Here is a 72,089-nt window from a genome sequence, read left to right as displayed (position 1 = left end):
TGTTGGTGTATAAGAATGCTTGTGATTTTTGTACATTGATTTTGTATCCTGAGACTTTGCTGAAGTTGCTTATCAGCTTAAGGAGATTTTGGGCTGAGACAATGGGGTTTTCTAGATATACAATCATGTCGTCTGCAAACAGGGACAATTTGACTTCCTCTTTTCCTAATTGAATACCCTTTATTTCTTTCTCCTGCCTAATTGCCCTGGCCAGAACTTCCAACACTATGTTGAATAGGAGTGGTGAGAGACGGCATCCCTGTCTTGTGCCAGTTTTCAAAGGGAATGCTTCCAGTTTTTGCCCATTCAGTATGATATTGGCTGTGGGTTTGTCATAGATAGCTCTTATTACTTTGAAATACGTCCCATCAATACCTAATTTATTGAGAGTTTTTAGCATGAAGTGTTGTTGAATTTTGTCAAAGGCCTTTTCTGCATCTATTGAGATAATCATGTGGTTTTTGTCTTTGGCTCTGTTTATATGCTGGATTACATTTATTGATTCGCGTATATTGAACCAGCCTTGCATCCCAGGGATGAAGCCCACTTGATCATGGTGGATAAGCTTTTTGATGTGCTGCTGGATTCGTTTTGCCAGTATTTTATTGAGGATTTTTGCATCAATGTTCATCAAGGATATTGGTCTAAAATTCTCTTTTTTTGTTGTGTCTCTGCCTGGCTTTGGTATCAGAATGATGCTGGCCTCATAAAATGAGTTAGGGAGGATTCCCTCTTTTTCTATTGATTGGAATACTTTCAGAAGGAATGGTACCAGTTCCTCCTTGTACCTCTGGTAGAATTCGGCTGTGAATCCATCTGGTCCTGGACTCTTTTTGGTTGGTAAGCTATTGATTATTGCCACAATTTCAGCTCCTGTTATTGGTCTATTCAGAGATTCAACTTCAAAACAGCATGGTACTGGTACCAAAACAGAGATATAGATCAATGGAACAGAACAGAGCCCTCAGAAATAACCCCGCATATCTACAACTATCTGATCTTTGACAAACCTGAGAAAAACAAGCAATGGGGAAAGGATTCCCTATTTAATAAATGGTGCTGGGAAAACAGGCTAGCCATATGTAGAAAGCTGAAACTGGATCCCTTCCTTACACCTTATACAAAAATCAATTCAAGATGGATTAAAGACTTCAACGTTAGACCTAAAACCACAAAAACCCTAGAAGAAAACCTAGGCATTACCATTCAGGACATAGGCATGGGCAAGGACTTCATGTCTAAAACGCCAAAAGCAATGGCAACAAAAGCCAAAATTGACAAATGGGATCTAATTAAACTAAAGAGCTTCTGCACAGCAAAAGAAACTACCATCAGAGTGAACAGGCAACCTACAAAATGGGAGAAAATTTTTGCAACCTACTCATCTGACAAAGGGCTAATATCCAGAATCTACAATGAACTCAAACAAATTTACAAGAAAAAAACAAACAACCCCATCAAAAAGTGGGCAAAGGACATGAACAGACACTTCTCAAAAGAAGACATTTATGCAGCCAAAAAACACATGAAAAAATGCTCATCATCACTGGCCATCAGAGAAATGCAAATCAAAACCGTAATGAGATACCATCTCACACCAGTTAGAATGGCAATCATTAAAAAGTCAGGAATCAACAGGTGCTGGAGAGGATGTGGAGAAATAGGAACACTTTTACACTGTTGGTGGGACTGTAAACTAGTTCAACCATTGTGGAAGTCAGTGTGGCGATGCCTCAGGGATCTAGAACTGGAAATACCATTTGACCCAGCCATCCTATTACTGGGTATATACCCAAAGGACTATAAATCATGCTGCTATAAAGACACCTGCACACGTATGTTTATTGTGGCATTATTCACAATAGCAAAGACTTGGAACCAACCCAAATGTCCATCTATGACAGACTGGATTAAGAAAATGTGGCACATATACACCATGGAATACTATGCAGCCATAAAAAATGATGAGTTCATGTCCTTTGTAGGGACATGGATGAAATTGGAAATCATCATTCTCAGTAAACTATCGCAAGAACAAAAAACCAAACGCCGCATATTCTCACTCATAGGTGGGAATTGAACAATGAGATCACATGGACACAGGAAGGGGAATATCACACTCTGGGGACTGTTGTGGGGTGGGGGGAGGGCGGCGGGATAGCATCGGGAGATATACCTAATGCTAGATGACGAGTTAGTGGGTGCAGCGCACCAGCATGGCACATGTATACATATGTAACCTGCACAAGCACATGTACCCTAAAACTTAAAGTATAAAAAAAAAAAAAAAAAGAGTTGACTTATGTTTAAAGCCTCACCTACATTCTGTGCACACGTAAAGCTTCTCTCCTGAGTGTGTTCTCTGGTGTGTAATGAAAGCTGACTTAACACTAAACCCTCGTCCACACTCCACACACATATACGGGTTCTCTCCTGAGTGTGTGCTCTGGTGTGTGGTAAGGTTTGACTTATCGCTAAACCCTCGCCCACACTCTCGACACACAAAAGGCTTCTCTCTTGAATGTGTGCTCTTGTGTTTAATGAAATATGATTTCTGACTAAAGCTCTGGCCACATTCACTGCACAAATGGGGATTCTCTCCTGAATGAACTCTCTGGTGTTTACTGACAGCCGATTTATCTCTAGAGTCTCCCACAATCCCTGCACACATAAGGCTTCTCCCAGGAGTGAGTCCTCTTGTGTGTGATAAGGTTGGATTTATCCCTAAAGCCTCGCCCACACTCCCTGCACGCAAAGGGCTTCTCCTGAGTGTGTCCTAAGATGTCTGATGAGGGTTGACTTCTGGCTAAAGCTCCACCCACACTCCTCACAGGTGTGCCATTTTGTGTGTGACTAGGTTTAACTTCTGGCTAAAAGCGTGCCCACAATCTGGGCAGAGATAAGCCTTCTTCCCAGTATATGATCTCTTGTGTGTGACAAGAGCTGATTTATAGCTAAAGCTTCATCCACACTCACTGCAAATATAAAGCTTTCCTCCTGAGTGAGTCATCTCATGAGTAAAGAGGACTGACTTCTGGTTAAAGTCTAGCCCACAGTTTTTACAACTGACTATTTCAAATCCTGCCATTTCAGCCCACTTCAATAATTTGTCTGTTTCTATGCGATTTGGCTTCCCTGCTGAGCTCAGTTTTATTTCTCCCATTGTGTTGTCCTCCCTAGAACTTAGTGGCTGTCGTTTAGGTGGGCTGGACGTCCTTGAAGTAATCTTTTCCTTTATTGTCCCCAAAAAGGATTTAGAGCCCTGTTTCCTGTCTTGACTTTCCACTCTGTCACTCCAGTAGCTTTGATAAGAGAGTGGTGTTTGCTTCTCCTGATCTACTTGGCATAAATTCATTATTTGAAGAGTTTCTGCAGCCAATCCTGGGTAGCCCTGAAGGTGATGATAATGTAGCACATTTTGGCATAATTGCTGACTGCAGAAGGCCAGAGGGGAGGAGAAGCGGGGTTGAATTTCTGGGTTTGGATCTACTAAACAGGAGCTGGGCAGACATTGGCTCTCCTCCTTCCAAGGCTCTCCCCCTTGCTCCAGCAGAATGACCAATGTTGGTCTGGAAAATGGAATTCGCAGAAGACCAAGTTGCTGTAGTTTTCCAGCAGCATGTCCCTGTACAGAGTCCTCTGGGCAACGCTCATTAGCTTCCACTCTTCCTGGGTGAAATCCATAGCCACATCATGGAATAACAAGAATGCCCCTTCTCTCTTGGCTCTCAAGAGCTCTATACACATTTTTCTGGTCCCTTGAACAATGTTGCTGAAGAGAGGTGAGGTGTTCTCCTCACCCAGCCTTGAAATCTGTTCAGTAGTACAGGAGTAACCTCTGGGCTTGAGCCCCCATTTCCCTCAGTTCTGGCAGGGTAATCTGAACCCAACCCTGGCCATGACCCTCAAATGGAAGTGGCTCTTGCTGTCCCCTTCTCTGTGAAGGGCTTCTTTTTCCCTGGAATTCATTTTATTTATCTTCCTTGAACCCACCGCTCTTCTCTACCCTTAAAGAAGCATATAATTTTTATTATATTCCATTTTTTCTTCTTCTTGTTACCATTGGAACAAAGGTCGTTTCTTCCCTTTTATATTCTAACTGGCAGCTGAAGAATCTTGGCAGGGAAAAAATGAAGGAAAAGTTTAGAATTGTTCCTAACAAAAGAACTAGCATTTTGATCTTTTATGCTTCCAATTCCTTCCTCTTTTTCTTTATTATGGCTATCACTAATTGGCTACTTTTTATCTTCAGCCATTAGAATTTTCTCTTAAGCCTTTGAAACAATCTAATCTTTCATTTTAGCAAAGTTATTCTAGATAAAAATGTCAAAGTTTTACCTTGCTTTTCCGAACAGGAAAAAAATTAAAAGATAGGTTCATGTGACAATTAAAAAGAAAAAAACACAGAAGTCATCTTAATAATGCTTTTCTTTTTCTTTTCTTTTCTTTTTTTTTTTTTTTTTTTTTTGAGATGGAGTCTCGCTCTGTTGCCCAGGCTGGAGTGCAGTGGCACAATCTCGACTCACTGCAACATCCACCTCCTGGGTTCAAGTGATTCTCTTGCCTCAGCCTCCCGAGTAGCTGCGAACTCTAGGTGCGTGCCACCACTCTTGGCTAATTTTTTTGTGTTTTTTAGTAGAGATGGGGTTTCACTGTGGTAGCCAGGATGGTCTCGATCTCCTGACCTCATGGTCCACCTGCTTCAGCCTCCCAAAGTATTCTCATTTTCTTTTGACCATTGAGTATGTTATCCAAGGACTTTCTCATCAATCCCTGAGAAAATCTCTTTCAGCAGTGGCTGAATAGAAAAGCGAGTAGTGAATACAATACATTTTGAGGCATTAAAATTAAGATAAAATAAAACAAGCTAGAGAAATTACCTCTGTTGGTGTAACTGATGCAAAGGGACTTTAAATGATAACTCACAAAACTAACAGCAATAACATTTAATTTAGATCTGACACTAGATATTGATTTACAAGGAACCCTCAGTCTTGAATACTAACCAACAGCATTTGGAGATGCAGTAAAACACAGCTTTACTGAAGGTACAGATTATTTAAAAGAGTTTTTAATTTTTTTTTTCAAAGGCAGCATTCACTGTAGCTCTCCTATGGTGTTTCAAGGCATGAAAATCAAATAAATAGACATGCTAAAGGAGAAAAATAGTCTTGTGTGTGTTCCCTGGTTTTCACTTATCTACCTATGATTACACATCCCTTGCATTGTTACAACATTTAGAGTACACAGGAGGAATAATTAAGTGACAGCACTGTTCACACTGATGGACATAATTTAACAATAATAATAAAGAAATGCATTTTTGCTCTACGTAGGGGCAGACTAGTAGGCATTTCTAGTGCTGACTACAACAGAAGAACATTCAAGAATCAAAATGCTTACTCTGGAATCTGAGGATAGGGCAATATGAAAACATGAAATGTAAATCCTCAGCATTTAACGAAGACAAAATAAAGCAGAAAGTTTAAACCTCCACTAAAACTATGAAATGTTTACATTTAAAATGTAAAATGTAAAAATTGAAAATTCAAGCAGTCATAGCAGCTGGGATGGGGGCTGTACCCTGAAAAACCACAGAGGTGGAGATGCCCAAGGCTGTGGGGGCCCACCTATTGCATCAGTGTGACCAGGATGTGAGACATGGAGTCATAGGAGATCATTTTGGAACTTTAAGGTTTAATGACTGCCCTATTGGATCTCAAACTTGCATAGGGCCTGTAGCCCCTTTGTTGTGGCCAATTTCTCCCATTTGGAATGGGTATATTTACCCACTGCCTGTATCTCCATTGTATCTAGGAAATAATTAACTTGATTTTCGCTTTACAGGCTCATAGGGGAAAGGGATTTGCCTTGTCTCAGATGAGACTTTGGACTTGGACTTTTTGGTTAATGCTGGAATGAGTTAAGACTTTGGGGGACTGTTGGAAGGGCATGATTGTGTTTTGAAATGTAAGGACATGAGATTTGGGAGGGGCCAGGGGCAAAATGATATGGTTTGGTTTTGTGTCCCCACCCAGATCTCATCTTGAATTATAATTCCATAATCTCCGCATATCATGGGAGGGACCAGGTGGAAGGTAATTTAATCGTGGGGGTGGTTTCTCTCATGCTATCCTCATGATAGTGAGTGAATTCTCATGAGATCTGATGATTTTATGAGTGTCTGGCATTTCCCCTGCTGACACTCATTCTCTCTCCTGCTGCTCTGTCAAGAGATGCCTTCAGCCATAATTGTAAGTTTCCTGAGGCCTTTCTAGCCATGAGGAACTGTGAGTCAATTAAACCTCTTTCCTTTTTAAATCACCCAGCCTTTTAGCAGTACGTCATAGCAGTGTGAGAACGGAGTAATACACATGGGCAGTTCATAAGTGCTAAAAGATTCTTCTATTACCCCTGCTCATCCTTCAAGAGGCTAAAAAAAATTGGGGCACAACATATTTACTAATACAGAGGTAGTTTGGACTTAGTAACTTCAATTAAGAGTTCTAAATATTTGTGAGAAAGCTAGTACAGTATTTAATCCCTAAAACTTGTGCTGAAATTGACATGCATTTGCTATTATTAACATGGTAAGAAAACCACTAGTCTCTATCTATTCCTTAAGTATACTTCTGATATATCGCTCTCTAGGTGATTAAGAGTGAATAAAAGTCTTAATTTCTCTTGATCAAGCAGAGAGCCCTCCGTTAAGCTAAGTGAGATTGCAGAACAGTATTAAAAGAAATTTACAAATTCTCAAGTACTGAAAAGCATATCAGATGTACACAAGAATTTTGGCTGGGGCACTGTGGTAGTCAGTAGTGTGGCGTGGGATAAAGATAAAATCATGTGAGAAATGAGGTGAGAGTATAAATGGAAGTCAAAGTAGATTGAGATAGATTAACTAGCAAAAGAATTGAAAAAGCTGGAAGTTCTTATTTGGTCTACCAGCATCTGCTGGAATCCATATAATTTCTACTAATATTAAGGAAGTAACGTGTGATTCACAGTAGGTACTATATATATATATATAGAGAGAGAGACACACACACACACACACACACACACACACACACACAGACAGAGAGAGAGAGAAAGAAAGAGAGGGAAAGAGAATGAAAATGCAAATGCAGACAGAGAGATAAAATCCAGAATTTTAGTGCCGGAGGGCTTTAACATGCAGTGCCAAGTGTTTTCTTTGCATTTGTATAATATTAAAGGGCAAATAAAATATCTCCAGATAACAGTAGCTTTCTTGTTAAGGTTCCCCATTTCACTACCTACAAGGTTGATGTTTATGGTGCTTGATAAGGTTTTGCAACTTATACTTTTAGTCCCTTTCCAAGTCAGGTTTTATCTGGAGTCTTCAGTTGGATAAAGGAAGTCCTATAGGCTAAGATTTTGCCGTTTAAATAATCTCAGTGTAAAATTACATTTGTTTAGGACCCAGAAAGTCAAGACTTAAAGGAAGAAAAGGGGTCTCAGTCCCCTTAATAGCTATGGCAACATGAAATTAGGGTTCAGATACTTATAACACTGTATCAGCAAAGGAATAAAGTTTAATTATATTTAAGAGTTAGAAAGGCATCCTAGACAAAGAACCTTGCAACACCAATATGCAGGATATTGTTTAAATAATAACAGGCTTCTCCCCAAATTCAACAACTTTTGTAAAGCTAATGGGAAGTCATCAGGCTGAAGAGAGGAGAGGAGCCTGAGTGCTGCTAAGGTGCAGACATAAATGATTGTCAGCCATTATTGCAGAGGTTATAAGATATGCAACTTCCTCAATTACCTTTGCAAATCATATCACTATTGTGGAACCTAAAATTGGCCTTTAGAGATATCTTTTCAGGTTTTTTGCATGTCTGACACCCATGGCTCCACCTAGATACACCTGCTCCTATAGCCCCACCCAGAAGCAACGCAGCAGACAGGAGGACAGCTTTGACCCTCTATGATATCTTCTCTTCCCCAACCAATCAGCAGCAAGCCTAGCCATCTCCAACCTTCCCCCAAACTGCCTTTGAGAAACCTCTACCCTAGGAGCTCTGAAGGAGAGCATATGAGTACTGACTCTGTCTTCTTTGTGACGTGGCTGGCCTTGTGTCTGTTCAATTCTTTCTTTACTGTAATGCTGTTGTCTTTATTTGTACAGTGGGCAGGAAGAACCCCTTGGCAGTTAAATAACTTCAAAATATGTAATAGTCTCTCTGTGTCTATAGGAAAACATAGTGGGGACACAGAGAGTATCTTTTAAGGGGATTAGTTTAAATTTTATTGTGGGAATTACAAAGGAAGGCCAGTAATCAAGGATTGAAGATGACAAGAGCCACAGAGGATTTCATGAAAGCACATTTAGCACTCTTCTTTATGCATTACTGCCCTTTGCCCCCTTGGTCAAACCAGAACAATGACCGCATAGGGCCACTCTTCTCAAATGCTCTCTCCTCCTCATCCCATGTCAACCATAAATCAATGGGAAGGATTTATATGGTTTTATGCATTCCTTTCCAACTTGCTAATAGTTGAAGAAATAGATTGTTCTTATATTACTATCTTGTAAGTTTACTGACACAGAACAAACAGAAAATATAAAAAAATTATATATCTTACTATAGCAACAAAGTCGAAACCAGAACATGTAACTCATACATTATCAATCTGCCACCAAAATCAGAAAATATACATTTTTGCTAGAACTGTATCATGTACATTATTCTTGAATTTAATATAAAGCCATTTTTGAATAGCTTTTGTAGAGTTTTAGAGGAAGGCATAATTAAACTAACATTTATTGGTGCTACTATTATTTACAAGAAATGTAACAAATTTTTAAGATTAAGTCAATCTTTTAATCTACATAAAAGAAAAAAACTGATGAAAAATTTTAAAAGAATTTGATTCTATATGTCTTATTATTGAAAATTTGAAAGCTAAAATTTTATAATAAAATGTCAAATATATCTCTTTGTTGACTATAGATTCACGTTATTTAGTTTCATCTCTCTACTCTGTCCTCTTACAGAAAACAATTCCAGGATTAAAGTGAGGAAAATCGAATTGAAAATTGTGTTGGCTGCCAGCCTCAATTATACTTGGAAAAATCTTGCGAAAAGCATTTTCAAAATTCTCACATAGGTTGTAATTAGAGTTGGTGAGACAACGTACATTTTATAAGTTAGCAAGATTCTTGAAGAATATTACATGAGTTACTGTACAGCTGTGAGGAAAACACACAATTTAGTTCCTTCAAATTAAAGCAATAAAAAAAAATAATGGCTTCAACCTAGAAGAATGCATTCCCAGCATGAGTTAAAGAGGGCAATAGTGGGAGCTGACTCTTTACCCCTTTGCTAAACTGCTTGGTATGACATAGGAAAGTCACTTCACTTGTCTGAAGCTCAGTTCTTCATCAACAATGTGGAGAAAATAATAACCCCTACATCATAGCATTGTTTCCTGGGAGGATTAAATTAGAAAAAGTATACATATATATATACTTTTTTAGTAATAAAAGTTACGAATATGCTTTTATTACTAATATGCTTTTTATACTAATATGCTTTGGTTTTTAGTAGTAGCGTATTTCTAACCACTTTAATGAGATCTGTGGTGTAAAAATTACAAAAGACAAGTAGAGTTCAGTTTTAAAAACCTTTTTTTAATAGCATAAAATGGCAGGAACCATCCAAATACCTCTCAATGTCGCTTTGTCAATAAAAATAATAAAAGACGTTTTATGTCCTTCTGAATAAAAAATGATATGGTTTGGCTCTGTATCCCCACCTGTATCTCATGTCCAATTGTAATCCCCACATGATGAAGAAGGGGCCTGCTGGGAAGTGATTGGATCACGGGCGGGGCCATGGCGGGGGGAATTTCCCCCTTGACATTCTCGTGATGGAGTCCTCATGAAATCTGGTTGTTTAAAAGTGTGTAGCACTTCCCACTTTGCTGTCTCTCTTCTTCCTGCTCCAGCCATCTAGGACCTGCCAGCTTCCCCTTCACCTTACACCAGGATTGTAAATTTCCTTAAGCCTCTCTAGCCATGCTTCCTGTACAGCCTGTGGAACTGTGAGCCAACTAAACTTTTTTTTTTTTTTTTGAAGGAGACTTGCACTGTCACTGGTGCTGGTGTGCCGTGGCATAGTGGCATGATCTCTGCTCACTTGCTCACTACAACCTCCACCTCCCAGGTTCAAGAGATTCTCCTGCCTCAGCCTCCCGAGTAGCTAGGATTACAGGCACTCGCCACCACATCCGGCTATTTTTTATTTTATTTATTTTTATTTTTAGTAGAGATGGGGTTTCACTGTGTTGTCAGACTGTTCTCGAACTCCTCACCTCGTGATCCCCCTACCTCGGCATTCCAAAGTGCTGTGATTACAGGCATGAGCCACCGTGCCCGGCCTAAAACTCTTTTCTTCGTAGGTTACAGTCTCAGGTAGTTCTTTATAGCAACGTGAGAATGGACTAATACATATATATAATATATATTATAATATATATTACATATATCAAATGTATATATATATATTTGAAGCAAAACTTTGTATATGTAGCAGTTTTCTTCACTGAGCTTTGAGCCAGGCAGCTCAAGAGCGAGACACACTAAAATAGCCTAGAGTATTGACACATACTTAAAGTTGAGCTCTATGTACTTGTTTTACACATAGCTTCTGGGTAAAAGCATAATCAAACTGAGAAGATTTCCACTTATATTTTGCTTACATTTCTATAACACAGTAAGATAATTAAAACAATATTTATCAGTACCAGAAATTCTAGAGCAAAAACTACAAAACTTGCTGAAAATACGTATTTAGCTTTCCTTATTTGCAAGATATGGTAAATTGATAAATAAATTTTTCTAATGAATACTATTTAATAAAAACAACTGGAAATAAAATAATCTGGTATGAAAGTCAAATTAGGGAGGCTCATTACAATCTGTACATCTTCCAAGGATGCAGAGTGTTGAATAATTCATTAGCTGCTTAACATATTTGCACACACTTAAAAACCATGCAAACTGTTTTCATTACTGAGCATTTTTTCATTCTGTAAAAGGATTATATATTTTTTTCATTTGCAAGACTCCAAAAATTTCGATGCAAAGTAATTAATATTAAGCTCTTTCTAATTAAGTCAGCAGAGGAGATTTAGCTGAAACTATGCTAGACACTCACATTAAGAGACTGTCTCATTGCATTAAACAGAGTGCATTTATCACAGATAAACTCCCAGACTATGTATTTGATATGCCACTCAATGAGGAAGGAAAATGAATCTTCCCAGTATTGTTGGCAAGATGCACAGCATCTTGTGTCTATCTGCTCTAGAAGTCTTGAAGCAAATATAAAAAATATAAACACTATTGTCTTTTAACTGAACCAAAATATAATAAAACCCAAAGTAAGTTCTGTTAAGCTGATTAGCTTTACAGAATGAAATAAATGAAATAATTTTGCAAATATATGCATAAACAGACATAGGTTGTGCACAAGCATCAGAGTATATATGATAACTTACATCATACTAAACATACATAAATTTGAAACAACTAGGCTATCGTGTGCTTCTTTTAAATATCATGAAATATGTCTATTTAGAAAATCTGTCACTAGCTTTGTTTAATATTTTAATATATCAATTTATTCATATATGTTGAATTCCTATTATATGCCAATAACCATGGTACCTGCCACAAACGTAACTCTGAGGAACAGCACGTCTGTCTCGGTTGCTCCCTAGTAATCTGTTTTATAAAAGTTTCTGATACTTCTGTATATGAATTCACATGAACATACAGATATAATTTGATATCTTTTAGACTGAAAGAAATGTTGCTTAAATATTGAGAGTAGCATAGATGAATACAGGTAATAGATTTCTAAATTTCAACATCTGCTTGAGAAATTTTAGTTTTGTTTAAATAAAATAAATTGGTTTTAGAATTGACTACATTAATTGAAGTATTTTCTTCATATTTTTAAGGAAACACTATAAATGAATTTTTTTAAACTGTCACATTCCTAACAAACAAGTAATGTTTTTAATGTATTTACCTGTGGTTTGGTTATATTTAACTAACTTAATTCTACATGACCTTGTTTTGCTTCTTCAGTGGCTCAATCTTGGCTCTCCACAACCTCTGCCTCCTGGATTCAAGCGATTCTATTCCCCAGCATACCAAGAAGCTGGGATTACAGGCATGTATCACCGTGCCCGGCTAATTTTTTTTTTTTTTTTTTTTTTTTTTTTTGTATTTTTAGTAGAGGCAGGACTTCTCCATGTTGGCCAGGCTGGTCTTGAACTTTTGACCTCAAGTGATCTGCCCACCTTGGCCTCCCAAAATGCAGGGATTATAGGCATGAGCCACTGTAACTGGCTGCTTCTTAGCATACTTTATCAATTTATTATGTAAAGTCCTCAATTTTCAAGTAAGGGCTCCCCCCAAAAAAACAATCTCCAATGAGCATGTAATTATTTCAGTGACCACCATGAGTCAAGGTTGGATTAAAGTCAGAAATGTAGGATTCTAGGACAAAGGAATCAAATGCTAAAACTAGAAGGAATTTGAGCATTTATAATAACTTTGCTCAAATACTTCTGCAGAAATACCTTTCTATGCCCTATAAAATAGGGAATGGAAAGTAATAAATCAACATTGCTATAGTAGACTTAGATTTCACTTATGCACATAAAAAATTGTTTCTTACACCTACATAGCATATTTCCCTCATTCTTGACATTTCACAATTTTCTCTTACAGTTAAACTACAGTTCAGTCAAGTAGGGTCAGCATGGCAAATTGGAAATATTTTACAAGGTTTCAATTTTCAGGAGAATAAACCAAAAAAAGAGAAGGCTTTCATATATTGTTTATGACCCACCATATTTATAAAGCTTTCTTTTGCTTACTACTTCACTCCCAATTGATATACTGACATTTGTGACATTCATCAGATTCAAAAAATATTTATCACATTCTTTTCTATTATATTTTTTCTGAGGTTTTTTTTATATGCCTGAGGCCAGGGAAAATATGGGATGTTCTGTAAGGTAGTGATTATCTGCCCTGGGTTTGACATTAGAAAATCTTGCTTTAGATCCTAGCTCTTCTCTCCTTTATGATCTAGCTTTTTGGTTGCTATAAGATCTATCCTCCCATTCTTTTTTTACTACTAGAATCTGATTTTGCTGTAGTAGTAAAGTGCTTAGATAAAAAGTTGTGTTCAGCTTCCTTTGCTATTAAGTCTGACTATGCAATATGTTTTTGTCTGATGATATTTCAGCAGAAGTTTTCAGAAGGGGCTTGGGAAAGTATCTTTATATGAGGACAGGGACTCAGGGGAAGAGAAACTGCTGACTTCTGGCCTTTCTTTTTTCTATTTGAAAGGAAAAGGAAAACTAGCTAGAATTGAAGCTGCTTTTTTTTAGTTGACTATGAAAGAGTGAGCACATAGTACTGATGGATAAGTTTATAGAAATATCAAAGTCCAAAATCCTGATTTCATCATGGAACCCCCATCCTACCTTGAAATGCTTACTCCCAGACTTTTAAAAGTGTAATAAAAATGAAATCATTATTTTGTTTAAGCTACTGCTTACTTGGTTTAGTCTATTTAGATAAATGCAATTCCTAATTAATACATTAGCTTTATCCTCATAGGTATGATATTAAATCCAATCTGAACTTCAGCTCAGAATTGAAAAAACTTCATTCATAAAATGTGTCTATCAATAATTATTTCAATAAGTGAGAGAATGAAATAAGAACCATGAGGGAGAGGACTTATCACATTGCTTGCTACCAAATTTGCAGTCAATGAGTCACAGTAATTACTGTTCTGTGCTATTTCAGAGGCGGAGACTTTCCATTCTTTTTCTTATTTTTTTTGTTTTAAATTGTCCACTTGATATGTTACATCTGAGAAACAAAAAAAGGCCATCAATTATTTAATAACCTACTTTTAAGATAAGTACAATCATGTGTCTTCACAAGTCTTTTAATTCTTAAGTGTAACTAATCTATTTATTGGTTAATCTAAATAATAATGAAATATATAAATTATGGGTACAATTAGTACAGTTATTTAACTGGGTGAATATCAGCAATCATGCATGATGCATTGCTTTTAAAGTTTGCTTTTTCAAAAGTTGCTCTGAATTTGTCTTTGAAAAATCCCAAGTGCACACTACTATTTATTTCAAAATACTGAAAAAAAGATTGCTTTAAAATGAGATAAACTGATTATTTTATGAATGAAAAACGAAGGAATGAAAAAGTTAAAAAATATTAAGTATAACTTGAGTTTCCGTGCCTTTTAAATGAATGTTTGGCTTTTTATAAGGCCCTAGAAAGGCACAAGTGGTATCAATTTAGACAGTATCTGAATTGTTTTAAATATACCAAGAATTAAAAAGAATTACTGTAGCAAATTTATTAATTTTTTAAGAAAAAAAAACGAAAAAAAGCCCAAATCATGACGCTACATGTTCTATGAAAAGCTGAATCTTTATTCATCATTTTCACTGTGTTATCTCAATTTCAGTGATGAGTTTCTGATGAATTAATATAAATTAATTTATGTTAAATAATTTTTTAATTTATATTTCAAAGAACCGTAGAAGTTCAAAATAGCATATTTATTACAATCTTAATATTTAACGCTTTAAATTATCACTTTGCACAAATAAACTACTTGATGAACTGCATTTACCATTTTTTCTTTCTTCTTCTACTGTGTCAATTCTTTACAAATTCACTCAGAAAAGTAATTCTCTATTACTCAACAGTTTCTCTGGCTTATTTAGTTGAGTTGTTGTAATGCTTGATTTGAGATTTTTAATTCTGATATTGTCAATTACTTCCAAAAAGCAACTGTTGACATTGACAATCAGACACAGACTTATTCAATTATATATTCTCCCCACCAGACTCTTCTGAAAATTTTCCAAACTGATGCTTCCTCCTCTCATCTAGACATTCTAATTACAGAGTCTAAAATATGTCACTGTAATCTGTATAATATGAAACAAAAGTATTTGACTATAGAAAAAAATAGCTAGTACTGAGTTGAGAGAGTTCTAAAATATAACAAATTATCAAAAGATATAACTTTAGTATTTGCTTAACTAAAAACAGAAATGGAAGAATTTAAGCTTTCTTGAGATAAATTGAAATTCAATTTTTATTTATTTAAAAATATTTAGAAAATGCCAATTACATACATATTATATGATTAAATAAAAAATGAGCCTGTGAATTACCTGAGTGTAAGGTCCTTGTCTGTTTCATCTTTGACTCCTTTCTCTTTTAACATAGAAGTGAAAGGAATGCTATAGAGGAATGAAGCTGAAAAGATGGGAATAAAGAAGAAAGCATTCAGGCAGGAGAGGAAGAAAGGGTCAGTGGGAGACAATGCCTCATGGTAAATTGAAGTGTGGCCTGTGGCAGAAGATAGATCTTTCCTCCAAAGCCAACTTTTATATTTACCACCTGTTCTTGGGCCTCATTCCCTCATCTGAATAATGGAGATGATAATATCCACCCCATAGAATCCTTGTGAAGATTAAATAAGACCATCACTACAAAGTACCTGATACATAGTCAATACTTAATACATTGAATTTCAAATATTAGGCCAGATATAAAATAAGAATCTTCAGTTCTGAGGCACATACTATCCTAAATCCTTGTTGATGAAAAAAGGACTCAAGACCAAGCCAATTTTGTCAGACAAAATAATGAAATTACGTGAACTCAAAACTTTAAAATCTAAAATAATGCACATATGTTAAAAAGCCAAAATAATGAAATCCAATAGAGCAAGCAAAAATCCAAATGCAGAATAAAGAAGTAACTAAGGAGTTCCAAAGGAAAATGTAAATTCAAGCCCTGGTAGACAAAGCTAAGGGAAATTAGAAAGGATGAGAATGTGCAAGGATTCTTTCATTCCATATTGAGCAACCCCATGTTAAAACCCTGGGTCCTGCCTCAGCCATCTCAATGTGAAAGGATAAAGTAAAACTAGAAACTGAGGGAAGGGTGATAAATAATAAATATAGAAAGAAAACTTTAAGACAGATGAAAGAAATTATTTAAGGCATTTGACTTAGCAAGGAGTACTCAGTAAAGTGACATAATTAGAACCAAATATCAACAACTCTAGTTTTCTGTTGTTTTCATTTTTATCTTTTTTTTTCTGTAAACAGCTGAAGTTCACAAAATTTCAGCAAGAAAAACAAGAACAGAAAGATAAAATAAAATTTAAAAACCTAGAGGTCAAATTAAAATGAGAGCATTTCGTTAAAGAGTCCCTTGTGTAAGAAAACTTTGGAGAAGAGGTACAGGGGTGTTGTACCATATTTATCGTTCACGTATCCTTAAGCATCTCTGAAGAAATAAATGATGCACTGAATTATAAGGTACACTAGCTTAATTTCTAGTGGGACTAGAAATTAAACTCACATTATAATATAAAACAGATAATTATATATGTATTTTTATGTATATAATATATATAATACATATAAAAATATATATAACATCCAATATCCTTTTTTTTTGTGGTGAGAACACTGAAAATCTACTTTTAGCTGTTACCAGTATACAATATACATGCTGCATACGTTGTATACTGAAAAAAATGCATTTGTGTTTGTGTGTATATAGGTATACACACACACAGAAAAAGAGGGAGAGAGAGGGTCTCATTCTGTTGCCTAGGCTGGAGTGCAGCAGCATCATCATAGCTTACTGCAGTCTTGGACTCCTGGGCTGAAGCCTTCCTCCCACCTCAGTCTCCCAAGTAGTTGGGACTACAGGTATGTGCCACCAAGCCTGGCTAATTTTTAATTTAATTTAATTTAATTTATTTTATAAAGACTGGGTCTTGCTATGTTGCCAAGACTGCTCTAGAACTCCTGGCTTCAAGCAATCCTGCCATCTCAGCCTACTTAAGCTGCTAGGATTAAAGACTTAAGCTACCACACCTGGCAATAATAATGTTTAATATTTGTCAAGCATCTCACTTACTAAGCACTCCAGTAAGTCATTTCAATGTTTTTTTGTTTTGCATTTTTATAATTTTATCTTTGTTTTGTTGATGTATTTAGTTTTAATAGAAAAAAAATTGTATATATTTATTGTATACAACATGATGTTTTGCATAGTGGCTAAATTGAGCTAAGTAACATATGCGTTACCTTATACACTTATCCTTTTTTTGTTGTGAAAATGCTTAAAATCTCTCTTAGCTATTTTCAGTATACAATACATTGTTTTTTACTATACTCATCATGTTTAATAGATCCCTTTAACCTATTCCTTATGTCTAACTGAAATAAACTTTATTCTCCATTAAACTTTCAGATAGGATGCTATTATTATTATTCTTAATACTTTTTCAAGTTTTGTAATAGAGATTTAGAGAAAATGTACCTCTAGTAAGTTGCAGACCTGAAATATAATCCCAAGTGAGCCTGATGCCTAAAATCCTCATCACTAAACTACATTACCTTTAACATAATTAGAATCCTGGCTTGTAATCCTGTAAGGAACTTGAAGAAGGGTACAAATAACTCTTGTGGACTACAGGAATGTAAAAAATATTCATTTATATTAAGAAAAGACTTACGTAATTTTTTTCTTCTTCTTAAATATCTCTGCTTCTTCTTTGAAAAGTTCCTGCTATGAAATTACACACTTGGAAATAATTACGGACCTTTTTTATGTATTTATTTCCTTTGTGCCCTCCATCATGCCATGATACTGTTTTCTACTTACAAGACAGAAAATTGCATATGTTATCTAAGACTGAACCTTCCCAATTTCAACAGCTCCCATGAAATTACAATGGTACTTTTCTAGAAAAAGCAGCACAATTTTCCTTTTTAGTCTTCTTTTTAATAAAAGAAAGGAAAAATAATTTCCTACAACACCAAGTTTAACAAACGCATCTTATTTTTTATTTCTGGTTAAAGCACAATTATTAACTGAACCATACCTCTGCCATACCTCAGAATTAGCATGTTTGGAAAATGAACCAAAAGGCACCGAAAACATTCTCATCTGAGGTCCTCGCTGTGGATCAGATCAAGCTGCCTCAGTACCTGGGCTTCATACTTTGAGAATGGTTTCACCTTTCCTATGACACCATCTTTGCACTCAGAAAAAGATTTCACAGGTGATAAACAAGACAAGTTAGAAAAATAGCACAACTTACTGTCAAGTTTTCTTCCTCTAAATAGATGGCCTGCTTTAATCACTGGCCTTTCAAAGTTAAAATAGCATTCTGGTTTACAAAAGTAAAGCTCTAAGAGGGCTGATAGAAAATAAACTATTTAGTTCAATGTTTGCCAAATTTAATAATCATTACAAGACTTTTGTATTCTCGTAAAATTCCTGACTATCCAATGAAAGTAATATTTCACAGAATATAATCTTCTAATTCAGGGGTCCCCAATACCCTGGGCTGCTGACCAGTACCAGTCAGTACATGTCCTGTTAGGAACCAGGCCACACAGCAGGAGGTGAGCAGCAGGCAAGCCAGCATTACCTCCTGAGGCCTGCCTCCTGTCATATCAGCAGCAGGCACTAGGTTCTCATAGGAGTGTGAACCCTATTGTGAACTGCACATACGAGGGAACTAGGCTGTGTGCTCCTTATGAGAATCTAATCTCTGATGATCTTAGGTGGAACAGTTTCATTTGGAAGCCATGCCCATCCCTGCCCCACATCTATGGAAAAATTGCCTTTCATGAAACCAGTCCCCCGTGCCAAAAAGTTTAGGGACCAATGTTCTAATTGCTAATAAATTGTATTGCTTACCAATTCCAGCTGTAAACTATTGGATATATTCATTACTTTTACTTTGTTTGCTGGTGTATTCCAATTTACTGTTTTTATTAATTATTCCTTCACTTTGTTCTTGCATTTTGTTAGGATTTACCTAAGTCTTGAATTAAATATCTACTTCAGTGTTTCTCCAAAACCCCCAAATCTCTGATCTTTTAAAAACTGTTTACAAAACACATTTCATTTGATTTCAATATAGTCATGCTTAATTTGATATAAAACATTTTTTCAAAATAATATAAGATCATTAAATCAGAATGTCAGATATGGAGCCAAAGCATCCATGTTTTAACCTTTCCATGTGATTCTGTACCATTATTGGTGAGGTTCCATCATCCCCATGAGGCTATATGTCCACTTTAGGGTCCCAACAGGGCCTTCTGCATCATATGTTATTTTGGTCCATCTCCCTCACAGACAACAGTCTTAAAGGCAGGAATCGTGCCTTATAATTATTTTATTTTTATTCCCAGCACACGCACAGTGATTCATGCACAGTAAAAGCTTAACATTAATCCCTTCTCTTAGTTTAAAGGTATGCCATTGTTCACACTAAACATCAACTCTTACCCACCACATATTAATTTAACTCAGATTTTTCCTTATTCTCTTTGAAAGATATTTTGAGCTTTTTTCATGTCTTTTTCAGGACTAGAAAAGCCTTGGCCTATTATATGATTTCTTGACTTTTATCCTATTTCACTTATGTCAGGATTTCATCAGTAGGTTGTCAGAACAGCTGGAAATCAAAAGGCTTTAATCACTTGCTAGTAACTCAGCATGAAAAAAAAAATGTTACTTTATTTTAGAATAGATTTTTTTTGCACTTATAGCATTTGCCCCAAAACTTATTCTGCCTAAGCAGGTAAAGAAAAAGACAAAATTTATGTCCAAGTTTACTTCCAATAATTACAAGGGGTTTGAAAACTTGGACATAAACTCTCTAGTTTAAAACTGTATTAAAAAATACTAGTTTCTTATCCATTAGTGGAGAGAAAGTCTTTTCTGACATGTTTTGCACAAGCTTTCCCTGCTTTCCATTGTGACAGACAATTCTTACTCTATGTTTCTGTAGTCATAGTAGTCTTGCAGGATTTTATACTGTCGCACAACTTATAAATATACTTAGAACAATTGGTTTTCCTGATTCTTATCCGTAAATGGTTTTTCTCAAAGAGAATTTGATTATTGTGAAATGTCATAAAGCTTTACAATTCTACATATTTTGATTTAAATTGTGTTCAGCTATAGCCTTCAGACTTTTTGTTTGTTTCTGCTATATTTATTCCTAGGCAGTTTTGTTCCTGATTGATTATTTTAAATGTTACACACACACACACACACACACACACACACCCCACATATTTGTCCTAAGTATATTATTCTATGTTCCCATCACAATTTATTCTTAATATGTAGAACTAATTTCTTTATTTGTTAAATCTATATGAGCTTTTTTCTGCTTATCAGTATATTAACTATGTCTAATTTAGTATTATCTGTAAACTGATCATCATATTCTCGAAATCTTTGTCACAGTCTTCCAAATTAAGCTTGGCTTCTCCATATATCATTTCAAGACATACTTGTGTAAAAGTTTTATTTTAAAGGCAAGGAATATGGTACAACAAGAGAAAGAGAATACAGACACCAATCTAAACATGAGACATCCCATGTACAAGTGCCTTAAAGCCTCTTTTGTAGATCTCTGGCTTGAACCACCAACCAAGATATATACAAGGAATCTTGGTTTTGGCAAAACTCAAAGAGAAGCTCTCTTAAGTGATCATGCTAAGCTTGTCAAACGAGTTAGGCTAGTTGGAAATCATTAGTAAAAACAAAATTGACCCAAAGAGTCTCCAGAGTATTTCTGATTTTAAACAGTTTATCTTAAATTCAACTGTCTTATCTTGGCCAAGAGTCAAAATGTAAACATCCAGCTTTACTCAGAAATAAAAATAGAGCTTTTCCAGTCTAGCTAAAACTCAAACTATTTCCACAATTTCATAAGTAGATTTCCTTTTACTAATGTTTAATGAAAGAAAATAACACCAAAAATTGAATCTTGAATTCAAAATAAAAACTTGGTCTTAAATGAAAAAAACCATAGTTAAAAGCTTATTTAAAATTTCAATAATTAATATCAGCCATTACTCATGTCAACCAACTTGATACAATTCACAGAGGTGTTTGAACCAGAACAACTCCATCTTGAATAGGAGCTGGGTAATATAAGGCTGAAACCAACTGGGCTGTATTCCAAGATGGTTAGGTATTCTAAGTCACAGGATGAAATAGGAGGTCAGCATAAGATACAGGTCATAAAGTTCTTGCTGATAAAACAGATTGCAGTAAAGGAGCCAGCTAAAACCCACCAAAACCAAGATGGTGACAAGAGTGACTTCTGGTCATCTTCACTGCTACTCTCCCACCAGCGTCATGACAGTAAAAAAAATGCCATGGCAACATCAGGAAGTTAACCTATATGGTCTAAAAAGGGGAGGCCTGAATAATCCACACGTTGTTTAGCACATAATCAAGACATAGCCATAAAAATGTGCAACCAGCAGCCTTTGGGGCTGCCCTGTTTATGGAGTAGCCATTCTTTTATTCCTCTACTTTCTTAATAAACTTGCCTTCACTTTACTCTATGGACTTGCCCTGCATTCTTTCTTGTGCGAGATCCAAGAATTCCCTCTTGGAGTCTGTTGGGACCCTTTTCTGGAAACATCTTCCTGGCGACCACGAAGCAACAATACTAAGGAAACCTGTGACCCAAAGGCTAACCTTGGGTAAGTGGTGGGGTCTGATGACATCTTTCTGGTGAACCATGGAAGAGACAATACTGAAGAAATCCTCCCAGCCCAAATGAAATGGCTGCAGCACTGACTGGCCAACTTTGGTTAACTGGTGGGGTATCTGGATAAAGGATGGGATTGGGTTAGAGACCCAACTTAGGGGAGTTACAGTTTCTCCTAAGACAGAGAGAGTTAAAGGCTCCTCTCAATAAAAAGCAAGGACTTGACAGACCTTGGATTTGAAGCCCAGTGTTGGAAGGTTAGAGTCTTTCCTAAGTTTTAGGGGGTTAGAGGCCCCTCTCTGTAAAGTCCCTTTCTGATGAGAATGGTTTTGAAATTACAAGACGTTAATCGCTTTTCTCTTTGGATTAATCTGCCTTGCACTGTTTGATGATGGGTATGGGTGACAGAATTAGGCAGGTACAGGATCATGGGACACAGGAAGCTTTTTCCTATCCAAAAGGAGAAACTTAAGAGCTGATGGGACTGCTGGAAAGGATCCGTTCACTACCAACTAACAGCCGCCTGAACTTTTCAGTGTCACTGCAATGGGTGGGTCTTTCTCTGGTCTCCCTGAACTATTGGCCTTCCCCACCCTGCCACAGACAATGCTTTTCTCTCTCTCCTTTTTCTTTCCTATATTTTCTATTACTCAGGCCAACCATCTTGCCCAGAGACCACAAGTTGAAACTCCTGATCAGAGGTTGGATTAACAATGTCATGGGCCAACCTGGGGCAAGTTTGAGTCTTGCTAGTTTAATATTGGGTGCTAAGCAGAGTGGCTAATGTCTTTGTTTAGTCACATATATTTTTCTCTGGCCAGAGAGGAAAAAGATAATTTTCTTTTGTGTCACAGCTTGGCCCCCCAGAGCTATGGGCCATCAAGCCAGGTTATTAGGCACTCAGGGAAAGGTAACCCAGAAGCCTGGTATGTCAGCAAAAGAGTAAGAATTTCTTACCAGTCAGACTTCTGGCCTCTCTCTCTCTCTCTGTGCAAAACAGTTGAACGAATGGTAAAAATCACCGTTTATCTCATCTGTAATGTTTCGATTAACGGGAAAAAGGATTTGTGACACTAGCTGTAGTGAATCTGGTGTGCTTTGTGTGTCTTTCTATATTGTTCTGTCATAAGGAGGGATACCTTAGGATAGAACATGGGTTTAGGACACCTGTAAGCCTGTTTTTCAAGACGGCCTAGCAAACTGGTCACTTACAAACTTTGCTGCATATCCCTAAAAAAGAAAACAACAACAACAAAATACTGGATGAGGTTCCATTCTTGTTTTGTTTGTCCTTGGGAACTTTACCTTGTAACCAAGTGGCCATGCTTTCTTTTATCATAATGGCAGACTGGTTTCAGGTATCTGTGTGTCTGTGTATTTATATGTGTTGTATGTGTGATATTTGTATATGAAAGAACTTTGAATAATTGGCTTAAATATAAGTGCTTAAATTAAATATTTTGTCAGAAATGTAAAAGGTATAATGCTTTTTAGTTCATGTAACCTAAGTAATCTTTGGGAAATAAGAACATTTTTATTTTAATTATTTTTATTTTAGTAAAATAAAAATGTCTTTGAAATTTACACATTTAGTCTAAATTAGGTCAGATATTAAGTTTACTAAATGCTTTAAGATCATAAACTGCTTCTCTGACTTTTGAAAATTGTTCAATTTACCTACCTTGGAGACATTAGATTCTATATAAGGCCTGCAGACATGTGGAATTAGCCATGCTCCCTAGCTATGCAAATAAGGTTATAAAGAAAGTAGATTTTATATAAGAAAGTATGTTGTATGGTAAATTCTTGTCCTAAAGTAAAATGATTGGCTACTTAAAAAGTGGGATTTTTAGGGCAAGTCAGAAAGTCTAAGCATGTAGTACATGGTCTGTGTACACTGTGAAAGGATTTATGAAAGGGAATTTATTCGAGAAATGTAAAATTTAAAGGGTGTTAGGCCCCTAAATGCTTCATAAAATGTCACTATGACTCTTACTGTACAATTTGATTGCTTTACACTTAGGTAAAGCCTGGCACACATGGATTTAGCTATGCCCTTTATCTATGCTGGAAAGAGTCAGATTTTCTGGTGTCCTAGGCTCCACACCTGGTACATAATTAAAATTGCTTGTCAACCAGGTTTTTTACCAAAAGTAAAACTTGCTAAGAGTTAACAGTGTAACATGTATTTGAGACTACTGAAAAAAGAATTCTATGTGCCAGGTGTGTAAGGCAAGTAGAATGTACTTTTGGTAAAATATTATAAGAAGGCATGGGCATGTGAATTTCTTGCCTAAGTTTAAAGGGTTAAAGGATTGTTTTAAGTTAGATAGAATAAAGTGGAAGGTTTAAGCAAGTTATGGAAGGTTTGTGAAAAATTAATTGTAAAATAGATTCTGTGTCTAAACATATTGCCCAAAGTTAAAAGGGTATGATTCAGTTTTTCCATAAATTGAACATTTGAATAAAAGCACAACAGGCTTTTCCTAGAGCAAACAACTGCTTATAATCTGCTCTTTAACAAAAATTTGTAAAGGCTTATAAAAGATTTTTGAGAATCTTACCCTATGGTCAAACATTAAAATTTAGTAGATATGTCTATAAGATTTTATTAAGAATTGGGTTTAACATTAATAGTACATGAATGCAAAGGTTAAATTTGGCTTATTTGGTATAAAAATCCTACAGGAAGCACTGTCAAATGTGAAATAGTGTTTGGCTGTCTTTGAGCTATATTTGCCTAAATATGCTATTGGTATCTGTTCCAAAATAGTGGGAAACTCCCATAATTCTGATATGACTTAGTGTGTTTCATTAATAATTATAATTGTTACATAAAATTATTGTATGTCACAGAGGTAAACACATTTCTTTGTCAATCATGTTTTTGACTGTGCCTGACCTAAGACCTTTTGTCATCCACAAACAATTTTTGTCTTGTTTTAACCCTCCTTAAGAGGTGGTTTTATAATCAACTATAGGACTTTGACAGGTGCACTTAAATGCAAATTTTCTGATAACGTTGGAGACTGTGATGCCAGAATAGAGGAAAACACTTTCAGGACTCAAGAGAGCTAAAGTGTTTATGACTATAAAACAGAACAGAAGTTAACTTCATGGACTAAACTAATAGAAGTCTAAAGTAATCTTTTTAACTTTTTGCTCAAAACGTTGCTCATCCTTTGTTTTGTTTTTCATAGTCAAGGAAACATTTTGAGTTATTTACAGCTTTAGGCAATTGAGGAAAACATACTCCTTTGAACAAAATTTGGGGGATATTTGTTTCTCTATATCTGATTTCTCCAGAATTTGGAAACTAGTTGTGAAGATTCTTAATTTATGGCAACATAGTTAATTGCATAAGTGTAATAAGGATCTGTTTTCCTTTGTAACAGGACACAATTGGAAAAACTGTTTATTTTACCAAGGCTTTGACTGGAATGTGTGCTTTCCTTTAAGGAATCAAATTTGACTTGTAAGGCCAGTAAAATCCCCTTGGGAAAACTGGCCCCGTCATACTTTGTCTACACAGTACATATACCAGGTTTCTGACCTGTGGTAAGTAAAGAATGTCACTTTCTAACAGGGCCAGGAGGCCAAAGTTATCTTGGAACCTCAAATGAGAGGAATTTACTCAACTCATAGCTATTTGAGGGTACAAACCCATGACAAGACTCAACTCTAAAAAAAAAGTCCTATCTAAAATTCCTTCTATGACAGAGTTCCATCAAAGCCTATTTAAAAAGAGCTCATGTGAAAAAATAATTATTCTTGCTGCACTTTATACAAATAACCAAGTCAAGCATAATAAAGCAAATAAGTTTTACTATGATTTGTCTTTAGTAAAAATAAGGAACTGGAGAGATTAAAAATTATGTTTCAAGAACTATAGTACACCTGTTATTAGATTCTAGTCTCATCAGTTGTTTTTAGTTTTTTTTTTTTCCTGCAATTTAGACTCACTTCTTATTCCTGTGAACGAACCAGTGATCTCTGACTGCTGCTCAGAATAAATAAGAGGGATGGGTATTGTAAAAATCTGAGTCAGTATTCTAATTCTGAGCACATTGGAATCAGCTAGTGACCCCACAACAGCTTTGTTCCAACAGTTGCTCAGTTCATGGAAAGTCTTCAAGCTTACTTTACATGGGATAATTTTACTCACTTTGCTTTACTCTGTGAAATATATTGCTGTTGTACTCTTTGTGTAGGATTTCAGGTTAAGCTTATTCAACATTTTCTCAAATTGAACACTTATTAATATTTCAGATATCACCTTTTGTCAAAAGGTGGAGTTATGAATGGACCTCACCATACTGATGCTTTCTGACTCAGTTCGTCTCTACCAAGAGACCCTCATATTTAGGCAGGAATATCATCGCCCCTACTCACCCTGAAGAAGTTATAGAAGATGGTTCTTCATCCCTCTGCAACCCTTAGAATTAAGGGTTCTCTTATAAAAGGGAAGTGGAAAATGTCAGAAGAGTCTGAGCCAGAGGAACTCCATCTTGAATAGGACATGGGTAAAATAAGGCTGAAACCTACTGGGCTGCATTCCCAGACAGTTAGGCATTCTAAAGGACAGGATGAGACAGGAGGTCAGCACAAGATACAGGTCATAAAGAACTTGCTGATAAAACAGTTCACAGTAAAGAAGCCGGCTAAAACCCACTAAAACCAAGATGGTGACAAGAGTTACCTCTGGTTGTCCTCCCTGCTACACTCTCACCAGTGCCATGACAGTTTACAAATGCCATGGCAATGTCAGGAAGTTACCCTATATGGTCTAAAAAGGGGAAGCATGAATAATACATCCCTTGTTTAGCATATAATCAAGAAATAACCATAAAAATAGGCAATCAACAGCCTTTGGGGCTGCTCTGTCTGTGCAGTAGCCATTCTTTTATTCCTCTACCTTCTCAATGAAGTTGCGTTCACTTTATGGACTCACTGTGAATTCTTTCTTGAGTGAGATCAAAGAACCCTCTGTTGGGGATTGGATTGGGATCTTTTTCCAGTAACTCAATCATCATTTTTAAAAAATATAGTCTATTATTGATTTTTTTTCCCTCAGTTGTATAATTAATATTTTTTGATCAATGACTTGGACTATCAGTTTGCCTTTATTTGGCATAAAATATGGAAGTATATTCTTTTTCCTATCATTATATTGCTATAAATCTCTTTTTCTCACATTTTAACTCACCATTTGCTTCTTTTAGAGTGAATTCCAAATTGGTGTCTCACTGACTAGTCATCAGAGTCTAATCAAGAAGATATTTTAGCTGCCCAGTCTGTTCAAGGTCTCCAACCATAGAAACTCTCTCTATGCCAGTGGCTTTGGCCCATATTTATATGTTAATAATTCTCAATACACTAAGATGCTAATTTCTTCAGTATTCGTTTGCTGATTTATTCACTGACCCAAAAAATAATTGATGTGTACATATATACTACTTGGAAACCACAGTGCTAGGTAGTGGAGAAACAAGAGCAATAGTGCTCCTGCTGTCATGCATTTGCAGGATAATAGCGAACACAGATAGGGAAAAATAAAATTGCAATGAAGTGTGATGAATGCTCATGATGATTGATTTTAGGTGTCAATTATTATTCATAAAAAAGCCAAACTCTGTAAAATATTTAAAAGGTTTATTCTCATCCAAATATAAATGACCACAGCCTGAGGCACAGTCTTAAGTCCTGAGAACATGTGCCAAAGGAGGTTGTGTTACAGTTTTATTTTATACATTTTAGGGGGACATAAGACATCAATGAATACACGTGAAGCACACATTGGTTGGGTTCTGAAAGGCAAGAAAACTAGAAGTGAGGGTGGAGATGATGGGGGTGACGGAGGGCTTACAGGTCATAGGTGGATTCAAAGATTTTCTGATTGGCAATTGATTGAAAGAGTTAAGTTATAATCTAAAGATCCAGTATCAATAGAAAGGATTGTGTGGGTTAAGATAAGTGGTTGTTGAGACCAGGGTTCCTATTATGTAGATGAAGTGTCATAAGTGGCTGCCCTTGGAGATAATAAATGGCAAATATTTCTTTCCTATTTAGACCTTTAATAGGTGCTAGACTGTCAGTTAATTTCATAAGGTTTGAGAGGACCTGGAAGAATAAAAATCTAGTTATGTTAATAGACATTCTTTATACATGCAAAATTTTCCCCCACAAAAAGACAGCTTTCCAGGGCCATTCAAAATATGTCAAATAAATATATTTTCTTTGAATATATTTGAATTCCTTTGGGGCCTGTTCTCTGTCATATGATGCTATACTAGAGCCAAGTTGGAATGTGGTATCTTATTGGTACAAAAAGTCTCCTTTGTCAGTCTTAAGATCTCTGTTTTAATGTTAATGTTGGTCACTTGTGCCTCAACTTCAAAGGGCAGAGAGCATAATGAGATGTGTTTGACCTCAATTACTGTCATGGCCTGAGCTAGCTTTTCAGGGTTTTTTTTAGGTCCCCTTGACCAAGAGATAGTCTACACAGTTGGATAGGGGGGGCATATAATTTTTTGCTGTTGTTGTTTATACTATATTTAAAGATTCCTAGGTAGCTGGCGAAGGAAATTGAATTATTATACTCCAAAATATATTTCTCTGATGTATTTTGAAACGACTGCCACTTGGCCAGAAAACTTGGCCAAGAAAACTTGCCACTTGGCCACAGAAGTGGCCTTCCATAGCTGTCCTTTCTGGGGTAATTTTGTATCTGTAAGAATTTCCATGCTCCCTCCCCTTTCTATACCTTTCCCAGGTCCAGGAGAAATTGAGAGGCTGACATCTTTAAAAGTCTGAAAAGAAACATTTATCACCCATTGTCTCTGAGGGCAGCCTCATCTACATAACAAGGTCGCTTTTGCTACCCAAGTTTCTTTCTTTCTCTCGCTTTTAACTTCTTATGGTCTTAAATCTGATTGACCAATGTAATCTATTTCTGGCCATGCTCTATGTCTGCATTCTTTACTGTGGCTTCAAGATGGAATATAAGTTTCTGTAACTCATTGGGAAGTTAGGTCTTCTTTCTGGTGGCTCCCATGTATACACATTAAATAAATATGTATGCCTTTTTTCCTATTAATCAATCTACCTCATGCCTGTGATGTTTCAGTGAACCTTCAGGGGGCTAAGAGCCTGTGTGGCCCCAACGCTGGTAAAGCATTATTTCTGGGTATGATGAAAGTGTTTCTGCAAGAGATTGGCATTTGAATCTGTGAACTGCATAAAGAAGAATCTCAAAGAATCTCACTATGGGTTGGCACCATCAGATAAGTGGAGGGTCAGCCAGAACAAAAAGGCAGAGGAAAGGCAAAGTCTCCCTCTGTCTCTCTCTCCTTTCCTTTTTTGAAGGTGGAACACACTTTTTCTTTTATCTTTAGATTTCAGAACTTCATATTCTTCAACCTTTGGACTTCCAGACTTCCAGCAGTAGCTCTCCAGGTTCTGTGGCCTTCAGACTTGGGCTGAGCCATGCTACTGTTTTCCTAGGTTCTCCAGCTTGAAGACAGCATTTTGTAGGACTTTTCAATCTACAAAATCTCAAGATAAGCCAACCCCCCCAGTAAATCCCCTTTCTTATATCTCTTTATATATCCAATTGGTTATGTTTCTCCGGAGAACCTTGACTAATATAATGCTAAACTGGTGTAAATTCCTGACGAATTGAAGCACACAGGACGTACCCAAGATGAGATGCCAAGGAAGACTTTCTGAGGAAAACAGTAGCTACAACATAAAAATTTAAGAAAAATTAACTAGGAAAAATAGGCTTGTATGGATAGATAGAGATATATTCCGAATCTGGGAGTGATGGCTCTCACCTATAATCCCAGTGTTTTGGGAGGTTGACGCAGGAGGACTGCTTGAGACCAGGAGTTGGAGTACATCCTTGCGAACATAGTAAGATCCATTTTTACAAAAAAACTTTTTAAAAGTTAGCCAAGTACACTGGTGAGCACCTGTAGTCCTAATTACTTTAGAGGCTGAGGTGGGAGGATCCCTTGAGCCCAGGAATTCGAAGTTACAGTAAGCTATAATCACACCACTACCCTCTAGCCTAGGCCTCAACGTGAGACTCTGTCTCTAAGAGAAATAAAAATTAAAGTAAAATAAGAACATTCCAGACAGAGGGATCAGAGTTTATTAGATTTGAGAAAGTGAAATTAATATAACTTGAGGGAAAATTAGAGGAAAAGAGAAGACAGAAAGAGAGAGAGAGAAAAAGAGAGAGTAAGAGAAAGAGAGTGAGAGAGGAAGGGAAGGAGGAAAGAGGTGAAAGAGAGAGAAAGGAAGAGATTTCTGTGTAGTGTAAGCCCAGAAGAAAGCTCTAAGAGAAAAGTCTGGGGTTGTGAGCTAAAATAAAACCTGAGAGGACCTAGTAAACCATGTTAGTGGTAGAGTGAATGCACCTTAAATTAGGAAAGTTGCTTGGTAAAGGACTCTAGTTATCCAGGCTTCCACAAGTTCTATATTCCAGTCATAGGAGAATGGTTGATATAACCTAAGCAGGGATGATCTCCCATATTAGCATTTCTTTCACCCTTTCTTCTTCCCTGAATGTCTTTCTTCACCTCTCTCCAAATATCACATTCTAGTTTGATGTATCCATTATATGCCACCTCCCTCATTAAATCTTTAATTGAATTCATTGAGTAAGCACATTTTCTCTTTTTGTCTAAATCTGTGTAACTTTGCTGAGTTTTTTCCCCCCTCTAATATCTTAAACATCTATTCTTGAGCTGTATATATTTATAAACTTATCTGTCCTTCCCATTAAACTGGCTTCTGTAGCGCATGTCTTAAAATCTCCTGTAATAAGGTTATTCCACATGAATTAAACAACACTCTTTACTTAAGAAGAGAGGAAAACGTTAAAAGAACAGAAAGTATAATTCTTCATAAGGCTTATACATCACAACAGACTTTTACATTTACCAAACTTGTAAGATTAAAGTGGAGCAATTGAAAATTCACACTTTTGTTAACATTCACTCATTCACTCACTTTTACATTTATTTATTTACATTCTAACATTCACTTAATTCTTATTGTCAGTTTAGCTGATGCTACTGTAACTGCAATTTAGAATGCATTTTTTCAGTTGAAAGAGCATGATTTACCACTAATTGAAGGACTGAAGGAAACACTAGCTGGTAGGTGGATTAAATAAAAGAATGAGCTCAAATGAAAGTAATTATGTCTAGTTTTCAGCAGCATTTCTTTCCAGTAAGTAAAGATTAGCCAAATATCTAAATGAATTTCTTTAATCTGAACATTTGCTTTGACATAAAATGCTCATTCAACAAGTTTTGGGAACATGAAAAATATATTTTTACTTTTTATTTAGATGAGAAAGAATTGATTATTCCTCACTGATTAGCTTGATTAGAAGATCAAGTTCTGTTATTAACACCAAACAACAACAACAAAAACATGGAATTCTACTTTCTACATCAATTAAAATTTATAACTATTATTCTGGTAAATTCATACACACTTCTGTTCTCAGTGTGAATAGTATAGTTGTACCAGTGAAGTTGAGGATTTCTTATTGTGAAGGTGAGTATACTTCATGTGTAAGAGTACTAAATGTTCGATAATATTGAGCATTTCAAGGAGCCAAGCCATTTACAGTTATTATTTCATTTTTTCCTTATTACTATCCATAATTATGCATTGTACTCTTTCAGTTTTGAAGATGAAGAAAAACCGAAGCTATAAGGACTGAGATAAAATGCCAAGGACATATAGCTTGAAAAAGGCATGGCTAGAATGTGCACTCAGTATGACCTCAGCACCCAAGCTCTTTACCAATATATGCTGCAATCTTAGGCTCATCAACTGCACACAGTGAATTGTGGTGCTACTTCGTCTAAGCCTGCATTCTCCTTCAGAGCCTACACCTCCCTTTCAGCTGTTTTCACCTTCACTGTTCCAAAAAAAGCAGACTTTGAAAACTTAAGAAATGACATTAAAAAAAATCAAAATCGATTCAGATTGACATTCAACTTTATTCATTAAGTTGAACTAGGTCTAACATAAATGCCTAGGTATAAAACCTAAAGAATAGGGGCAGATGATTTTGTGAAAAGTAATAATAATAGTGATAAGCTTTTGCTTTTTATGAACAAATTTACAACCTACATACTTTATGAATTTGAAAGAAACTTAAATGATCTGATTTAACTAACTATCCCTAAATTCTGTTAACACGTCCCTGACAGATGATCTAATAGTGGCTGGGAAATTGGCACCACTCAAAACTTCCAATATTTACTGCTACGTTGCACAAAATTTCTGCTTCCATTTGAGCACACACTCATCTTCCTAAACTGTCAATTGATCTTAATTATACTATCCTGCATCCAGAGCAAAACATTTCTATCTCTTTACTATGTGTCATTCTTTATATATTTGAGACTAACATAAAAAACATGTTCCTCCTGGCTTGTTTCATTTTCCAGGGTAGCCCTGCCTAGTTCCTTCCTCTATTTCTCTGAATGATTTTTTCAGAATGTCTTCACTGTTCTTAATGGGTTCAGGTATGAATTTATTTCTCCTAAAATCCAGCAGTCAGAAATGAATAGGCTATTTAAGATATTGCTTAGCCAGATGAGTGGGACTCTGAATTTCTTTTCTGGAAAATTCTTTTTCTGGTAAATTTTCCATTGGGTTATATTAATTTTGTTTGTAGCTAAATTATACTGATGTGTAACTGAATTTTTTAACCAATGTGTTAACTAAGATGCCCAAGATGTTTTTCAATGTGTGTTACATGCACAGCCATACCTTCTATCTTGACTATTATGGTTGTTTCACCATATGCAAGATCTCCACAAGGTAAATACTAGTTTGTTTACATCATTTTAAATTCTGAATCTAGTAATCCTTGATTTGAAGCATGAAATAGCTAAGGCTGAGACTTACCCATTTTGGTATACAACCTCAAATATCTCTCCCAGCATTAATATCATCAACATTAAATGATCAGTTAATTAATGAATTATTTTAAAGAAAAAAATTGGGGACCAAATTTTATTTTAAAAGGAATTAAAAATAGGCTAAATTGAAACAGGAGAAACACTTAAAATGAAAAGCATTTTCTTAACACATACTATTAATAAAAATCAAATTTATGTTTTAAAGTTATATGCAAAGTATAGAGTATAACTTTTTTCAGATAATTTCACATTTTATTATTTACTCAATGTTATAAAATGTTATTTTCTCATGAAACATTTCAAAACTTTAAAAATAAACAATGTGTTCCAATCCCATGACCAAGCCAATCAGACTATATTCATTTTCCTGTTTTCTCTTAGTTATGATCCACATACATGAATAATACGTGTATTTTTAAATATTTTTCTTTAATTCTAGAATTATTTACCAAGGAAATTATATACCCTTAGAACATTGAGGATGCAAAGAAGCCTAGTAGAAATCAAAGCTTTGCCTAGCCAAATGATTTTAGTTCTCTACAGTTGCAATTTTCAATTTACCTCTTTATGTTCTCCCTATTGGCACTTTAGACTGAATACAGAAGCTAAAGCCTAGTCATCAGTACTTTAGCGTCAGATATACAAAGAAAAGCAAACATCAGACTTCTGTGCACTATAGAGTAAATGTGCCAGGAGAAAAAACATTTCCCTTGTGTAGCCCGCACAAAGACTTTCTTCCTCAGTCCTGTAGAGAGAAACACTTTCAAGGTCTTTTCAGTCCCAAAAGAGCTAGAGGACATTCACAACTATAAAAACTTTCCTCTTTTTTTTTTTAATATAGAAAGAAGTTGCCACTAACTGAAATGAACTGATTAAATAGCTCAAATGTGAAAATGGATTTTTAGCACATAAAAAGGTGAAGATAGGAGTGTACAGAAATGGTATGGGCATAATATAGTTTGCCTCAGCTTAGAACTGACCTTTTTCTTGTTGTGATTCTGGGTCCCTAAAACATTATACACTGAATGGAAAATAAACTCTCAAAGGAGAAAAGAAAAAGGAGAGAGAAGACTACTTTTCAACAGGAAGATTTTGAAGAATAATTCCTGCTATAAAACATATCTGTACACTATAAGGAATCACTTTCCTTATAATATCACATAGCTGTAAGTGACTTAATTTGCCCCAAACCCCAGTCTATAAATAAGGCACTTATTAAAGTTTTTGTGTAAGTGACTTGCTGTTTATAAGAATTTAAGATTTAGAGGTTAACCTCAGGCACTTAGACATAAATGAAAGAAACAAATTTCCAATTATCAAAATAATGTATATATTTCCTACAGGGTATTTTATTTTTCACAAGTTTCATTCTAGTAATGGAAGTAATAAGGATGATACTGAATGTGTACTATGCACAAAGCACTTTCTGTGTATTTTATCATTGATTCCTAATTATAAGTATTAAATGTATAAATAGTCCCATTTTGAATATAGACTATTTGAAACAGGTTAATTAACGTCACCAAAATAAAATAGTTGATAATCTTTGCAGTTGAAATTTTAATTCAGTTACATAGATACCAATTCATAAAACAATTTTGGTTTTGATATATAAAATCTAAAAACACACACACACTTGGGCACATAGACTTACACACATACACACACACACACACACACACACACCACTTAAAGACTAAAACAGGCTTGCAAGCTTTGCAAAAACTTTCAGTAAAGGGCCAGAAAGAAAATATTTTAGGCTTTGCAGGATGTATGGATTGTGTCTCCACCATCCAATGTTGCCACTGTCCTTCAAAAGCAGCCATGAACAATATGTAAGCAAATGAGCAATGGCTTTATTCCAATACAATTGTATTTATGAAAACAGGGTGCACTCAGATTTGGTCTCTGAGTGGTGGTTTGCCTATCTTGGCTTAAAATAATGCAAATTCTAGAAGTTTATACTTTCTGCCATAATTACATAACCATGTTTGAAAATGTTAATTTAATATAATGAGGAACAATTGTGTGATAGAAGTTCACAGTTAAAAAGCAAGACATAAAACAACAAGTTTGGAGGAGCATAGTAGCTAACTATCTAAACACTTCCTAATATTTTGACTATGCATTATGTAGGTTTCGAGAAAGAGGTTGTTGCAGACTGAATTACTGAATACCAGAAACCAACAGAGACCATGCACATAATAAATTTAAAAAAAAAAAGAAAGTCAGGGACATGTGACCAATATGCAGAAAGAAAATCTCAAAAATCTTTGTAGTAAAATGCAGTTATCTACAGTCAAAAGAACCAATAAGTTTCAAAAAATGATTCTTTCATTCTATGGTGGGATTTTAGGATAAACTGCTAAATAACTATTTCAGTCTGAAGTAAACATGATTAAATTTATACTCCCACTGGAAGAAATTTGTATTAGTTCATTTTCCTGCTGCTATGAAGAAATACTGGAGACTGGGTAATTTATAAAGGAAGGAGTTTTAATTGACTCACAGTTCCCCATGGCTAGGGAGGCCTCAGTAAGCTTACAATCATGGTAGAAAGGAAAGAAAGCACGTCCTTCTTCACATGGCAGCAGCAGAGAGAAGTGCCAAGTGAAAGTGGATAAGCTCCCTATAAAACCATCAGATCTCATGAGAACTCACTATCGTGAGAACAGCATGGGAGAACTGCCTTTATGATCTAATCACATTCCAAGCAGTCCCACCCCCAACAAGTGGGTATTGCAACTTGGATTACAATTCAAGATGAGATTTGGGTGGGACACAGTCAAAGTATATCATTCTACATCTGGGCCCTCCTAAATTTCTGGTCCTCACAATTAAAAACACAATTATGACTTCCCAACAGTTCTCCAAAGTCTTAACTGTTTTCAGCATTAACTCAAAAGTCCAAGTCCAAAGTCTCATCTGAGATAAGGCAAGTCCTATCCTCCTATGAGCCTGTAAAATCAAAAGCAAGTTAGTTACTTCCTGGATACAGTGGGATACAGGCATTGGGTAAATACACCCATTCCAAATGGGCAAAATTGGTCAAAATGAAGGGGCTACAAGGCCCATGAAAGTACAAAATCCAATAAGGCAGTCATTAAACCTTAAAGCTCTTAAATACTCTCCTTTGACTCCATGTCTCACATTCAGGTCAACATAATGCAAGAGGTGGACTCCTATGGCTTGGGCAGCTCTGTTCCTGTGCCTTTTCAGCCGAGTATCTGCAACTTTTCCAGGCACACAGTGCAAGCTATGGGTGGATCTACCATTCTGGGATCCAGAGGACGGTGGCCCTTTTCTCATAGCTCCACTAGGCAAAGCCCCAAAGGGGACTCTGTGTGAGGGCTCTGACTCCACATTTCCCTAGTGCATTGCCCTAGCAGAGGTTTTCCATGGAGGCTCCTCCCCACAGCAAATTTCTGCTTGGACATCCAGGTGTTTCCATACATCCTCTGAAATCTAGGGGGAGGTTCCCAAAAGTTAATTCTTATCTTCTGTGCACCTGCATGCCTAACACCATGTGGAAGCTCAAGGCTTGCAGCTTTGCACCCTCTGAAGCAACACCCAGTGCTGTATGTTGGCCCATTTTAGTCATGGCTGGAGCAGCTGGAATGCAGGGCTCCAAGTCCCAAGGCAGCACACAGCGGGGAGGCCCTGGACCTAACCCAGGAAGCCACATTTCCCTTCTAGGCCTCTAGGCCTGTGATGGGAGGGGCTGATGTGAAGGCCTCTGACAGGCCTTGGAGACATTTTCCCCATTTTCTTGGTAATTAATATTCGACTCCTCATTACTTATGCAAATTTCTGCAGCCAGTTTGAATTTCTCCCCGGAAAATGGGGTTTTCTTTTCTATCACATAATCAGGCAGAATATTTTCCAAACTTTTATGCTCTGCTTCCTCTTGAGCATTTTGCTGCTTAGAAATTTCTTCCTCTAGATACCCTAAACCATCTCTCTCAAGTACAAAGTTACACAGATCTCTGGGGCAGGGTAAAATGCCACCAGTCTGTTTGCATAGCAAGAGTGACCTTTACTCTACTTCCCAACAAGTTCCTCATCTCCACCTGAGACCACCTCTGCCTGGGTTTTGTTGTCCATATCACTATCAGCATTTTGGTCAGAGCTATTCAACAAGTCTCTAGGAAGTTCCAAACTTTCCCACATCTTCCTGTCTTCTGAGCCCTCCAAGTCTCTAGAAAGCTCTAAACGTTCCCACATTTTCCTGTCTTCTTAGGAGCCCTCTAAACTGTTCCAAACTCTGCCTATTACCCAGTTCCAAAGTTGCTTTCACATTTTTCAGTATCTTTAAAGCGGCCCCCCCACCAATGTGTATAACCAATTTTCTGTGTTAGTTCATTTTCAGGCTGCTATGATGAAATATCTGAGATTGGGTAATTTATAAAGAAAAAGGTTTAATTGACTCACAGTTCAGCATGACTGGGGAAGTCTCACATAACTTATGATCATGGCAGAAGGGGAAGCAAACACCTCCTTCTCCACATAGAAGCAGGAGAGAGAGAAGTGCCAAGCAAAGTGAGGGGAAAGCTCCTTATAAAACCATCAGATCTCATGAGAACTCACTCACTATCATGTGAACAGCCTGGAGGAACTGTCCCCATGATCTAATCACCTCCCATGAGGTCTCTCCCCCAACACATAGGGATTATAATTTGGATTACAATTTAAGACAAAATTTGGTTTGGGACACAGAGCCAGAAATAATTTAAAAATATTGAACATCATGTAGTACAGAGAGTGAATTCTGAGAGAGTAGGAAAAAATAAGCAAAGACCCACAATTGTTCTAGTTTACTGCCTAGAGAAATTTTCAAGGTGCAGCACAGGTAGGGGAAACCCAGGTAGAGCCTAGTGGTCTTGCTGAGTTGAGGAAATAGAAGTGCGTGTCTGTGGAAGTAAAGGTATCTAGAGTTTGTTGTAGAAAATACCATAGAAAAGAAAGCTGAACAAAAAGAAACCTCCAGAAATCTGCAAAAGTTCACCCTAGAAGCCCTTAGCTAAGAAATGATCAGCACATAAAGTTGAGGAAACCATCCAAGGCCAGTGAGAGAACCTCCTGGAAGGATTATTTTATGACTTAATCTGAAACAGAACCAGGGCCAGGAATAATTCTTGTTGCCACTAGCCAAGAGGAAAAAGACTCATGATTCACAAGGTACCAAGTAGAGTAATCAGAAGAATACTGAATCACTAACATGACAAAATTAGACTTAAACTAATAATTGCTCTCGTCTCATCAAACAAATTTTAAAAGTAAGGCTCCAAAAGATCACCTTTTCAAAGAAATGTAACTGTGCCTCAGAAGAAGCTCAAGAAAGTTTACAGGGATTTAAAAAAATATATGTAGCACTCAAGAAGGTAAAATTCACAGAAGCTAATGCCCAATAAAGGAAAAATGACCTGCATGCTAAGAAGCAGGTGATCCACAAAGAGTTGAAAATTTAATCAGTGGAAGCAGATCCACAAATGATATAAATAATACATTTCATTAATAAGAACAGGAAAAGAGTTATTAAACTATAAAACTATAACTATTATGTATAGTTCAAGGAGGTAGAGGAGATATTGAAAATGTTGAGTAGAGAATATAGAAAATGCAAAAAAAATCAAACTTCTAAAGATGAAAAAGTAAACATTGATATAACAAATACAATGGATGAGATAAAGAACAAATAAAATGCTGTTAAAGAAAATATTAATGTACTTGATGACACGGCCCTAGAAACTATCTAGAATAAAATCTAGAGCCAAAAATAAAGACACCAAAACTGGGAACTAAAACATAGAGCATCAGTGAGTTGTAGAATCATTTCAAACAGTTTTATATACTTATAATTGCAGTCCTTGATCAAATGGACTGAATCAAATGGACTCAGAAAAACAGTTAATTTTTTTTAATCTTCCAATTCAGTGAAAACTATAAATCCACAGATCTAAGAAGCTCAATGAAACCTAAGCACTAAATACAGTTTGGAAATGTTCCTTTATTTCTCAAAAGAATAGAACAACTTTAAAACAATTTTTTTTAAAGTCTTCTACCAAGTTAAAAGATGTCATTTATTTGCAAATTTACTTCATTGTCTATTTAAATGATGCCTTTTCTTGGGGATACACATGAATGTGCATTTTTGAGATATCATATATACATGATATTGTGTTCATCACTCGTGAAAAAATTTGGCTGGATATTAAAGAGTTGGGATAACTTTATTCACATAGTTATGTGAGATTTTACTCACATATTTTTTAATTTTACGATTCCGTAATGTAAATTTATGTGTTTATTTTTTTAGACAGTGTTTCACTCTGTTACCCAGGCTGCAGCATACTGGTGTGATCTTGGCTCACTGCAATCTCGACCTCTGGGCTCAGATGATCCCCGCACCTGAGCTTTCTGAATAGCTGGGATTACAGGCACTTGCCAACAAATTTGGCAATTTTTTTTTTTTAATGGAGTCTCGCTCTGTTGCCCAGACTGTAGTGCATGACACAATCTTGGCTCACTGCAACTTCCACCTCCCAGGTTCAAGGGATTCTCTTGTTTCAACCTCCCGAGTAGCTGGTACCACAGGCATGTACTACCATGCCCAGCTAATTTTTGCATTTTTAGTAGAGATGAAGTTTCACCATGTTGGTCAGGCTGGTCGTGAACTCCTGACCTCAGGGGATGCACCCGCCTCTTCCTCCCAAAGTGCTGGAATTACAGGCTGAGCCACCGTGCCTGGTCTTTTGTATGCTCTGAATTTTTTTTGTTTATTTGTATTCTCTGAAATTCTCTGAATTTCTCTCTTTTTTGTTTAATTTGCAAGTTTGGTGTATAAGAAATAATAGTAATTTTTTTGTACAATTTTCATTATTTAGAGGTTGAGAATATTTTATATATTTACTTTATATTTAAATTATCTTCTCCTAGGAGTTTTCTATTTGTGTCCTTGATTAAGTCTTCTAATAATGTCTATGAATAATTTTAACTATTTTAACAAGTGATAGAAATGTGACCGACCTTTTGTTATCTTTTATAGAAGAATGAAGAGATAAAAAAGAACAACAAAAAACTATACTAGCATATTTGTAATGAGTACATATAATTGCTCTTGAGGAAAGCAAATGTGTAGCTCAATACTATATATCTTTTATCTGACACAGCTTGATTTTTTGAAAAATAAAGCTAGGCATCAAAATAATGGTTCAAAGTACATATTTAAAACTGAGGTAGATTCTACTCATACAAGGAAGAAACCTTTTTTGTGTTTCTTGCCTTACAAAATGTGAAGATCAAACACGTGAAGCTGTCTTTAAGAATAAAATATCTGTTTTTAGTAGCCAATGTCTCCTTAATATAAATAAATATAATATAACTTGAATACATATATGCTCAATTTTAAATATCTCTGTTAAAATAGCAATCTTGTGCCTAAACCATTATGGGTTTAAAAATGTTTCCAAATCACATATGAAGAAAATAAGTAAAGCATCCATTATTAAAAACAATATATTTTGGATATCAGAATTTTTACAAACATATGTAAAGGTATTTTTTCAGAAATAACTATTGATTTTGTTTTAGAAATGTTTGTATTTAATTTGTCAACAACATTTATTTATTAACTACATCATTTAAGTTTCAACAGTTTGAGTCTGTTTAAACTAGTAGCACTAAAAAGGTCATTGACTTGTTTCATAGAGCTCAGTACAAACAAATCAAAAAACCAAGGTCGATCTTTATGTAATTTGTAGAGGGAAGTGCCTTAAGGGAGGTTTAGAAATTTAATTCATCAGACATCCAATAGTTTGTATTACCAAGAGTCAATCCAAAAAAACAGTCACTTCTATAGTTGTTCTGTCACAATGAGATGCCCAACATGTTGCTAAACATTTCCTGAAGATGGATCTATGAAATACTTGTTTTACAATTTAATGCCATGAAAAAATGTTTTATCTGTAAAAATCAATATGACTTATTTCTCATAATTATATCAAAAGATTTGTATAAGCTTGCTTAATGTTTCTGCAAGAAAACTCAGAAACAAATTTAATATTGAATTACTTCACCCAATAGGAATATTTATCTCTCTTCCTTTTTATAAGTAGTTTTAAATGAAATTCTAAAACGTATTTCTACCTTTGGACATGTTTACTTTGCATATATTTTTTGTAATACGTCTTTTTAATGCCTAGTAAAGAATGTAAAATGTATGTATACATATACTTTTCTTAAGTTTATCACACCATGGAGAGTCTCACTTCAGTGCATGCCATCTTTTATGTCTAATCTTCTATGTTATATATTATTTAACTTATTCCTTTTTTAAATTTAGTTTTTTCCATATTGATCCACTACTTGGCATAAGTGTTCTTGTGAAGCATGTGGGAGTGTATATGCCTTTGCCTTTTTTCTTTATATAATTTTGTAGTAGTCTAAAATCAAGATCAAATAGCCATATTTTATTTCTCTAATTAGTAGATAAAATTCTTTTATATTTGATGTGCCTTTGACTAAAAACAAAATATATACATTGGAAAAACTAACATGAAACAAAACCAGTTACTGCTGTGAATATTATCAGAAATTAGTAAGGATACTCTAAAGATGAAACAGAATGTTAGATTTCTTCAAGTTGAAATCTATTAAGCTAATAAAGGATTTCAGTGGAGTTTAATTTAAGTCATTAGTAAAGTTGCCATTTCTTAGGCAGCTTAAATATTAAAGAGCCAAAGAAAGAAATAGACAATGTATAGAAAAACTTTTAGATGTGAAAATGATTCAGTTTAATCAAACACAATTATTAAAGCATTTTGGTTACACTGAATGACTCATGAAATATAAATGATATAATTCTTTGTATACTGATAGGCTAATATAAGTTATTATGCATCACTTTGGAACTACACATCACCAGAAGTAAATTCGTCTACTTGGTGGGATTAAGAAAAATGTAGATACTCACTAAGGCTAAAAGAAAAAATGTTCAGTATCTCAATCTACACTCTAGACGATAAGGGAAAAATGCCATTTGTATTAATGAATTAAAAAACTCAAACATAATCAAATTTCATACATTTATAAATATAACTTCAAGGATTATAAATATTATAAATTAACATTCTAAATGGTAACTCTTTGAAATATTGAGACATGAGTAATTGAACAGAAAACATTTAAATACATGTGAAGCAATAAGGCAAAAGACAAATGTGCAAATATGTTTGTGTCTGTATGTTTAATTGAGTACTCAAAAATCAGAAAGTAAAAAGTTAAAATAAAACTTGTGATGCCATTATAATATTCACTGAACTGTGTATATTAAAAATACTCTAGATTTTACATTTGAAAGCTCTGATAATACAGCACGACATTTTCAGAAAAGTTATTCTAAATCTTATGTTAGCAGATAGAAACAATTTAGTTGAGTGGAGATATATAGATTGTTATGGTTCTGTCTTTGTAGGGCTTCCCTCTTTTGTGTGTTTTTGTGCGTATATGTGTTGTGTGTATGTGACAGAGCCTTGCTCTGTAGCCCAGGCTGGAGTGCAATGGCAATGATGACAGCTCACTGCACCTTCTGCCTCCTGGCCTCATGCTATCCTCCTACCTCAGCTTGCTGAGTAGCTGGGACTACAGGTGTGTGCCAGCATGCCCAGCTAAATTTTGTATTCCTTTTAGAGACAGGGTTTTGCTATGTTTCCACAGCTGGTTATGAACTCCTGGGCTCAACCTATCCACCTGACTTGGCTTCCCAAAATGCTGAGATTACAAGTGTAAGCCACCATGCCTGGCCTAGGGCTCTCAACATTTTTAAAGACAATTTTGTGGATTATATCTAAAAAGGTTTACTCTATCTATCTATCTATCTATCTATCTATCTATCTATCTATCTATCATCTATGTACCTACCTATCTCTATCTACCTACCTACCTACATACCTTCCTACCTGTCTGTCTGTCAACATTTGTTCATCTTCTATAAAAGTAATCTACTGTAAAATTACATGTATGTAATTTTAGGGACAATTTGACATACAAACAAATAAAAATCCTTAATGAATTACTCTAAGAAGAATGAGTGTTGCCTTAACAGTGGAGAATGGGAGAAGATGTCCTCGCTGGTAATTGCAGCTACACTTACCTTTATGAGCTCACTAGCCTTTATAGTTGTTCAAAATCTACATTTGTTTAAGATATTTCAGGAAATGACATTGTCGTAATTGCCCTGATCAAATCAAGGAAAGTTTGGTTTAGCAAGACTTTTGGACACTTTCCCTGCAGCAGAGGTTATTATTCATTGGTGATTTCATATAAAAATATTGAAAGCTAAAAGATAGATATTTCCAGCTCAGCAAAGCCAAGGAGGGAGAAGATTCTGCATTCTTTTTCAAGGTCACTTTAATTGTCTCTGCTCCATGACTCACAGCTTAAGGTTTGTAAACTCTAGTTTATTCAGGGTCAAATGTGTAAAGCTTAAGTGATTTTTGAGATCATAACACCAGGGAATCATAAAAAGATGAAGTGCTTCCTTTTGGCTCCTGCAAATTAACAAAAAATATATTTATATTGCATGATATTTGAGGTCAGGATTTTCAAAGTCTCATAAACCTAACCCACTGCTGCCTATCATTTTAATCTTGAAAAAATGCTTTTCAATAGTTTATAATTAAGTTGGTGGGCTGATTTGATTTTGGAACTGTGATTTGAGTTGAAAGTTTGCTTTCTCTCTGGATATAGTACCAATGAATTTAAAACAGTTAATGAGCTAAGTACAAACATTGCTCTTTTCTGCTCATTAAAGGCATCACTATTATCATATACAGTGTATCTCAGGGAAAGGGTTATCATTTCAGTATTATTTACTTAGCCTCTACATAATAGATTCAACCTCAGAACTGCAAAGAAAAATTAATAGATAAGGTTTAAATTAGGTGTACCAATAGTTGATAGAGAAGAATCTTTCCATGAAAAAGGTTTCACCTGTTAAAGGAAGTTCTGCTACCAGCCTGTTTCAAAACAGCTTGAATTTTCAGCAATATAAACATAATCATTTTTCAAATTAGGCTATACATGGTTAAATCAGTCCCATTCCATTACACTGTGTGGTCCGTGTAAGAGGTGTGTAATAGTGACTTGAATTACAATGTGAAAACTATGTTTTATTTTAAAACTTTATTATATTATTTTTCCTAATGAAATGTAGCAAATAAAATCTCCATGACTTGATAGAAAATGACACAACTGGTCAGCTCAACTCCTGAAGCACCTCCAGGATCCAAGATAATTAATTTGAGAACCAGACTCTCATCACATATCAGTATTTGTCTAATATTCTTGTTTAGGGTAAATTAAATTCTGACTCATTCGTGTAATAAACAAACAAGCAAAAAATCCATTCAATCCTCTCCTTATGCTTCACTTAACCTGGAGCATTTTGATGTTTTCACATAAGGAGAATAAATTAAGAAATCTTTGTTTTATGTTGTTTAAACAAAATGATTTTAAATAAAAGTTGCATTTTATCTACTGTTTTCCCCCAACCGCTTCTAAGGTCCAAGATTAGAGATATTTGAATAAGCCCAGAGTTAGTATATACTACAAAAGTTATAATGCAAGCATGAACTAAAAACCAAGTCAACTAAAACTGATACCCAGAGAAATTAGGTAAAACCTCATTTAACTACTAAGATAATATTATCTCATTTGCTGCATTTACTTGTAAATCTTGGTTACAGAATCCTTAACTGGAACTAAATATGGATTATAAATGTGCTACCCTGATAGGTTGAATACCGTTGCCAAAATCTGCATTGCAATAAATTGTTAAATGTGAACTATCAAATTCAAAAAATAATTGCAGTTTCATAATTATCCTAAATGAAGAGCTTGATTTATATCAAGACATTTAAAACTTGATAAGTGAATTAACATATAGATACAATCACAAATCATTATTATTTTTATTTATTTAGTTTTTTGAGATGCAGTTTAGCTGTTGTTGCCCAGGCTGGAGTGCAATGGTGCAATCTTCAGCTCACTGCAAACGGGTTCAAGCAATTCTCCTGCCTCAGCCTCCCAAGTAGCTGGGATTACAGATGCCCGCCACCACACCCAGCTGATTTTTTTGTATTTTTAGTAGAGATAGGGTTTTACAATGTTGGTCAGGCCATCTTGAACTCCTGACCTCAGGTGATCCACCCGCCTCAGGCTCCCAAAGGGCTGGGATTACAGGCGTGAGTCACCGCGCCCAGCCCCACAACTCATTATTAAACAATTATTTTATATGATCCCATTATTGTAAAAAGTTTCCATCAAAATGGCAATAGTTCTCAAGTGCTGGAATTACATACGGTTTTAATTTTTGATCTTGTAGGAGGAAGTATATCTTGGCATTCTGGAAACAAAATGTCTCTTTAAAAAGAAAGAACAGACTTCCTAGAGTCCTATATTTAAGGACGATGAATGTATAAGGCATAGTTTACTGGGACATAGAATACAGGCAGAAATTATATTTCTTAAATTTAAGAGTAAATATAAGTATACATAGAAGACAATACACATGTAAGCATATGATTAGAGACCAGATTCATGCTCCACAACTGATTCTGACTGAAAACTGGTCAGGGAAAGATGTTTTAGAAACATTCATTGAGTTTATCTGAGTTTTGAAAGATAAAGAAGAAATTGACAGAAAAAAGTAGGAAGGAAGATGTTTCATGTTAAGATTGAGAAGGAAACATGGTCAAAGTAATAGTTTGAAAGCAAGTACGGGTGAGCATATCTATGTGTCTGTGTGACTAACAGCGAAAGAGAGAAAGATCTAAAGAGACAGAGTAAAAGAGAGAGAGAGAAGAGAGAGAGATTGAGAGAGAGAGAGAGAGAGAATTCTGTGGAGATAAATTAAGTGGCTCTTGGATACAGTAAGCATGATTAGGCCAAGGACATATTTTTAAATGTGTTTCTTTGCTTCTCAAAGTCAGAAATCAGAAATAGTTTCATTAAGTAAAATGCATTTGGAATTTATCATAATTATCCTGCAAAAGACAATAACTATAAATACAACTTAAAAGCCCAATGAGCTTCTTGTTGTCAAAAAGTATGATCATGGGACTCAGGGATTCTTATTTATTGTACCTATCAACTTCTTCCTATTTATTATATAAAATCCAACAGATACAACATCTTAGAAGTAAAAATAGCATTTAGAGGTCAGCTGAGAATAAAGAACACCTGGCTGTTTCCTCAAGTAAATACGTATGCAGCACCTGTGCCAGGCTCTTAAAAATGATCCATGCAGGGCATTAAGAATAGTAAGACTCAGACCTTGTCCTCAAAGGACTTTCTTCCTGATCCAGAAGCTGCCACTTACTTCACATGTCTAGGACTTCATTATAGAAACTTTTACATTGTCTGGAGCTACATTTATATTTTTAGGCCAGGTATTCAGATACATGTATCAGATTTTTATTTCTTTCAAAATATGCAAAAATACTCAACAATTTAACACAGATACTTGATATGCCTGCTATGATGTCATATGAGTAAAGAAAGCAAGGTAATTTGATGGTTTTCTCCCATTGCACATTCTTCCATGTCCTAGGCTTTTCAAGTGAGAGTGTATACCTCTTATTCAAACCTCCTATTTTTCATCTATTACAAACAAAAGCAAAACAAAACAAAATATTAAACCAGTTAAGATACTCAAGGCAAATTCTTATGTGAAATTTAATTTGCTTTTATTTTATATTAAAACAATGCAAGAGAAAACAATATTACTACTATTTTAATTGGTTGAAGTGGCAGATTTGAGAAAAAAGGAAAATGTGTATATACTATTAGTAACATTTTAAACCTTTCTCCAGAAAAGTAAAAAAAAGAAAGAAAGAAAGAAACAAACAAACAAAACAACTGGCATACATATATCTCCTAAATACAGGAAGAAGTATTCATAATCTCACTCTTTAGCATGGTACAAAGCTAACCACAACTAAATTATTGTATATAAAGCCACGTGAAGTGGTGTGTGACAGCCTTATTTTGTGAATAGGGCTGAGAAAACCAGTTCAAATTCTCCTGAGACTATTTCAGAGGAGTTAAATTTGAACTCGTTTAAAAATCATGATTTATTTACTTAATATTAAGTTTAGATTAACGGACAGAAAAAGAGGAGCCTGGGGCATCACCAAAATATAGCAATTTTTAAAACAGTATACAAATAAACATGTTGTATAGTCACTTAAGATCAGAGGGCCCAAGAGAGACCCTTGATGGTGACTTCTATTGGGAGGACTATGACCAAATATAACAGCTTGCTTGACACAAAATCACCTACAGTTAGAATTTTGCTCCATTACTTGGGTGTCTCTCTTTACAAATCACTTAAAATTTAACAAACCAAAGGAGACTGTAGAACCATGACATAAAGGAACATAGGTTCAGCAGAATAAAGCAACAGCCTTCTCATGCATCCCATAGGTATCTTTTCATCAAGAACTACTGAAAAAAGTTTTCATGTGTTACTCTCTTTTTTTCAATACGCAGACTCTTTCCTTCTGCAGTGAATTATGGGCTGCCCTATAATAACAATTTAATAGTTTTACAGGAATGAGATTATTTAAAAAGCACAGTTATTCTATGCTGCATGTATTAAACTGACACGTTTACTTTCTTTGACCACAGTTACTTGTGTGTATGTTAGATGAGTTTCAATATTAGCTACATTATTCTTGTCATAAATTGCATTTTACTGAGTACACAGGCCATCTTCTTAGAGAAAGAGACAGTTGTCAAGATTAAATAGCTTTCTTTCTCTCTATGGGATTTATTAATTTAAAAACGAAAAATGCTTAGCTTTTGCTGAAGGCTCACTATTGAGCCTTCATTGAAAATGAAGTTACATTGAAAATGAGCTACATTGAAAATGTAGCAAAATATTGAGTGATATAATATGTTTTTGAATCAAGAGCCTCAACTCCACATTGCCGCCAAAAAAAAAAAAAAACAACCAAACAAACAAACAACATTGACTAAGCATGGCATGGCAATTGAATTGCTTTACAAAAACAACTTAAGTTTGAAAATTCTCGAGATAAACAAGCCTGACCAACATGGTGAAACTCTATCTCTACTAAAAATACAAAAATTAGCTAGGTGTGGTGGTGCGTGCCTGTAATCCTAGCTACTTAGGAGGCTGAGCCAGGAGTGTTACTTGAACCCAGGAGGCAGAGGTTGCAGTGAGACAAGTTCGCACCACTGCACTCCAGCCTGGGCTACAGAGCGAGTCTCTGTCTCAAAAAAAAAAAAAAAAAAAAAAAAAAAAAAGTTTCAAGATAGAAAATCTCCTGTAACTGGTGGCCATTGATAAGCTCAGCAGTTTTTACCAGTAGGAAAAATAACTTGCCTGCCTACAACTACAATATTTCTTGTAAATTTGTCTGGTTCAGACTTTAGTCTGCATATTAATTAAATGTATATAAGAACAATGAAGGAAAAGCATGGGAGAATGAGGGGAACTGGAAAGAAAGGAGATGTAGGGGAAAGAGCAGGCGAAGAAGAAGAAAAAAAAGAGTTCCTTCCATTACAGCCAATTAAAGTGTAATTTACTCTTGCAAAATGATACACGGTTAGCACCATATGATTTTCAAATTTGCTCACAGTGATGAAGGGCTATGGAATCCATGTAAATAATTTAACAGTAACCATACTAGCAAGAAATGCTTTATTTGGCTTTTGCTTCTTAAAGAGCCTTCTTTGATTTTATTTTCATTTTGTTTGTGGATAATTGTCAATGAATGGAAGACAATTTGAGGAAGAACCCATCACAGTCTTCATACATAATCTAAAATTCATGTGTCCTATCCTAATTAACTAATGTGAATGACAATGCTAATTTTTGTTCAAATAAAAATTTTAAATTTTAAATTAAAGTCTTATAGAAACAACAGCAATACAAGATTATGGTTCTTTTCCTTGCCGAATTTAACCATCATTAATATTTTGACAGTCAGAAACTTAAAAGATTTCTGGGACAGTTAAATTACAGCATGTTCAAAAGGCAAATGTATTCTTGCAATTCTAAGAATTTTATATCCTCTGTCTTTAATACTACTGCACTGTTATGTTTACAAATTATATTTTGAAAATACATTTAAGCATACGTTGACAGGTATCTGCCTAAGTGCACTATTTTGAGCATTTCTTTTCTCTAGAAAAATAAACATGTAATTATTAAGTTTCAGCACTAGAGCCAGGAAAAAGAGCACAAAATTCCAACAAACAGCTGATTCAAAATTTGCATGGTACTTATAGAACTAATTGAAAGTATTGAAATGCCTACAGATGGAGTAAATTATAAAGATATTAAGGAAACAAATGTGTTCTCTTTCAACCATCTATATTTTATTAAATTTATTGAAAAGCAACTAGAGAGAAAGTAATGTAAATTAGAGGCATCCCTTTTCATTTGTGGAGAACATCTAGATTTTAGGTGCAAGGTAAGACATATATCAGAAAATCTTGTAGTAAATCCAACAATCCTTACAGTAAAAGGAGAACCTAGGCCAGGTGCAGCGGCTGACGCCCGTAATCCCAGCAAATGGGAGGCCAAGGCAGGTGGATCACGAGGTCAGGAGTTTGAGACCAACCTGGCCAACATGGTGAAACCTGGTCTCTACTAAAAATACAAAAATTAGCTGTGCATGGTGGCAGGTGCCTGTAATCGCAGCTACTCGGGAGGCTGAGGCAGGAGAATCACTTGAACTCGCAAGGTGGAGTTTGCAATGAGCCGAGATAGCACTATTGCACTCCAGCCTCGGCGACAGAGTGAGGCTCTGTCTCAAAATAAAAAAAAGGAAAACCCAGTGTGTTAGATTGAGTGATAGCTGGGTGGCTTAGAGATGGATTCATAAGTTCTAAATTTTCATTTCAAAATATATGATAGAATTTTCCCATTTTCAAATTTCATATTTATATTCACTCTATTTTATTTATTCTGCTTTATCCAAAGTATAATTATATAATATTTCTATTCATGCAAGTTCTATCTTTGAAGAATTATTTTGCTTTAAATTGTTAGCTCAAAAAAAGGAGTTTCTGGCAATAACGAGGTATTCAGAGTAAAGAGAGACAGCCCTGGGGGTAAAACAGTTCAAATTTGTGTGGCTCTTCTTTTTGAAAGGAAAGTAAGCCTCTCATGAATTCTGGGCTTTAATCAAAAGTCACAAAGATCTAGATCTACAGTCATTGCATTTGCAATTTTCAATAAATATACCTCATCTGCTTTCAGAATATAAATAATTTTAATGGACATTCAGCTCCCATTTTGTAGAATAACTTGCATAGAACTATGTATGTTAGGTAATGCATATATTAAGTAGTTTACTTTGATATTTCACGATATATACATATATCAAAACATCAAGTTAAGCACCATGAATATATACAATTTTTACTTTTCAAATAAATAAATAAAGGGGAATACATAAAATATCTTTTGTTTAAATGTGTTTTAAATTTTATCTTGACAAAAAATAAGGGATAATTGAGGCTATAAAAAACAGCTGAGGTATAAACTGTAGAACAAAAATTTCAATAGTAAAGCAGTGTTAAAGTTTTAGAGAAGATTAGTTTGTAGTGAGTAGCCCTAGTTGCAAAGTGGCTGGAGTTAGAAAAACTAGAGGAAATGAATAAATTCCTGGAAACATACAACCTCTCAAGATTGAACCAGAAAAAAAAATGGGAATCCTGAAGAGATCAATAACAAGTGGTTACATTGAATCAGTAATAAAACTCTCCCCACAAAAAGAAAATGCTAAGAACCAGATGGATTCGTGGTTGAATTCTACCAGATGCACAAAGAACTGGTATGAATCCTACTGAAACTCTTCCAAAAAAATCCTAGCTAACTCATTTTACAAATCAGTATCACCCTAATACCAATGATAAAAAAGGACATAACAACAAAAAAGATAACCACAGACCAATATTTCAGATGAACATATATGTCAAAGTCCTTAACAAAACACTAGCAAGTCAAATCCAACAACACATCAAAAAGATAATACACTGTGATCAAGTGGGATTTATTCTAGAGGTGCAAGGATGGTTTAAGATATGCAGATAAATAAAAGTGATTCATCACATAAACAATTAAAAACAAAAACCATATGATTATCTAAATAGATGCAGAAAAGGCATCTGAAACAATTCAACATCCTTTCATGATAAAATTCCTCAACAAACTAGGCATAGAAGGAACACACCTCAAATTAATACAAACAGAATGGGACAAATCCACAGCCAATATCATATTGAATGGAGAAAACATAAAAATATTTTCCTAAGAACTGGAGCAAGACAAAGATGCCCATTCTTACCACTCCTATTCAACATAGTACTAAAAGTCCCAGCCAGAGCAATCAGGCAAGAGAAAGAAATGAAAGACATCCAAATTGGAAAACAAGAAGTCAAATTATCTCTATTTGCTGATGATATAATCTTATATCTTGAAAAATCTAAAGACTCTTCTAGAAGACTCCTAGGGCTCAATAAATAAATTTAGTAAAGTTTCAGGATACATGTATCAGTAGGATTTCTATACATCAATAAAAATCAAGCTGAAAACCAAATCAAGAAGTCAATCTCATTTACAGTAGCCACACACACAAAAAATAAAATACCTAGGAATTGATATAACCAACGAGGTAAAAGATCTCTGCAAGAAAATCTACAAAACAGTGATGAAAGAAATTGTAGACAACACAAACAAATGGAAAAATATTCCATGCTCATGGATCAGAAGAATCAATATTGTTAAAATGACCATACTGACCAAAGCAATCTATACATTCAATGCAATTTCTATCAAAATATCAACATTATTTTTCACAGACTGAGAAAAAACAATCCTAAAAACAATTTAAGGAGGAATAAAAGAACACAAATATTGAAAACAATCCTAAGTGAAAAGAATAAAACTGGAGATATTGCATTATCTAACTTCAAATTACACTAGAAGGGTATAGTAACCAAAACAGCATGGTACTGCTATAAAAATAGACACATAAATCGATGGAACAGAATAGCAAATCTAGAAATAAAGTCACACACCTACAGCCAACTAATCTTTGAAAAAATTGACAAAAACATACACTGGGGAAAGGACACTCTAGTAAATACTTCTGAGAAAAGTGGATTGCCATATGCAGAAGGATGAAAATGGACCCCGATCTCTTACAATATACAGAAATTAACTCAAGATGGATTAAAGACTTAAATGTAAGACCTCAAACTGTAAAAACCCTAGAAGAAAACCTCGGAAAAACTCCCCTGGACACTGACTTAGGCAAAAATTTATATCTAAGACCTGGAAAAATAAATGCAACAATACCAAAAATAGATAGATGAGATTTAATTAAACTAAAAACCTTCTGCAGAGCCAAAAAAAATAATAAACGGAGTAAACAGACAACCGGAATGGGAGAAAATATTTGCCAACCATGCATCCAACAAAGAATTAATATCCAGACTCTGTAAATAACTCAAACAACTTAATGAGGAAAAAATAAAACAACTCTTTTAAAAAGTGGGCAAAGAACGTGAACATTTTTCAAAAGAAGACATGCAAGCAACTGACAAACAAGTAAAAATGCTGAACATTACTAATCATCTAAAAATGCAAATTAAAATATAATGAGATACCATCTTATGCCAGTTAGAATGTGCAAAAAGGCAAAAAAACAACAGATGTTGGTGAGGATGTGGAGAAAAGGTAGCATACTCTGTTGGTAGGAATGTAAATTAATAAATCTCTATGGAAAATAGTATAGAGATTTCTGGAAGAACTAGAAGTAAAACTACCATTCAGTCCAGCTATGCCACTTCTGAGTAATACCCAAAAGAAAAGAAATCATTATACCAAAAAGATATTTGCAATACTATGTTTATCATAGCACTATTCTCAATAGCAAAGATTTGGAATCAACCTAAGTGTCCCTCAATGGATGATTAGATAAAAAGTCATATATTGCATTAGTCCATTTTCATACTGCTATGAAGAAATACCTGAGACTAGGTAATTTATAAAGAAAAAGAGATTTAAGGGATTCACCATTCCACATGGCTGAGGAGTTCTCACAATCATGATGGAAGGTAAAGGAAAAGCAAAGGCACATCTTACATGGCAACAGGCAAGACAGCATGTGCAGAGAAACTGCCTTTTATAAAACCAGCAGATCTCATGGAGACTTATTCACTATCATCAGAAAAGCATGAGAAAACCTGCCCCCATGATTCAATTACCTCCCACTGGGTCTCTCCCACTACACGTGGGGATTAGGGGATTATGGGAGCTACTATTCAAGATGAGATTTGGGTGGGAACCCAGCAAAACCGTATCATACACACACACACACACACGCACACACACACACACACAATGGCATACTACTTAGCCATAAAGAATGAATAAAATGACTTCCTTTGCAGCAACTTGGATGAAACTGGAGGCCATTATCTTAAGTGAAACAACTCAGAAAGTCAAATATCAATGTTCTCACTTATCATGGGAGCTAAATAAGTACACATGGATGGAGAGTGTGGAATGATAGGTACAGGAGACTTGGAAGGGCTAGAGAGTGGGAGGGATAAAGAATGAGAAAATACTTAATGGGTACAATGTATATTATAAGGTGACGGCTACACTAAAAGCCCAGATTTCACCACTATTCCATATATTCATGTAACAAAACTGCACTTGTACTCCTTAAATCTATAAAAATTTTTAAAAAGAAATTCCCCATACAAATTCTATTTTAAGATTTAAGAATATTGCTTCAGTTGTACATTTTTTTTTAGTGTAAGAAAATCAGAAGTTTTCTGGAGAAAAAGTAGATCTGCCTAGAAAAATATATATGTACAAAATCCTTGAAATTGCAAAAAAAAGTCAAAGGATTCATGCCGCCCTTTGCCCTCTGACATTCCTCCCAGAGACACAGGTTAGGAACATTTTCATCCTACCTTAGTGCACCATGCACCATCTCTAAGCAATAAGTGTCTGTTTAATGCCTGGAGTTGATTGGAGGAAATACATAAAGTAAGTAACTGTCCCAGAGGGAAGAAAAGTTTCTGTCATAATGGTAACATGATTAATTCATCAAAAAACAATCTAAAAATACATGTCCCACAAGAAAGTATTTCACAAACCATTTTGAAAAAATTGACAGTACTGTTTTATTTTATTTTATTTTATTTTATTTTATTTTATTTTATTATTATTATACTTTAAGTTTTAGGGTACATGTGCACAATGTGCAGGTTAGTTACATATGTATACATGTGCCATGCTGGTGTGCTGCACCCATTAACTCGTCATTTAGCATTAGGTATATCTCCTAATGCTATCCCTACCCCCTCCCCCCGACAGTACTAAGTTATTAATGCATAGTTGGAGATTTTTATCTTCCTCTTCTGGTAATCAATAAAACAAGAAGATGAAAAATACATAAGAATACAGAATCTCTGAAAATACCCTCACCAAACTTGGAACTAACCACAAAAAAAAATGAATATGAGACTTCTTCAAGATGAAAAAAAAAGTCTGCTTTGGAGAGGGCACAAGAAATAACAGGAAAATGCATACTATAGACTAGAATTTCTACAATTAAAGAGATTGAAATACCAAAAGTAGTCAAGGATATGGAGCAGCTAGATCTAACATATGTTGCTGATCAGAGTAAAAAATGGTGCAACTACTTCCAAAACCATGTGGCCTGTGGTCCTTAATGTTAAACGATACCTATATTACCACCCAGCAATTCACATAAGATACATATTATGTATATTCTCCCAGGGTAAATTGAAAACAAATATCTACAAAAATATTGTACAAGAATATTCTTATCAACTTTATTTTATAAAAGGCAAAGAGTGAAAATAATCCAACTGTCATGAACAAATAAAATGATAAAATAATTTAAGGTTTTGTCATACAATGCAATACCACTCTGCAACAAAAAGTAGTAAATTACTGATTGAAAAACATGCATGAATCTGAGATATTTTATTAAGTGAAGGAAGCTAGACACAAAATCATATATACTGTATGATTCTATTCCTATAAATGAAAAGAACAGGCAAATTTAAACTATAAGGACTGGAATTTTTAAAAGCGCTTACTTTTAAGTTCGTTTTGCCGGAAAGGGAGCACATGAGTAATTTCTGGGGTGATGTAAATATTCTGTGTTAATATACCTTGTCAAAACTCCTTCAGCTGTACAACTAAAATTTGTATTTTTTGTTGTTGTTGTTACATTTTCAAGTATATATTCTTTATTATTATTATTATACTTTAAGTTCTCAAATATCTGTGCAGAACATGCAGGTTTGTTACATAAGTATACATGTGCCATGATGGTTTGCACACCCATCAATCCGTTATCTACATTATGTATTTTTCCTAATGCTATCCCTCCCCTTGCCCCCTAACCCCCGTCAGGCCCCGGTGTGTGATGCTCCCCTCCCTGTGCCCATAAGTTCTCATTGTTCAATTCCCACTTATGAGTGAGAACGTGTGGTGTTTGGTTTTCTGTTCCTGTGTTAGTTTGCTGAGAATGATAGTTTACAACTTTATCCATGTTCCCGCAAAGGACATGAACTCATTGCTTCTTATGACTGCATAGTATTGTGTCGTGTATACATGCCACATTTTCTTTATCCAGTCTAGTATTGATGGGCATTTTGGTTGGTTCCAAATCTTTGCTATTGTGAATAGTGCTGCAATAAGTATACGTTTGTGTGTCTTTCTAGTAGAATGATTTACATTCTTTTGGGTATATACTGAATAATGGGATTGCTAGATCAAATGACTTTTCTAGTTCTAGATCCTTGAGGAATCGCCACACTGTCTTCCAGAATTATGGAACTAATTTACACTCCCACCAACAGTGTAAAAGCGTTCCTATTTCTCCACATCCTCTCCAGCATCTGTTGTTTCCTGACATTTTAATGATCGCCATTCTAACTGACGTGAGATGGTATCTCATTGTAGATGTAATTTGCATTTCTCTAATGACCAGTGATGATGAGCTTTTTTTTTCATATGTTTGTTGGCCGCATAAATGTCTTCTTTTGAGAAGTGTCTGATTCATCCTTCACCCACTTTTTGATGAAGTTGTTTGTTTTTTTCTTGTAAATTTGTTTAAGTTCCTTGTAGATTCTGGATATTAGCCCTTTGTCAGATGGATAGATTGGAAAATTTTTCTCCCATTCTGTAGGGTGCCTGTTCACTCTGATGATGGTTTCTTTTGCTGTGCTGAAGCTCTTAGTTTAATTAGATCCCATTTGTCAAGTTTGGGTTTTGTTGCAATTGCTTTTGGTGTTTTAAGTCATGAAGTCTTTGCCCATGCCTATGTCCTGAATGGTAATGCCTAGGTTTTCTTCTAGGGTTTTTATGGTTTTAGGTCTTTGTTTAAATCTTTAATCTATCTTGAGTTAATTTTTGTATAAGCTGTAAGGGAGGGGTCAAGTTTCAGTTTTCTGCATATGGCTATCCAGTTTTCCCAACACCATTTATTAAATAGGGAATCCTTTCCCCATTGCTGGTTTTTGTCAGGTTTGTCAAAGATCAGGTAGTTCTAGATGTGTGGTGTTATTTCTGAGGCCCCTGTTCTATTCCATTGGTCTATATATCTTTTTTGGTACCAGTACCATGCTGTTTTGGTTACAGTAGCATTATAGTATAGTTTGAGGTCAGGTAGCATGATGCCTCCATCTTTCTTTTTGCTTAGGATTGTCTTAGCTATATGGGCTCTTTTTTGGATCCGTATAAAACTTAAAGTAGCTTTTACTAATTCTGTGAAGAAAGTCAATGGTAGCTTGATGGGAATAGCATTGAATACATGAATTACTTTGGGTAGTATGGCCATTTTCATGATATTGATTCTTCCTATCCATCAGCATGGAATATTTTTCCATTTGTTTGTGTCCTCTCTTATTTCCTTGAGCAGTGGTTTGTAGTTCTCCTTGAAGAGGTCCTTCACATCCCTTGTAAGTTGTATTCCTAGGTATTTTATTTTCTTTGTAGCAATTGTGAGTGGGAGTTCACTCATGATTTGGATCTCTATTTGTCTGTTATTGGTGTACAGGAATGCTTGTGATTTTTGCACATTGATCTTGTATCCTGAGACTTTGCTGAACCTGCTTAACAGCTTAAGAAGTTTTTGGGTTGAGATGATGGGGTTTTCTAAATATAAAATCATGTCATCTGCAAAAAGAGATAATTTTACTTCCTCTCTTCTTATTCCTCTTGCTTGATTGCCCTGGCCAGAACTTCCAATACTATGTTGAATAGGAGTGGTGAGAGAGGGCATCCTTGCCTTGTGCCAGTTTTCAAATGGAATGCTTCCAGCTTTTGTCCATTCAGTCTGATATTGGCTGTGGGTTTGTCATAAATATCTCTTATTATTTTGTGAAATGTTCCATCAATACCTAGTTTATTGAGTGTTTTCAGCATGAAAGGGTGTTGAATTTTATCAAAGGCCTTTTCTGCGTCTATTGAGATAATCATGTGGTTTTTTGTCATTGATTCTCTTTGTGATAGATTACATTTATTGATTTGCATATGGGAAACCAGCCTTGCATCCCAGGGATGAAGCCGACTTGATCATGGTGGTTAAGCTTTTTGATGTGCTGCTGGATTTGTTTTGCCAGTATTTTATTAAGGATTTTTGTACCAATGTTCATAAGGGACATTGGCCTGAAATTTTTTTTTTGGTTGTGTCTCTGCCAGGTTTTGGTATCAGGATGATGCTGGCCTCATAAAATGAGTTAGGGATGAGTCCCTCTTTTTCTATTGTTTAGAATAGTTTTAGAAAGAATGGTACCAGCCCCTCTTTGTACCTCTAGCAGAATTTGGCTGTGAATCCTTCTCGTCTTGGACTTTTTTTAGTTGGTAGGGTATTAATTACTGCCTCAATTTCAGAACTTGTTATTGGTCTATTCAGGGATTTGATTTCTTCTTGGTTCAGTCTTGGGAGGATATACGTATACAGGAATTTATTCATTTCTTCCAGATTCCTTGGTTTATTTGCATAGAGGTATTTACAGTATTCTCTGATGGTAGTTTGTGTTTCTGTGGGATCAGTGGTGATCTCCCCTTTATCTTTTTTTATTGTGTCTATTTGATTCTTCTCTCTTTTCTTCTTTATTAGTCTGGCTAGTGGTCTATTTTGTTAATCTTTTCAAAAAAAAAACATCTCCTGGATTCATTGATTTTTTGAAGTGATTTTCATCTCTATCTCCTTCAGTTCTTCTCTGATCTTGGTGTTTCTTGTCTTCTGCTAGCTTTTGAATTTGTTTGCTCTTGCTTCTCTAGTTCTTTTAATTGTCATGTTAGGGTGTCTATTTTAGACCTTTCCTGCTCTCGCTTGTGGGCATTTAATGCTATAAATTTCCCTCTAAACAGTGTTATAGCTGTGTCCCAGTGATACTGGTACATTGTGTATTTGTTCTCATTGGTTGCAAGGAACTTACTTATTTAGGGCTTCATTTTGTTATTTACCCAGTAGTCATTCAGGAGCAAGTTGTTCAGTTTCCATGTAGTCGTGTGTTTTTTAATGAGTTTCTTAATCCTGAGTTCTAATTTGATTGCACTGTGGTCTGAGAGACTGTTTGCTATGATTTCCATTATTTTACATTTGCTGAGGAGTATTTTACTTCCAAGTATAGAGCCGATTTTAGAATAACTGCTATGTGGTGCTGAGAAGAATGCATATTCTGTTCATTTCGGGTGGAGAGTTCTGGAGATGTCTATTAGACCCACTTGTTCCAGTGCTGAATTCAAGTCCTGAATATCCTTGTTAATTTTCTGTCTAGTTGATCTGTCTAATATTGACAGTGGGGTGTTAAAGTCTCCCACTATTATTGTGTGGGAGTCTGTCTTTTTGCAGGTCTCTAAGAACTTGCTTTACGAATCTGGTTGCTCCTGTATTGGGTGCATATATATTTAGGATAGTTAGCTCTTCCTGTTGCATTGATCCTTTACCATTATGTAATGCCCTTCTTTGTCTTTTTTGTGCTTTGTTGATTTAAAGTCTGTTTTATCAGAGTCTAGGATTGCAACCACTGCTTTTCTGTGCTTTCCATTTGCTTGGTAAGTCTTCCTCCATCCCTTAATTTTGAGCTTATGTGTGTCTTTGCACATGAGATGGGTCTCCTGAATACAGCACACTGATGGGTCTTGATTCTTTATCCAATTTGCCAGTCTGTGTCTTTTAATTGGGTCATTTAGCTCATTTATATTTAAGGTTAATATTGTTTGTTAAGTGTGAATTTGGTCCTGTCATTATGATGCTAGCTGATTATTTTGCCCATTAGTTGATGCAGTTTCTTCACAGTGTTGACAGTCTTTACATTTTGGTTTGTTTTTGCACTGGCTGGTACCAGTTTTCCTTTCCATATTTAGTCCTTCCTTCAGGAGCTCTTGTAAAGCAGGCCTGGTGGTGACAAAATCCCTCAGCATTTGCTTGTCTGGAAAAAAAATTGTATTTCTCCTTTGCCTATGAAGCTCAGTTTGGCTGGATATGCAATTCTTGGTTGAAAATTATTTTCATTAAGAATGTTGAATATTGCCCCCCCTCCCACTCTCTTCTGGCTTGTAGGGTTTCTGCAGAGATATCCACTGTTAGTGTGATGGGCTTCCCTTTGTGGATAACCCAACCTTTTTCTGTGGCTGCCCTTAACATTTTTTCCTTCATTTCACTCTTGGTGAATCTGATGATTATGTGTCTCGGGGTAGCTATTTTCAAGGAGTATCTTTGTGGTGTTCTTTCTAATTCCTGAATTTGGATGATGGCCTGTATTGCTAGGTTGGGGAAATTCTCCTGGATAACACCCTGAAGTGTGTTTTCCAACTTGGTTCCATTCTCCCTGTCACTTTCACATACACCAATCAAATATAGGTTTGGTGTTTTCATATAGTCCCATATTTCTTGGAGGCTTTTTTCATTCCCTTTCATTCTTTTTTCTCTAATCTTGTCTTCACAATTTATTTCATTAAGTTGATCTTCAATCTCTGATATCTTTTCTTCTGGTTGATCAATTCGGCTATTGATACTTGTGTATGCTTCACCAAGTTCCCATGCTGTATTTTTCAGCTCCATCAGGTCATTTATATTCTTCTCTAAACTGGTTAATCTAGTTAGCAATTCGTCTAACCTTTTATCAAGATTCTTAGCTTCCTTGCATTGGGATAGAACATGCCCCTTTAGCTTGGAGGAGTTCGTTATTAGCCACCTTCTGAAGCCTATTTCTGTCAATTTGTCAAACTCATTCTCCGTCCAGTTTTGTTCCCTTGCTGGCAAGGAGTTGTGATCCTTTGGAGGAGAAAAGGCATTCTGGTTTTTGAATTTTCAGCCTTTTTGGGCTCGTTTTTCTTCGTCTTCATGAATTTATCTACCTTTGGTCTTTGCCATTGGTGACCTTCGGATGGAATTTTTGGGCGGTCCTACTTTTTGTTGATGTTGATGTTATTCCTTTCTATTTGTTAGTTTTCCTTCCAACAGTCAGGACCCCCTTCTGCAGGTCTGCTAGAGTTTGCTGGGGGTCCATTCCAGACCTTGTTTGCCTAGGTATCACCAGCGGAGGCTGCAGAACAGCAAAGATTGCTGCCTGCTCCTTCCTCTGGAAGCTTCATTCCAGAGGGGCACCCGCCAGATGCCAGTCGGAGCTTTCCTGTATGAGGTGTCTGTCGACCCCTGCTGGGAGGTGTCTTCCAGTCAGGAGGCACGGGGGTCAGGGTCCCAATTGAGGAGACAGCCTGTCCCTTAGTAGAGCTCAAGCACAGTGCTGGGAGATCCACTGCTCTCTTCAGAGTCAGCAGGCAGGAATGTTTAAGTCTGCTGAAGCTGCACACACAAGTGCCCCTTCCCCCAGGTGCTCTGTCCCATGAGATGGGAGTTTTACCTATAAGCCCCTGACTGGGGCTGCTGCCTTTTCTTTCAGAGATGCCCTGCCCAGAGAGGAGGAATCTAGCGAGGCAGTCTGGCTACAGCAGCTTTGGGTCGCTGTGGTGGGCTCTGCCCAGCCAGAACTTCCCTTCAGCTTTGTTTATACTGTGAGAGGAAAACTGCTTACTCAAGCCTCAGTAATGGCAGACGCCCCTCCCTACTATCAAGCTCGGGCATCCCGGGTGGACTTCAGACTGCTGTGCTGGCAGCAAGAATTTCAAGCAAGAGGATGTTAGCTTGCTGGGCTCCGTGGGGGTGGGATCTGCTGAGCAAGACCACTTGGCTCCCTGGCTTCCACCCCCTTTCCAGGGGAGTGAATGGTTCTGTCTCGCTGATGTTCCAGGCACCACTGTGGTACAAAAAGAAAAAAAAAATCCTGCAGCTAGCTTGATGTCTGCCCAAACAGCTGCCCAGTTTTGTGCTTGAAACCCAGGGTCTTTGTGGTATAGGCACCCAAGGGTATCTCCTGGTCTGTGGGTGGCGAAGACCATGGGAAAAGCCTAGTATCTGGGCTGGATAGCATGGTCCTTCACGGCACGGTCCCTCATGGCAGGGTCCCTTATGGCTTCCTTTGGGTAGGGGAGGGAGTTCCCCAACCCCTTGTGCTTCCCCACCCTGCTTCTGCTCGCCTTCTGTGGGCTGTACCCACTGTTTAACCAGTCCCAATGAGATGAACCAGGTACCTCAGTTGGAAATATAGAAATCACCTACCTGCCTTCTGCGTTGGTCTTGCTGGGTGCTGCAGACCGGAGCCGTTCCTATTTGGCCATCTGCCCGGGAAAAAACGTATTTTTTTTATATATAAATAATACCTTAAAAAGTCCCATCTGGAGTCATTAAGAGAGTATCAGTACTCTGGAAGAGTTTCTAACTGTAAATTGTCTCTGTCGCTCCTTTTTTAGTTTGGCTTATAGGAAACATAAAAACTTATGCATTCTCTCACCATTTAGCCTCTTCCAGACATTGAAACAGGTCATTTCAGAGGTCCGGAGACATTAAAAACAAACAAACAACAAGGTTACACATATCCCAGAACCTATCTGTCATCTCTGGCTCCTTATACCCTAAAATCAAACACCGGTATTGGGAGGGCTCTGTGACTGAGACAGCTCCAGTCTAAGGGCAATGCTTGGTGACTATTTCCTTCTTGATATTTTGATTGTATTTCAGTTCTTTGTTCTCTGTTATCTGCGGAGTTCATGTTCAATACAATTAGCGCTGGAGAAAAACGTGTTGCTTTTGGTAGGAAAACAAAACAAAACAAAACAAAAAACCTTTGTCCCTGCACACAGGAAGCAGTCCTGAGATTTCCTCCAAAAGGCCTTTGCTGCTGTAGTGTGTTAGAGTCCTAATCATAGAAACTCTAACCGAGGAAGGAAATTCAGAGTTCACTGAGTGCCTTTGACCCCTGGTGGTTCGCAGTAGGACCCACCTTACCCGGACACCGCCCCTGGGCTCAGGTCACTCAGGATCCTGGACTCACCTGGTGCTGAGGACCAGCGCGGGCAGGAGAGGCAGCAGGTAGGGCACTGGGCTGAATTTCATGCTGCTGCCCGCCGGGCCCTCGTTTCCTCGCTGCCTCTCTCCAGCTTCCTCTGGGTTCTGTCACTTCTCGGTGTCTACCTGTCTCCGGCTAGCGCTCAGACCTCTCCGAAGGTGGACAGACTGAGGCCGACTAAGGGACTGAAGCCTCGCCAAGAAAGGAGCTGGGCACAGGGAATCAGCTCCGGGAGTGGTGTGTTGGCGGCCAGGGAAGGCCCTGCGGGGCTTGTTCCGCGCCGCAGCTCCAGAGCCAGAGACCGGGTTGTCACTCGCGCTGGAGGCGGGGAGGGCGGGGGTGTCCGGCGATCGCCCCGCCCCCGCGCGCTGAGGTCACAGGGCTACACATTCACTTCAGCTTGATCCTTTAGTCCCGCTTCTCCCGAGGATTCGGAGGGGCGGGACGGCCAGCACAGGAACTCGTTTACTTTGGCAGGAAGTGAGACTGAATTCACCAGGAAAAACTCTCGAATGTTTTGAGTCGCAGGCAGATGTCCTGTCGCAGGCGGATGTCTGTCACCTGATTACATAGCGTTTGAAAAAAAAAAAAAGTTTTAGAAATGGCATTTGAAATCTTAATTTGATTAAAGAGTCAAGGTGATCCGCCTGAGGCAGACACTAAAGGGAGTGATGAAAGACGATAGCAGGAGTGAACAGCACCCAGAAATGTACTCTTGCACTTTTGAGGCTATAATGGCACTTGCCAACTCCATAACGCGGGTCCCTTTCCTCAAGTGAGACTCAGCACGTGAAAAGAATTGAATGAAAATGCATCAGTAATTGACTCAGAATGGCCGGGATTGGATGATAGGAGTTATTATGTTTTGTATATTTTCTATTTAGATTTCCTATAAGAATGAGGCATTTGGTGGTCTTTATTTTGAAAAATAAAATTTGAAAAATAAATCTCATTAAAAAATTCAAATTGTTATTTTTGAAGCAAATATACCTAATCTCCTTTTTGAAGCTTTATTATAAAAAGAAGCAGTTTTTGTTCTGGTGTGGTGGCTTATGATAACCCAAGATATACCAGAACAAACTATTTTTTTTTCAGATTTGTTCACATAAAGTCTGTCCATAGTGTGCCATTGCATTGGATACTCATAAATCACTCCGAAATTATTGGGCCTGTTGTTCATTTCCTGAAAGTAGAAAAATACCATCTAATTTAGAAGGTCAACAAGCACATCTTGAAAAATGATCTGAAGTGATACTTTGAAATTTTTTGTAATTTTAGCGGATTGAAGAATTATACCCTCGACTCTGGTACAGCTTTGTCTCTTAGCAGAAGTCTTCTTTTCTTGGGGCATTATAAGGCCATAACCTTTCATCATCCATGACAGTCTCACTGTCTTATCATGGGGATATGCAAATCCATAATTGACTTTATGGCTTCAAAGAGTTAGTACAAAAGCTTTAAAGATCCAACTGTTAAGCAGATACTTAGCACTACAGCATTTGTACTTTACTTAATCAAACATTGCTGAGCAACAGCTCTTTGCAAAACTTAAACCCTATCCTGGATGAATGACATCAGGAGAATCCATGCAATCACGCTAAGAGTCCAGGCTAATAGGATTGGGAATCACAGAGGCTAATTGCATCAAGAAGACTTTCCTTGTAAATAACTTACCCTGTGGAATGTTATTTTTTCTTGGGTAAACTCTGAATATGTATAATGAGTTTGACCTTAGTTTTTATACACCTATTCTCTTTACCTCTTCTCTTACAATGAACTCTATTCATTCTCCTAATAAACACTTATTAAAAACCTAAGTACCATGGGTTTTAAACAGAAGTTCCACTTTACTTGGAATTTAACTCACTGTGGTACTTGCTAAATTCTACTGGATTGGAGATTCTCCAGATGATTTTTTTCTCATTAATTTTCAAGGACTGATTATGTTCTTTCACCAGGAGCACTAACTTCTATATTCTTTTTATATTTAAGATCTTTTTAATGACTACATAAAGAAGAGAAAGAAACTCATTAAAGTTTTCTAACTTTTCCAAAGTCATAAAGCAAAAAGACAATAGAGTCTGACTTTAAGGCAGATCAACCCAATTTTTCTTTACATTTTTTTTCTTTAAAAATTTAAGAATGTTGAGTGTGTGTGTGTGTGTGTGTGTGTGTGTGTGTGTGTATGTGTGGTTTAGCCTGAGGTCAATAGTGTATTAATACACATTATTCCACAATACACAATTAATATATAATAATTCACTATAGTATATCCTCAATAGCAGTAAATTGTCCCTTTCTGCTAAGACTACAAACTTCAAAAATTATCTAGATAGACAGAAAGATAGATACAAATATAAAATATTTAGACAAAATATACAAATAAAAACATCTAAACAGATTAGAGACCTAAATTCATTACTCATTTTTCCAAAGTTCTTAATTATATCAATGTATATCAACTGTTATATGCCAAGTGTTAGAGCTATAATACCTGCTACTAACAATCAAGCTACACACTAAATGTGATATCTAAGCTTATGCTGTTCTGATTTTAAATGTTTGCAATAAAATATGGTGATATAAAATTTCATAAGTTTCCCCCGCATTAAAACTGCCTATTTTTACATTTTATGGTGGAACTATCTTGTTTGTTTTGTTTTATTTTGCTTTTTTAATTCACTAACTTTGAAAAATCAACAGTGTGAGAATAGCACCAAAAAAGATGTGAATACTCACTGTATCAATTTTTTATTGATAAGATATATTTTTGTGTCTGTGACATTTCCTCAAAGGTCCAGACCAACAAATGTAAGAGAGAGCTAGATGACTCATGAAACCTGATCACTCAAACACGCCTCTGCACATACCATTGAAATCAAAGCTGAAGTCTCCAGGAAAATCCCCACCAAAGTTGGCTTCACACAAAGATAATTATCGTCAACTACTTGACTCTCAAATAGTTTTAGCAGAGTAAGAAAGAGGTAAGTTAGTGTAATGTATGTGTGCATATGTGCATATACATCCATATGTACATGTTTATGCATTTATAATGTGTGTATATATGTATATGTATATTATGGTCGCTTAATATATATTTATTATTTTTCTCTTGTTTGCTTAGGGTACATTATCCTACTTTCAAAATACACACTGGTTTTCTCTTGAAAAAATATAATTCTTATTTTCATCAGTCCTTATGTTTTAAATGGGATTAAAAACACTGCTAACTCTTAGTGGCACACTTATGTCTCAAATCTGACCAATTGGCATATTCTGTCTCAGGTTACAAAGATAGTGTCAGGCACAGACTTTTATGAATATTGAAAGAGCTATTTTATGTGTAAATTCATAGTTTTGTTATAAAAGCTTACCACATAAAATATCTCATCAATCTGTGAAGACTTTCTAGACCACACTTGAAATTTCATTTTACTCTATTTTTTTCTGCCTTCTGTGAAATTTGAAAGTGATGGCATCTGTCTAGTTCATTTCCTTTTTTTCCTGATTCTTTGTAACTTCTGACATTACTACTATGAACTACTTGTGTCCAGTTGAATGAGTTTCCAAAGTTTAATTGCCATAGTGAATCTTGTCCTGAGGTTTAGTTTTTGTTCTTATGATCTTTAGTCTGAAACTATAACTACTGAGATTTCTTATATTTCCATGCATTGCCTCATTGGAATTATCAAAGGCACAGTCCCATTTACTGTACTGTAGCCTGTCAAGTAATTTGAAAATCCATGTAACATTTATGTTAGTATTTAAATCAGGCCTTTATTTTTTATTTGATTATCTGTCTTACATTCACACCTACTGTACTATTTCTGTGCTGTCTAAGGAAATCAGGCTGCCCATAAACAACTACCTGGAATTATGCTGAGGCCTTAGCCATTCAGTGAAAAAAATCAAACAATTCAAATAGGGAATGTACCTCTTTGGAAAAAAAAAAGAAAAACTGACTGAAAACGCTTTTGGCTAAATTTGCATACAAATGCATTTGACAATAAAACTTGGCCTTTATAACACTCTGACACTCTCAGAGCATGCAGGACATAAAGGCAAGTATTATTAGGCTATATGGAAAATGAGGCACAGGAAGTTAAAGTAATATCCCCAAAGTCACCCTGAATGATGATCAGTGAGCTAGGATTGTGATATAGAACAAGGAATCCAATTTACTGGTCTACCTGCTATAACCCTCTGCAAGCACTGTTTTTATCGAGTGCTTCTATATGTTATTCTTGTAATAGGTGTTGTGGAGAATGCAGGAATTAAGAAGATGCCTCTCAGCAATGTACTGGCTGCCTCAAATATTTTGATTTTTCTCCTTTTTACTTATTTGAACAAAAACTAATTATTTTTAAAAAGCTGTAAATGGATTTAAATAATTAGGCTCTAGATTCCTCCTCACCCTATTTCTATTTGATAAATGCTATACCTCTTTTATAACTGCTTTTAAAACAATATTTTGTGATATAGATATTTCTGTTTTGAAAAGATGACAAAAGCTTTAGATGGGTAATATGGACTAGAACTAGGTTCAGGGTCACAGACTAAACGATCTCAGATAATTTAAACACATCAATATTATGGATGGCAAGGAGTTGGTTACTTTTTGCTCTTTGGCCCGTTCCTGAAATCTGCCTTAGACGTCAATAGAATCAAGAAGTTTTAGGCAGTACAAAGTACTGAAAAATTTACTCCTCCAGAAAAGTATGTATTATTGGGATGAATTGATTTGATGATTTTAATTTTATAATCTTCTCATAGCTTGGGTTGTGTCCTAAAAAAGTACAAATGCTCTGCATGACTGAAAATAATCTGTGTTAAAGAGAGGGATAGGAGAGTGAATTAGCACATGTTGAGTGGGTCCTGCTCTGTGCTAGGCAGCGTGTCAAATTCTCTACGTTTCTTAAATATCCTAACGGTGACTAACCTTTCTAACATTTGCGAAATTGCTGAGAAACTGCAACAATTCAAATTTTAGACTGCTGGTAGAGCTGTAACTTGACTACAGAGAAGAAGTAATTTAGGGTGATTGAGTGAACAAAGTATCAATTATTAGTTGTGTAGCCTTGGGCTGGGTAGTTTCATGGTCTGTAAAATAAGGACGATAAGAGTACTTAGTCCATTAGGTTTCTGTGAGGATTAAATGAGATAATGATTGCAAATCTCTAAGTACAGTTTTAGGCACAAAGTACATATACAATAAGAAACTTTGTTGTTGTTGTTTTTGCAACAGGGTCTTACTCTGTCATCGAGGCTGGAGTGCTGTCATCAACCTCCCGGGCTTAAGTGATCCTGCCACCTCAGCCTCCCAAGTAGCTGGGATTACAAGTGTGTGGAACCATGCCCAGCTAATTTTTTATTTTTCAGTAGAGACAGGGTCTTACTATGTTGCCTAGTATGGTGTCTAACTTCTGGATGCAAGTGATCCCGCCACCTTGGTCCCCCAAGATGCTGGGATTACAGGTCTGAGCCCCAAGCCCAGACCACAATAATAAACTGTACTGAAGATGATGATTGGATAACAGTAAGTGGGGATAGTGATGTTCATATCTACCCCTAAATTTCCTCTATCTCACACTGCCACACTGGACTTGGGCTTGGCTCTATCACTCACTAGTGAGAAGAAGAAAAGCAGCATCTGACAGCCAGGACTTGGCCTGGCACTCAAGCTAGGCCAGAGACTACCATTGAACATAAAAACACAGAAACAATGTCAAAACCAAAAAAATAAAAATATAGGAACTGATCTTCACTGTTTCTTTACAAATTACAGCTTGAAATTTACATCATATATCTTGACCTTAGAATTAGAATTATAAAGATATCAAATCACAGAATTATCTTTGCTGACAGCATCAATTCATAGAAAAGCCTTAAACTACAGTTCAGATTCTGTATCCCGACATTTTATTGTACATTTTTAGTGAGATGCCCCATATTTCCTCAAGGTATGAGCTCTCCCTCATTGAACTAACCAATACATCCTATTTTATTAAACTAAAAGCATGGTTCTGGTAGTCTTCAGCTGGTTGACATTGATAGATATGGAGTTTCAAAAGTATTTATCTGAGTTATTTCTACTTTTGACCAGACCAGACCATTAATTCCATAATAATGCACACATATGAGACCCCTTATATCTGTTTGAGGAGCCACTCTGTCCATGGATGGGAGGTAAATTCATTCTGAATTGTGTTCTCATTTTTTTTTGAGATTCTTAAGCACTGGGTTTATTATACTTGTATTGTTAAAGAATAAGGTCACCTGGGAATTTTTGGTTATTGAATCACATTGGTACTCTTTTTGGAAAAAGTATTTTCTGGCCCTTTGATGCCTGTTTCTACTGTCTACTTGTCCAATATCTTGAGTTTTGCTTATCTATAAGAGAAAATATCTATAAGGTATATGAATGAAAAGTCTATTTTTAAGATTTATCTGAGACATAAGGAATTCAGATCTCTCTAGACCAGTGTCCTTTGAATATCCTTTTACCTCAGGTCTCATTTCAAAGTTTTATAAGTTCTTCTTAGGTCTTGTGTTTTTCTACCTTTAGTGGAAGGAATTTTAAGATGACTTATGTGCCCTATTGATATGCCCAAGATTATTTTATGTTACATAGGAAATGGAATTTTGAAAATGTAATTAAGGTTACTATTAAGTTTACTTTACTCTAGAGGAGTTACCTGGTGAGTAACTTAGTGACACATTAGTGACTAAGTCATTTGAAAGCAGAGAGTTTCTCTGCCTGGTAGAAGAAATAGAAACCAGAAAGATAAGTCTGAGAAAGAGCTGATGTGCAGTTACTGGTTCTGCAGATGGAGGTACTCATGTGTCAAAAAATGCAAGTGACCTTTGGGAACTGAGAGTAGCTTCTAGTTGACATCCAGGAAGGAGGGGGGAAGAAAAGAAATATACTTACAAGCGCAGAGAAGTGAATTCAAGTAACAACCTGAATGAGCCCAGAAACCAATCCTCTCCCAAAGCCTCTAGATAAAAGTCTCATACAGTTGACATTTCAGTTTCAGCCTTATGAGAACCTCAGCAGAGAATCTACGTAAGCCTGCCTGGACTTCTGACCTACAGAACTAAGCTGCTTACTTAATTTCCTACTGACTCAAAAAATTGAATTTTTGTAATTTATTACTTCACCAGTCTTCCTGTACTCCAGCCATATAAATGATTCTTTGTTGCATTCTTCCAGGCCACCAATACAAATGATTTGACAACCTTTCTGGATTCATTGTATCAAATTTTCCAGCATTTTATCTCTCTATATTCTATCATACCTTCTTTACAAGGACCAATTGGTATTTAAGGGTTTTCAACATGTGTCACCTCACTCCTTGCACTAAATGAATATTAAATTTGACAAATGTATTAACAAATAATTATTTCAATACTGTCACATACGAAACACCATTCTAGGTATCAATATGACTTAGGTCTGGTCCTTGACCACAGATATCTCATGATTTAATGGAGGATGCAGACATATCTATTGGACAAATCTCAATAAAATTAATACTGCAATTTATTTTATCTAAACCAGCATTTATTGATCATCTAATATATTTCAAATAGTAAGCTTTAGTCTAATTATAATCAACATGCTATATGATTAAAAAATTGGTAGGTTTTCTTTAATATAGTCCTTGAAGAATAGAAAGATTTTGGTATATAAAAATTAACTGTGAGTTTTTTTAATAAGCACCACTCACATTCATAGTGTGTGACTATATATATATATATATATATATACACACATACATACATATATATGTACATACATATATATACACACACACATATATATATATATATACACACACACACACACACGCATACATACATATAGTGTGTGTAGGGGGAGGAGGTGAGTGTATCCAAGTCCAGAAGATAACAGTATAGTCATAAATAAGAGAAGAAGCATGGAAAAGAAAATAAAGGTAAGTTGAATCATTCATCATTCCATTAATTCATTGATGAAAAAGTTATTCCATATATTCTAAGGATCAAGCACTTGACATTCAGTGGTGGCCTGAGCTGTGATCTTAAAAAATGTAATGTAATAGAGGCAACTACTCAGCTGTGCACTCCTCACTTACTAGACGCCTGCTTCCTTGAAAATATACACTTCCCATGACTGTCTTCTGTGATTTTTGGCTAATGTTTTGCCATTTGACCCTTAATACGCTTTATCTACCTTCCCTACTATGCTCTGTGCTCCAGGTGTCTGACCTATAAAGGGAATATCATCAGTCTTCCTTGACAACTAGCTTCTGGTAGATTTCAGCCAATTAGGCATCTGCAGGAATACACAGGGATACAGCGAAAGTAAGACAGAGACATTTATTCTCCTGATCCTTTCCCTGAAGTCTCTTTTATGTCCCACTATTAAAGTAGTTCTACCTCTGAATTCTGGTAGCTGCTTTCAATCCATATTCCTACCCCGGGATTACTGCCCTTAGTCTATGATTACTTCTGTAGCATCCTAAATCTTTGAAAATAACATTTTTAAAAAAAAAACTTAAGAAAATAACCCAGCTTGGATTTGTCATCAGTTTCATTATAAGACCCAGGCTGCTGGAATGTGTATGTTTTTCAATTAGTTTTTAAATTTTGTCATTCATTTCTATACCAACATTCTTGACTGTTGTATTTTTTTTTAACATTCTTTAAATTTGATGCTTGTTTCTACTAACCTCCCTTCAGATTATGTGTGATGGGTGAGTGTACCTAGCTTAAATGTACATGATTAAGAATGACATTCATAGCCAGGTACATTGGCTCACGCCTGTAATCCCAGCACTTTGGGAAGATGAGGCAGGTGGATCACGAGGTCAGGAGTTTGAGACCAGCTTTACCAACATGGTGAAAACCCATCTCTACTAAAAAATACAAAAATTAGCCGGGCATGCTGGCATATGCCTGTAATCTCAGCTACTCAGGAGGCTGAGGCAGGAGAATCGCTTGACCTGGGAGGTGGAGATTGCAGTGAGCTGAGATCATGCCATCGCACTCCAGCCTGGGCAACAGAGTGAGACTCTGTCTCAAAAAAAAAAAAAAAAAAAAGACATCCATTACACCTTAGGTGGATATTTGAATGGTATTCCCATTAATCTATAGTGCTTCAGCCTCTAGATGTTCCAAATCTAACTGACTCACAACAGTGCCTTCAAGGCAATTTTTCTGAAACATGAATAATTAAATAATTACAAAGTATTCAAATCTAAGAGTTTCCACTCCTAGCTTTTTTCAAGGAACAGTTTTATGTTATTCTTTTAAATATCCTTATGTAATTTTGAGACCAAGAAATACTTATCTTACTATTACCATATATTGCAGAAGTTTATCTGTAATCATAACTAAAAAAGAATACAAATATATGCAAATTACGGCAGATATTATAGTAGTAATATCTGGTTCACTTCTCTGATGCCTTGCCCAGACTGTGACTATTTGCATAGAGAGACAGTGTCTTTTAGTCCCATATTTCAAACTCCTAGCAGAAAGTGTGGCCTAAGATAGACTTGTTGGCATCAAATAAACATGTGCTAGATAAATGAACGACTATATCCCATCTAGGAGCATATAAATTTTAAAAGAGTAGCAAAAATGGGTTTCTTTGAATTTATGCCTATTCAGTGTAGGCTAAGTGTTCAACAAATAATATGAATGGTTAAGTGTTTGTAATAGGTAAAAACAAGATTTCATGGCCTTCCAGATTTAAAGTTCAATGATTTTAGAGTGTAATTATAGTTTAAAAATTGGAGAAACAGAACACATTAAGGCCTCATTTTGTGGTTTAATTCTTCCCTGTATAGTTACCCTAGAGTGGTTTATAATTATTGTGACAATGCATACGGGATATCAAATAGAATAAGACATTGTGGTGCCTTTTTTATCTTCATTGTGTTTTATTTTTAAAATACAAGTCAGCACAGGC

At 35.9% G+C, this 72,089-nt stretch overlaps 1 long non-coding RNA gene across 2 annotated transcripts; it reads right to left on the bottom strand.

Annotated features, from left to right (window-relative positions):
• Positions 1-43,027: 43,027 nt before the first annotated feature.
• On the bottom strand, positions 43,028-64,016 carry LINC02726 (long intergenic non-protein coding RNA 2726). 2 transcript variants are annotated; one of them, XR_931129.2, is made up of 3 exons: positions 62,117-64,016; positions 61,345-61,403; positions 43,028-43,170 (listed from the first exon to the last, which is right to left on the bottom strand). It is a non-coding gene; the product is annotated as a long intergenic non-protein coding RNA 2726 (long non-coding RNA). The 2 variants fall into 2 exon arrangements; XR_931128.3 differs by lacking the exon at positions 43,028-43,170 and adding an exon at positions 57,290-60,982.
• Positions 64,017-72,089: the final 8,073 nt, after the last annotated feature.

The sequence above is a fragment of the Homo sapiens genome, chromosome 11 (genome assembly GCF_000001405.40).
Source record: "Homo sapiens chromosome 11, GRCh38.p14 Primary Assembly".
NCBI lineage: Eukaryota > Metazoa > Chordata > Mammalia > Primates > Hominidae > Homo > Homo sapiens.
Note: the sequence above shows the minus strand (reverse complement) of the source record. Positions and strands in the feature narration are given on the sequence as shown.